Source organism: Lycium ferocissimum, unplaced genomic scaffold (assembly GCF_029784015.1).
Source record: "Lycium ferocissimum isolate CSIRO_LF1 unplaced genomic scaffold, AGI_CSIRO_Lferr_CH_V1 ctg2681, whole genome shotgun sequence".
NCBI lineage: Eukaryota > Viridiplantae > Streptophyta > Magnoliopsida > Solanales > Solanaceae > Lycium > Lycium ferocissimum.
In genome coordinates, this window is record NW_026723178.1 from 20658 (window position 1) to 92746 (window position 72089).

The 72089-nt window shown below is 36.3% G+C and overlaps 4 protein-coding genes, 1 long non-coding RNA gene and 1 other non-coding gene across 6 annotated transcripts; all 6 read left to right on the forward strand.

Moving 5' to 3' along the window:
- The first annotated feature begins 6055 nt into the window (after positions 1–6055).
- LOC132043655 (uncharacterized) lies at positions 6056–12646 on the forward strand. Its single transcript, XM_059434128.1, has 10 exons — positions 6056–6543; positions 7193–7373; positions 7963–8096; positions 8801–8913; positions 9024–9147; positions 9849–10004; positions 11232–11384; positions 11639–11718; positions 12257–12306; positions 12401–12646. Exons 1-10 carry the CDS (start codon positions 6142–6144, stop codon positions 12529–12531), a joined length of 1524 nt encoding a protein of 507 aa, XP_059290111.1. The 5' UTR covers positions 6056–6141; the 3' UTR covers positions 12532–12646.
- Positions 12647–15949: 3303 nt separating this feature from the next.
- LOC132043658 (uncharacterized) lies at positions 15950–24444 on the forward strand. The gene is made up of 3 exons (XM_059434134.1): positions 15950–16442; positions 22696–22719; positions 23961–24444. The coding sequence occupies exons 1-3, from the start codon at positions 16256–16258 to the stop codon at positions 24260–24262; spliced, it is 513 nt and encodes a 170-aa protein (XP_059290117.1). The 5' UTR covers positions 15950–16255; the 3' UTR covers positions 24263–24444.
- LOC132043659 (uncharacterized) lies at positions 16959–22038 on the forward strand. Its single transcript, XR_009411887.1, has 2 exons — positions 16959–17761; positions 19642–22038. It is a non-coding gene; the product is annotated as an uncharacterized LOC132043659 (long non-coding RNA).
- A 20332-nt stretch (positions 24445–44776) lies between the features above and the next one.
- Positions 44777–45280, forward strand: LOC132043653 (uncharacterized). Its single transcript, XM_059434126.1, has one exon. It carries the CDS (start codon positions 44777–44779, stop codon positions 45278–45280), a length of 504 nt encoding a protein of 167 aa, XP_059290109.1.
- Positions 45281–46705: 1425 nt separating this feature from the next.
- LOC132043654 (uncharacterized) lies at positions 46706–47833 on the forward strand. The gene has a single exon (XM_059434127.1). The coding sequence runs from the start codon at positions 46706–46708 to the stop codon at positions 47831–47833; it is 1128 nt and encodes a 375-aa protein (XP_059290110.1).
- A 9692-nt stretch (positions 47834–57525) lies between these two features.
- On the forward strand, positions 57526–57686 carry LOC132043662 (U1 spliceosomal RNA). The gene has a single exon (XR_009411890.1). It is a non-coding gene; the product is annotated as a U1 spliceosomal RNA (small nuclear RNA).
- The last annotated feature ends 14403 nt before the right edge of the window (positions 57687–72089 follow it).

Below are 72089 nucleotides of genomic sequence, written 5' to 3' on the forward strand. Positions count from 1 at the left end.
AAACTATTGCTTATGAGAACAAAGCTTCATGTCTTTGGTCTGAGATATGAAATATTATATACGACATCACTTGTACGCTTCAGACCAATAAATTATGATAAATTCTCCTCTCACAATTGGTTCAGGGTTAGGAACCAGATATTTCCATCTAACGGTTTTTTATGTATGGTATACGATTAATTAATCTACCATGATGCATAAAGATGGATTCCCCCAAAGAAGATGGGATGTATATTAGTTTTTCTAACATAAGGGGGAGAGAATAAGCAACTGTGGAATATATTATGAATTATCATTAGTATGATCCTCCTTCAAAAGATAATTCAACTCAAATGCTAGAAGTATTTGCTGACCCAAAATTAATTTCTAACTTCAATTTTGCAAAATGCTCAATTAAATTCATGTCACACGAAGGTAGTCTATAGCATGCATGAAGCGTGGTAGACTAATCGGTTCCAAATACAATAATCATTGAAAAGAAAGAGGAGCAAATGATCAATGATCATTATAAGGAGGCAATGTGCTCTTGAAGAGCCTACGACATTACACTTCATGAAACCTCATGAGAGGTTTAGGTACCTAAAAATAATAGAAGTGATGAGATCTCAATAAGTTATGTCACATTGCGAACTGATACAAATGATATATCGTCGACGATATCTTTGGTACAATATAGCGCAATATTGTAAAAGATTGTGAGGATCTAAATTCTACGTCTATTAAAGCATGCTAACGTAGAAATTATTATCAAGTGAAATGACGCATCTTGGTAAGCGTAAAGCTTATTGAACCTGCTGTCCAGACACCAGAAGATGTCACATATTTAAATAGAAATAGATGTTGTCTGACCTATATGAATTACTTGACAAAATTATATGAAAATTCTGAAGAATTTTAAATGCCTAAAGTATATACAAGTTGTAGAAATTTGTTCATAATTCTTATATGAATTAAGTTAAGCAAGGTGAACGCGATTTTATCACCTTAATGAATATTTATCGACTAAGAGCACAAATGACTCTATTGATCCTTACGTCTTTGTGAAAATCAAAATCATTATATTGTTGGTGCAAGTTGATTACTTGAATATTATTGAAACTCTTGAAGAGTTCTCAAAAGCGATGTATGATACGGTTGAAAGAAGTTGAAATGAGAAACTTGCAGAATTTTTTGGTTCTGAAGTGCCATATCTTTATGCAATTGATGCATTTATGTATTTTGCTATGACTGTGAGGGATTATAGTCATATGATGTTGTTCTACATGACAGTCAAATCATATAAAGATAACATCTGTTTATAAAGTAAGTCAGGAATGCACTTGGAGTGATTTCAATAATATCATATATCAATGCAACTCTATTCAAAGACTGAAGGTGCAGCAGTATACATAGCCCAACTAAAGAGAGGATTCATAAAAGCACAAGGCATGTTTCATCAAAATTGTTCTTCACACACGAGCTCTAGAAGATTGATGATATCAATATGCGTAGATTTGTTCGAGCGATAATATGACTGATTTATTCACCAAGTCTCTACCAATCACAGCTTTCGAGAAGATGGTGTACAAGATTGAGATGTGAAGATTCAAGTTTTGGATTGAAGTTCTCATCAGGGGGAGTTAATACGCATTGTACTCTTTTTTCCTTTTAAGGTTTTTATCCCACTGGGTTTTTCCTTGTAAGGTTTTTAATGAGGCAACCAAATAGCGTATTATTAGAAATGTGTACTCTTTTTCCTTCACTAGATTTTTTCCCACTGGGTTTTTCTAGTAAGGTTTTAACGAGGCACATTATCTACCAAATAGACATCCAAGGGGGAGTGTTATAAATATTATTTAATTATGGATGTCTATCTTTAGGAGAAACTTTAGGGTTTGTGACTTTGGCACCAAGTTAACTTTCTCCTATAAATAGAGATGTTCTCTTCATTGTATACAATCCCTAATAAGAGAAATAAGAACTCTCCCCTCTTCTCTCTTTCTCCACAATATTCTTCTTGCTTGCTTTATTATTTTATAACACCAACTTTATTTTTTGCAACACTTAGTGTTTTTTTCATACTTTGACCAATGATTAGTCGTGTGTCAAGACTCCGAAACGTCATATTTTATATAGAACCTGATATTTTTTTCTGCGTACACCCAATACATCAAGGATACGTAAACGTTCGGATCGTCATTTTAGGGGTTGAAAAGGTGTCCGAAGTAAGTTTTGTTTGAAAACTTTAGGTTTAAGTGTTCTATATACATAGACGTCCATTTTTGTTTGAAGACTTGTTGTCATTAGCTTAAAATTTTATTATTTTTAGGATTTAGATTTAAGTGTGTTATTTTTTAAAGCGTAACTTTATTTCGAATATACGCGGTTTTTTGCGCTGGGACGTCCGATTTACGCGATTTTTTTTTTTTTTGCAACATATTCGAAATAAAGTTACGCATTGAAAAATAACACGCTTAAGGAACACTTAGTGTTTTTTTCCATAAAAAGATCGCAACATCTTATTTTAATAAATCTTTTCTTTGCAACACTTAGTGTTTTTTTCATACTTTGACCAACGATTAGTCATGTGTTAAGACTCCGAAACGTCAATATTTTATATAGAACCTGATTTTTTTTTTCTGCGTACTATAATGTAGGCTCAATACATCAAGGATACTTAAACGTTCGGATCGTCGTTTTAGGGGTTGAAAAGGTACCCGAAATAAGTTTTGTTTGGAAACTTTAGGTTTAAGTGTTTTATTTTTTAAGGTTTTGATTTAAGCGTGTTATTTTTTAATCAAGACATAACTTTATTTTGAATATAAATCTAATTCTAAAAAATATAGGGAGAAAAACTAGTTGTAAAGTGGTCAAACTTTAGATGGTCATAACTTTGCGCTCGAACGTCCGTTTTACGTGTTTTTTTTTTTTTTTTTTAACTTGTGTATTTTTTCGAGATCTATGTGGACAAACCTAAAGTTTTTAATAGTTCTATCATAATAATCATAAAAATTATCTGATAGACAATTATATCTACCAACACTTGCATGAATCTTCATCGTACTTTTCATCTTTTTCTTGAAGAGAAATAAGTTCTTCATCATTTATGGAAGAGTTGTCTACTTTATTTGGATTCTTCTCAGTTAACACATAAGAAACATTGAGAAGACTTAAGTAGAAAAGTACTTTACCCTTCCATCTCTTGAAATGAGTACCGTTGAACCGAAATGACTTGTTAAGATCTCCCACTTTGACATCTGCAGATTTTTCAATTGTAGCCATGAATCTCCTCAAAATTGTCGGTGATAATATAATAGAAAATACAATTACAATTGAAAAATAAAATGAAGAAATAAATGTATCTTCAGGTTGAGGCGCGGATATCTCTCTTTCTTTAAGTAGATTCAAGTCCACTGCAGTATTTCTTTACCGTTCCAACAGTAATCTTCCTAACTTGTCCCCTCCAGGATACAACAGCCCAGCCACGTCGTACAACTCAACAAACTCTGGACAAGATGTTGAGTCCAAAGCTCCACAAAAAAGAACACCTTCCTTCCACTAATAAACTCTCTTTTATTTTCCTCACTTTTTCAAGAACTCTCCAATGTATATTTTTCTCTACACATATAAAGTAAGGATGATAAACTATTTATAGTTGAAGAATTCATTCTTGTAAATTGAATTGGATGAAAATAGTGGATTAGTGGGATAATAAAGTAGTGTGAATATGGAGAATAATGACTAGAAGGTTACAAAGAAAATAAAGTGACCATTATGAGCCATTAAAGTGCAGGTTTAATGAATAGTGGTTATGAAAATTTCAAAGGAACTTATGTCCACATTCATCCATTTACTCAAATCAGTAATTAGGGAAATAATGGTCCTAACGTGAATGGTAAATGCAGCATAATGGATAAGGAAGCAAATGACACATTTTAATATAATTATAATAATATTAAAATGATCAAAATATCCTTCACTCAACAATCACCATCGTTAACAATTACCATTTTTATGCCACCACCACCAAACACTATATCATCAATCATCTCCACCGTCTTAACTATCACCGCTGCCAACCATCACTATTGCCCCTCAACTACTACCACTATTTTCAGGCACTACTATGTTGAAAAGGTCCTAATATGTAGTGGGATCATTTGGATTATCACAACTCTAGCAGGTGGTTTGAAATTGATTCTAAAAGAACCTAAAAATGGAACGAACCTAGTTAACTTTTATGAGTGTAAGGAATAAAACCTAACAATCAACTTACCGCTTTTGTTGGCATATTAGATGTCACTGAACATAGTTCATGAAAAGCATCTATCTAAAGTAATCGTTATCTATAGCCTTGACTACAGTCTCCACCACATCTATTTTCTACCCGCTTGTAGTAGCGTACCACACCAACTATCTTCTCCATTCACAAGTTTAGACAAAATATTATACCATCTTATGCATGCAACCAAACTAACCTAAAGAATTATGAATGACTCACCGTCATAGTAATATATTTTAAATAGCTTGTGATATCGTTATGTGTGTTTGTGAATAAAATGTCCCATTTGGCAAGTGGATAAATAGAGATAATGGATGGTAAGGCCAAGGAATTATTTTATTTAAAAATGTCATTATCCCTCCCTTTTCTTGTCATTATGTTAATTTATACCCAACTGTATATTAGAGTCTGAAAATGCATAGAGGAGAATTATAGGAAGACATATGGAATCTTTGAATATTTGATTGTAAGTCCTTTTCATCGTTTAAATCAATTCAAGAGGCTAAAATTATACTTATAATAATACAAAAGGCCTAGGACCCATAATACTAACTCATAATTACCTACTTCCTGTCTTTTCGACTGTCAATATAACATATTGATTAATGTCATTGACCCTTTGGCAGAGGGTTTGATATCCGATATTGCTTCGTAAAACAATTATGTATGTATGTGAGCATAGATGATATATTTCCTTGTTGATAAGGAGCTTTATGATCTCTTAAAGGACTTGTCTAACAGAAGTCCAGATTAGTTCGAAAGGCAGATTTTAGATATCAGATACAATCATAACTACTACTATGTTTTAATCTTAAATACGTCGGGGTAAACTATATAAATTCTTACTGACCATATGATTTTATATAAACTCATCTCAGATCAATATACATGAAAATATAAATAAAAAGTAGTACTAGAAGTTCATTTATATATATATTTTTTATTGACGTACAGATATGTGAAAAACTAAACAACTTGTCAAAAAGCATATAATGTAAAGTAAAAATGTTAACAAGACTAAAACGTATTATGAATTAATTGATATTGTTTATATAGATTTTTCTCTCATCATACCCTATCTTTCACTAAGTGTGCATGAACCTCAAGAGATTGTAGGTTTTTCAAGACAAATTTCTTCAAAGTGAATTTTAGATATTGATGGAATGCTTCAAGAAAAGAGGCTCCAAAACGAGAACTATTTGGGGCATTGAATGCTCTTAACAATCCAAGTAGTTATCATCAAGGGTTGCGGTGAGATGGATAGAATTCCTTCAGATGTCTCTGATATCAAAACCTAAGAACGAAAAAAAAATCTTAATAGAGAACGCCTCTCCCCTTTATTGAGCCTTATACGAAAAGAATTTGGTTTAGTTAGGACCCAAAGCTAGAGGTGGATCCAAAATTTGAAGCTTGTGCGTTCCCAGCTAGCTGTGTCTATTGTTACTGGGTTCTCAGCTCAAATTTCTTATATATTTGAAGGATTTCATATTATAAATATAAGGTTAAGATAAAAGTTGTGGGTTCCCGTGAACCCACACCCAATGATGTGGATCCGCCCCTGCCCAAAGCAGACACCAAACGTCTGGTGAAAAACAAACTAACTACTAATTGGTAAGAATCACTTAAATACTTGCCTATTTCTATTAACCTCCAAGGATATTTTCCTAAATTTGAAAATTGTAAATGTTCAAAGCAAGTATATGAGCTAAGAATTGTGAGATGTTACCATATATACCCCTTATCCTTCTTCATGTTATGACAAAGTAGAATGATATAAAAAGCCTTAAGGATTCAGAATCATCCAAAAAAAACCAAGAACTTTATGTAACAACTTTTTCAGTAAAGCCAGTATATAAGTTACCAAGAAAAAGACACTAGTGATGCAAATATCCTCATCCTCATCAAGAACTAAGAAAATATCCATGGCTTCTTCTTCTCTATTTTTCTTGCTTCTACTGTTCATAATCTCTATTGCATCTGCAGAAATCAAGTCAAATTATCTTCCAGGAACTTACCAATCTTCACTAGTAAAGAAACATGAAAAGACAAAAATACCCTTCAAAACTCATTACTTCCCTCAAATTCTTGATCACTTCACTTTTCTACCAAAGAGTTCTAAAGTGTTTTATCAAAAGTACCTCATAAATGATAAATATTGGCATAAAGGAGGACCAATATTTGTCTACACTGGCAATGAAGGAAATATTGATTGGTTTGCTGCAAATACCGGGTTTATGCTTGATATTGCTCCCAAGTTCCATGCTCTTCTAGTCTTCATTGAAGTATGTGCAAAATCTTGAAATGCTTTCATATGTACTTTGTAGGGAAAATGTTTTTTGTACTGTACGAAATATCTTAATTTTATATTCTATTATATTTTGGTGTCCTTCATATTCTTGTTACTATTAGAAATGGTCTCATCTTTACCATTTTTTGTTTAATGTAGCTCTAACGTGGTTGGGTAGATTCCATGTGTCAAAATACTTTAAAAAACTTTAAATTCTATTCATTTCCTTTTGACTACGGTTTAAAATTATCTTCTCTTATCAAAGCTCTCCTAACCAGGATTGGTGCTAAAGTGGTGGAAGGGGTCATCTAAATCTCCATTTCCCCAAATCAAATAGTAAATACAAGTTTATTTTAATGTATATATAGCATAAGATGAACCTCTAGTGAAAATTCTGCCTAGACCACTGTCTCTAACCATATTAGAACTCCGTCAAGGGAAATATGAAAAACTATTTGTTAGCGACAAGACTATACATGACTCCAAAATATAGCGGAGGGTAATATTAAGATATTTCGTATTGTAAATGAGTATTTTTGACTCTTTTCTGTTTTTTCCTAAATCTCTTTTCTTATTTATCTTTTTAGTGGGAATGAAATTAATGACAATGTTTTTTTTTTTCTTTTTTAATTGGAATTTTTTAGCATAGGTTTTATGGGGATTCAATGCCATTTGGAAATAAATCTTACAAGTCAGCAAAGACACTGGGATACTTGAATTCACAACAAGCACTTGCTGATTATGCTGTTCTGATAAGGAGCTTGAAGCAGAATCTTTCTTCTGAATCATCACCAGTTGTGGTTTTTGGTGGCTCTTATGGAGGAAGTAAGTAAGATTGAAGAACCCCACAAAACAAACAAACAAAAAAAGAAAAGAAAAGTGAAAACATAAGTGAAAACGTTTCAACTTTTAGCTGATAATGTGCCTATTAATATTATAGATGGAAATGACATGACATTCATGAGTGGACCTATTGAGTGTCCAATCCATGTGGATCACTAGATAGTACAAAAACATGCCAATTTCTGACGGAAATGTTCGAGGGAATTTTGTCATAAGCTGAAATTTCGTATCGGACATCGTTGGAAATTCACATTTTTTAAATAGTGAGAATTTGCATTCTATGGTTGCTAAATACCTATTCTTTCACTTACTGCGTTTGTCAATAGGGCGGAGGTACAAACAACGAAGGTTACTAGTTGAACATTCTTCGTCAAAAAATTATACTGTGTATATAGATTAATACTATACTTCTTAAATATATAAATATTGAACGTCCTTAGTAAATTTCCCGAATTCGCCACTATTTGTCAAATACATAGCTGAACAATTCATATATAGATTTCACTCTTAAACACTAGTTTGTCTTTAATTCCTCTTTAAATTTTTTTCCCTTTTTTTTTGTTTCCAACAGTGCTGGCTGCTTGGTTTAGACTAAAGTACCCTCATATAGCCAATGGTGCAGTGGCATCTTCAGCTCCAATTCTGCAGTTTGACAAAATCACTCCTTGGTCAAGCTTCTATGATGCTGTTTCCCAGGATTTCAAGGTTTGTGATACTAAGTCTAAACAACAGATTAAGCCCTTCTTAAAATCTTTTGATCCAACATGTCAACACTCAGAGGTGAAGCTAGGGGGACGGAAGGGGGTTGCAAAACCACACTTTTGACGTATTTCTTTTTTATGTATATATAGTAGATGATAAAACCTCTAATTCAGAATCTTTCCTCCGCCACTGGCCACACTCATGCACCCTATGCTCCTTTAAGAATAGGATTCAACTTGATTATATACACAAACAGTAAGAGGCGGCAACTATTGCCTTATTCACTGGATTAAGCTGAACTTGAAACATTTGACATGAAGTATAAGTATATTTTTTTTGAAACTGAACATGAAGTATAAGTATATGTGAAAAATTAGTAAAGTTTCAGCAAATATTAAATTATGAACGCATAGCTTTAGAAGTGCAATAACAGTTTGAACTTAAAGGTTTGAACCCATCAAATCTAAATTCTGGATCCGCCTTCGCTGAATTGTCAATAAATTTTTTACTATCAGTGTTTTCAACCTATTATAACAGGTAACTTGCCTTATTTTCCAGGTCGTCATTGATTAAATTTATTATGGATAGTTACATTAATTATATTTTAGGTGATATCATAATGTAAAAATTCATTCACTATGGACATAACTTAAAATCGAATAGGTTTTATTCATAAAATCTTTGTTTCTTTTTTCCCCTCACAATAGGAGGCAAGCTTGAATTGTTATAAAGTGATAAAGGGGAGTTGGGCAGAGTTGGATGCTTTATCTGCACATGAAGAAGGATTGACTGAAGTTAGTAAACTTTTCAGAACTTGCAAGTAAGTCTCCTAATACAAAAATGAACAAGAGATAATTTTTTTCATTATAGCATATTACAAGATCAATTTAAGAGTCATTAAAATAATACTATGATTTATACATATTTCAGAGGTTTGCATTCAGTTTATTCAGCTAGGGACTGGCTATGGGAAGCTTTTGTATACACAGCAATGGTGAATTATCCTACTGAGGCTAACTTTATGATGCCATTGCCAGCATATCCGGTAGAAGAGGTACCTAATTCTGCTTTAACTTATCAGTTAGATTTGTATGTAATTATCTTATGAATACTTTGATTGTACTTTTAGGGCATAAATTTAGGGAAAAGGTCTAAAGTAGCAATTATTGTTGCAAAATGATCTTTTGCACTCCTTTAAAATGTTGGGGGTCAACTATGACCTCACTATTACCAAATTGCACACATTTGCTTGTATTTCCAACTCAACTAACGGAATCGTCACAAAATAATAAAAGGTCCAAAGTTGTGTTTTGTAACGATTTCCTTAGCTTAGTTGAAAAATAAGGGCAAATATGTGACAATTTTATAAAGGCAAGGTGGGCATAATTGGCCCCAACTTTAAACGGATGACAAAAGTAGACAATTTCGCTAACAATGTGTATTTTCCTGCACAATCAGTGTAGTTTAAACCTAGTATAGCAGGTTAATTACCCTTTTTTTTTCTTATTAATTTACCAGTTAATGCTTGCCATATATTTATTTGTAATGAAAAAGAAATCGCCTCGTCTTTGGGAATACTTAATAACTTAAGTGGGGACATTGCATATTTCTCTTCTGAGATAAGAATGATTATATCACATACGCTTAAAGGGGGCAACGAAAATAGATCACCAAGTTCATAAGTAACCTGATTGTGTAAATATTTTTATATCGTCAGTTGTAAAGCTCAAACATCTTTTTTTCTTTTGAATTAAGATGTGCAAGATAATTGATGGATTGCCAAAAGGAGCTTCAAAACTCAGTCGGGCATTTGCTGCAGCAAGTTTATATTACAATTATACACAAACAGAAAAATGTTTCAATTTAGAAGGTGGTACTGATGCTCATGGCCTTCATGGTTGGGACTGGCAGGTACGTAAAACTTTACATAATACACGTCTTAATCTTTTCCAATTAGATTATCCTTCGAATTTATTAGTGGCAGATCCAAAATTTAAACGACTGATGACTGCAGAACCGGTGAACTTAGGAGGCGTTTGGACATGCCGTTCGAAACCATGAGATGAAACCAGCGTTTGGACATGCATTCCATCTCATGGTTTCAAACTGTGGTTTGAAACCCCAAATCATCCAAAAAGGCATGATTTGGGACTTCAAACGATGGTTTCAAAAATTTTAAATATAAAACTTGACCCATAAGTTTATATTTTATAAAAAAAAACCCATAAGTTGGTAAATATTTTTAATAATTACTCGCACCAACCATTTACCAACCTCATTAACTTCCACCAACCTTTATTTATGTCTACCATGTGGGAGGGTTCTATTAAAAAGTAGTTACATCACTATTCACGTCAAATTTTTCATTTTTATTGAACTAAAGTTTGATCAATTGGTGTTATATTTTTTAGAAAGACCTTCTAGTAGCGTATTAATTTGTTATGAACTATGACTTGCTCATTTAGTAAGATTATATAAGAATTGGGAATGTTTTGATAGTTTTCATAACTTGTAGGTTTTTATGTTTATAAGAGAAAATACAACTTAAGATATCCAAATTACATGTCCAAACATGATTTCAAATCGTGGTTTGAAACCATGGTTTCAAACCATGATTTCAAACCATGTCCAAACGGCTCCTTAAAGTTGGATTTCCCACTAGTACTTCTATTAAATTTAGTTGAGAAAATGATCAAATTTACCAAATATTATTAGAAATTGAACAACTTTTCCCTCTGCTAAACTTTTGATCTAGTATTATCCTGTTATTAGGAAGTTTAATAGCACCCCCTTTATTGTCTTTCATTTAAGGGTAATTTTAAACCATAATCAAAGGTTAAGGGTAAATTTGGGCATTTTTCCTTGAAAAATTTGGACACGTGTAGTCCATCCATTCATCGTGAGGTTCCCATTAAAGGAAAGGACAAATACGAAATAATTTGCTAAAGGCAAGAATATGAATAAACCAAAAGTTTAACGGTGAGCAAAATTGAACTATTTCAAATAGCATAGCATCAAATTTGAATCTTTTCCCGTCTTAGTTTGGTTATGATTTGATTAAAAAATGGTTTTGAATTCTTGGTCCAATTAATACAGACGTAATTGATTGACTGTTTAGTCCTGATTTCTGAGTTTCAGGCATGTACAGAAATGGTTATGCCAATGACTTGTTCAAATGAAAGCATGTTTCCTCCATCTTCCTATAGCTACAAGGAGTTCAGACAAGATTGCAAGATAAAATATGGAGTTGAGCCTAGACCACATTGGATCACTACTGAATTTGGTGGTTATGTGAGTTCTCTCACTTGTTTTTTTGGTTTTTTTTTTTTTTTTTACAGTCCTGTGTTGCTCGAACTTTTCAAAAGTGTTCTTTGCACTCGTGTTTGATCCACAAGAAGTGCACTATTTTTGGAGAATTCGACACGCATCTTGCGACATTTTTGAAGAGTCTGACCAATACAGTCTCAACTTAATATTTTATGCAAATGTTCTTTGCATACTTTGGTTTTCATTCTAATAAGAATAAAGTATGTCTATAATTTCAGAGAATTGAACAAGTCCTTAAGAGATTTGGCAGCAACATGATATTCTCTAATGGAATGCAAGATCCATGGAGCAGAGGAGGGTAAGTTTGAATATAACTTCTATACAATGACAGTGTAAAGAGTATCAATTTACTTAACTGATAACTACAGTCTATATACCTGAAAAATAAGACAAGTTACTCGTTTATAGCTTAAAAATATGTTGATAGTATAAAAGTTCTTTTCAACTGTTGGTATATATAAGTTAAATTCTACTCAGACTAAATCTATATAAAAATCTCACATGGTCCATGTGCTGAATTTTATGCTACAACAGAGAGTTTTGTATGATTATAAATCTTTTTCTTTTCTTCATTCATTTATTCCTTTATTTCACCCCAAACAGGTTCAAAATAATTTCTTGTGGATGTTAATGTTAGAGGCGGATCTGAGACGGACTCTGTTGGTTTTAGTTGAATGCATAGGCTCGAACTTTGTATACATACGCGAAAATTTTAAAATGTATATATATATCTAATAAGAACATACTCATTGTAAAACCCACAAACTCTATAAATCTTGAATTTGTCTGTGATTACCGTTACTCAAATTGATTTTTTTCTGTTCTCCTTATGACAGTGTGCTGAAAAATATATCAGCTAGCATTGTGGCTCTGGTAACTCAGAAAGGTATCACATGCTTCTGTATATCATCATCTTAATTAGAGACATTGATTTATTTTACAAGTAATAGTTTCATATTTTAATTTTTCTAATTATTTAGGTGCACACCATGTTGACTTTCGATCTGAGACAAAGAATGATCCAGACTGGTTAATCATGCAAAGGAAGCAAGAAATGGCTATTATTCACAAGTGGTTAGAAGAGTACTACACAGATCTCAAACAAAATTAGATATGATATGCATATTAGTGTCACTTGTTTCAAGGCACATGCATTATACCACTTTGGACATAGTGGAAGAGAATAAAAAGGTGTTATGAGAAAAAAGAGAAACTATATTGAGTTTAATTTCTACAAACTGAAGTCACATATAACTGCATATAATAAGTTTGAACTAATTACCTGAAATATAAGACGGACAATCTGCTACTGCAAGCACGTAAAGTTGAATTAAAATGTAAAAATAATATGTACAATTGGTATTATGTATATCAAATCCAGCATAAAAACACAAGGAATATTATAAATGAGGATTATGGTCACATATACTTGCGAAAAGTTATCGCGAGCATTTGCATTTTCCTAAAAAGATTGTAAGGAGTCCTAGTCTCGAGTTCATGTGGGGCATCATTTCATTCTCGTAATGAGAATGAGTGCACTGCACGCATGACCAAACAAGTTGCTCTCTCACCTCGCAACAACGACGTCTCTCTTTTAAGTTAAGTCATTTCCTAAGACGGTTCCTCTTATTCAAAGATAATTCAAGGCGAACTGTTTGTCTCACGAACTTCTTCTTGGGCCGATCTTGTAATAGGAATATGAGAGTGTTTGTATGCACGTGTTTATTCATATACAATTACCTCTTAGATCGTCTAATGTCTCGTCTGGGTATCGTCTTTTCTCTTGATCGACTCTAATTACAACTTAATAGTGAATTTTGAGAGTCAACCACTTCCTCGCTCTAGCTAAAAATATGCCTCTTTGAATTATTGTAATTGTCGAAATGAGTGTTAAATCTATTTTATTTTCACTAAGAATTCAGTTTGATATAATCTGAATTTTTCCTACCACGAAAATTATATTCGAAATGCAATGTGACATATTTGGAAGTACAAATAAATGCATCCAAAAGATCAGATGAAATGCTTCATCTTAATTGCATATTTTCCAAGTATGTCTAAATCCTCCACAAATGCCAGCCAAGACAAATTGTCCATGCTTCTTTGTTCTTATCCAATCACAATCAACCACTGTCCTATAATTCTACCATTAAGGAAATTACTTCAACTAGAATTCTTAATTCATTTTATTTGTACTTGAAATTCTACTAGTAAATGAGAATTAACTTCTTAGAAATGTAACGCAATATAAGAAGAGCTAAACATCCTCATAATCAGTCTGATTTGCACTATGCCAATTTTTTTTTTTATTTGCTTAATGCAGTAACACCGAATATTCTGTCGTGTTATCTTTTTGATTGACGACTGAATTTGAATCACTTAATTAAAACTGCAAATCTTTTTTGCTTTTACAATCATTATTTGCTCTGGACAAGTCTCTATTTACTCAAATCTAGTGCACATTCTTAGTGTATCACTAAAGCGACATTCTCTTCATGTGAATATGACATTTTACCACTATTCTATGCATTACATGTTGCACAACCACCAACAATCTCCAAATCGATAACTACTACGGCTACCTTCAGCCTTTCCCTTGCGCTAGCTAACACAACACAACCATGATCACCAACTAACCAATCATGAGCCACATCCATCATCAACTACCGCTACTGATATATCTCCTTTAACAAACGCATAATCACCATGTTGTCGATTACGCGCAATACCTACTATCATCAACTCTCACCACTAGCCATAACCATAACCATCACACATTTTTAGCCACCCCCTGCACAACTAGCTCTAGCCACATCACTAGACTCCTCAATGACTACCACTAACAAACACCCATTATCGTCGACCACCGTTGTTATCAGAGGCGGAGCCACATTGGCTCCAGGCGGTTCATCCGAACCCCCTCGGTAAAAAATTACAGTGTATTTTCAAAGTTAAAATTGTTTTATTATGTATATATAGTAGATGGTGAACCCCCTGACTTCGTCGTGTATTTACCTTTTAGAATTTTTGAACCCCCTAGATGAAAATCCTGGCTCCGCCACTGGTTGTTATTACTATTTTCTCTAGATTTTAGAGTATATTTCATCAAACAAACAATTTCTTTACGACACCATGTAAATTACGAATTTTTTTAGTACTTTGTAAATATAACATCTATTATAAATTTTGTTTTGGATTTTATTTATATTAGTTTTTGAATAAAGATGAATATAATTATATATTTAGATGTTGAGAAAATAAACAATCATTAAGTATTTAAATTTAGAAAACGCTTAATAGTCAAGCATGTAGTCATATTCAGATATCTTAATCTTCAAAAATACGATCCTTTTCTCATTTAAAAAAATGAAAAAAAGGAAAGAGAAACATTGCTCCCAATCAAAATTTTATTAGAGAAAGAAGAGAATAATCGACCAATTTGAACATGCCTATAATCTGCTTCGATCTGTCTTGAATGAAGGAATTAAGACGGGATGTAATTAAATTAATTTGCTTGATTATAATAAATCTTTTATATTATCAAATATAATATTAATATGTTACTTATCATTTATTTAAATTATTAATTAACATTAATTATAATAATTTTGTAAATGATTTAACTATAAAATATTTTGTATATAACGCATATACTTCCTTTATCTCAAATTATTTGTCTTGTTTTGGTTTACACGCTCCTTACGGAATTTAGAAGGATTATTTGACTGACTTCCCCTTATTAATGTCTAAGTTATAGTTATCTCCATTAAATATTTTACTCTATTCATGTATAATGTATCATCTCCATTAATAACAAAATTCTACGAAGGATAAAATGAGAACAAATAATTAATTGTGTCTTGAACTCCTAAAACAACTAATAATTTGAAATAATTTTTTTCAGTAACCACGACACATAATTTGAGATGGTAAGTTAAAACGCATTAAAAAAAGGCTTAATGCTTATGCGACCCCTTAAACCTGATCCTTTTTTCTATTTTGGCACCTTAACTAAGAGTTGTTCCTATTGAACCCATGAATTCGTCCTCGAGTGTGTCTATCAAACCGCCTAAATTTGATTTTTATTAGAAGCATAAATTAAATTGAGGAAAGAAGGTGGAATAATATTTTAGACATGTGGTAAGCTATGCTTTAGGTCATGGATATGTCGATTTTTGCTGGTTCTGCTCTTCCACTATCAGCTTAATTAAGAGCTACTTCACTTTTTTTCCTCACAATTGCTGCTAACCTTAGCTAAAAGATGGTATAATTAATAGAATATATATTAGCATGTTGCTATATTAAAGATGAAATACTATATAAATCGAATTGTGTTTCCTAGACATACCTAAAGACGAATTCAAGAATTCGATAAAAATAATAAGTAATTAAAATATCAAAAAAAAAAAAAAAAAGTTTAGGGGGCAGGCATTAAGCCTTAAAAAGAAAAAATACCCCGCAAAATAAGGAAACGAGTGAAGAGCAAAAAACCAAAAAAGGAAACTAGAGTGAAGCATAGATGTTAACCCACAAAAAAAAAAAAAGAAAAGAGAGAAACTTGACGGTGGACTTTCAACAATCTTGTTAATCCAAATGTCAACTTTCACCACACAACCGACAGCACACTCCCACTAAACCAAAAATAAAAAACAGTGGATATTTACCGTAACACCTTCAAGAGAGTAGATCCAAAGTATGCAGTACTAAAGTAGTAAATTAATCACTACCCATTTTAGCTCACATCAGTATGAAAATCCCCAGTTAACCCATTATAGTAGATCCATTTTGCCTTATAGATCTCACTTCCAAAGGTAGAAAAAACCCAAAAAGAAAAAATGGCAAGGCAATCTGGGAATTGTTTAAGATGTTATTTAGTGATATTTGCTGTAGTTTCTGCACTTTGTGTATCTGGTCCTGCTATTTATTGGAAATTCAAGAAACTAAGAGTAAAAGCTGCACAATCTTGTATGCCTTGTAAATGTGATTGTTCTCCTCCTCTTTCCCTTCTTGAAGTTGCTCCTGGTATGTAAAAAGATCCTATTTTTGTGCTTTTATTTATCTAAAGATCCTATTTTTATGCTTTGTTACTTGGTTTGCTTTTGTGGGGTTTCTTTATTTGGTTCATTCTTTAGCCTGGTGTTAGCTTTATTGTAAGTTTTGAGGTTCTAGTGCTCTTTGATTGCTAAGTTTCAACCTATTTTTGTGCTTTACTTATCAAAAAATCCTGTTTTTATAGGTTTGTTACTTGGTTTCCTTTTGTGGGGTTTCTTTATTTGATTCATTCTTTAGCCTGGTGTTAGCTTATTGTAAGTTTTGAGGTTCTAGTGCTCTTTGATTGCCAAGTTTCAACCTATTTTTATGCTTTACTTGTCAAAAGATCCTGTTTTTATAGGTTATTATTGGTTTCCTTTTGTGGGGTTTCTTTATTTGATTCATTCTTTTGCCTGGCGTTAGTTTTATGGTAAGTTTTGAGGATCTTGTATTTGGTGATTTGGGTTCTTGAGCTGTCATATGGGCGTCAGTACTATTTGTGTTTCTGCTGTTTGTGTATCTGGTCCTGCTATTTATTGGAAGTTCAAGAAATTAAGAGTAATAAAAGAATGCTCAATCTTGTATGCCTTGTAAATGTGATTGCACTCCTCCTCTCTCCCTTCTTGAAGTGGCTCCTGGTATGTAATTTAGCTTATTTTAGATCCAAGATCCTATTTTTATGCTTTTATTTACATAAAGATCCTATTTTTATGCTTTGTTACTTGGTTTCCTTTTGTGGGGTTTCTTTATTTGATTCATTCTTTATGTTTATACATATGTTACTTGGTTTCCTTTTCTGTGTTTTCCTTGTTTGATTCATTCTTTTGAATGGTGTTAGTTTTATTGTAAGTTTCGAGGATCTTGTCTTTGCTGATTTGGGTTATGTCATATGGGCATTAGTACTTATTTTTCTTGGGTGTTTTCCTAGGTTGAATTGGACTTAGGTTATAATCTTTAGATTGATGGTAGATTTTTGGTTACATGTTAAGAGTTGATTAAGTAACCTCTTAATTATCATGTTCACTGTTATGTTTTGCTTCAACAAACTGCTCTATTGCTCCCAAGTTTCAACCAATTTTTGTGATTTACTTATCAAAAGATCCTATTTTTATGCTATACTTATCAAAAGATCCTAATTTTATACGTTTGTTGTTTGATTTCCTTTTTTGCGTTTTCTTTGTTTGATTCTTTCTTTTGCGTGGTGTTAGTTTTGTTGTGAGTTTTGAGGGTCAAATTTGAGGATCTTGTTTTTGGTGATTTGGGGTTCTTGTACTGTTATATGGCATCGTCTTTTTTTGGTATTTTCTTAGGTTGAGGTTAGAATGTGGGTTATAATGTTTAGATTGACAGTAGATTTTTGGTTACATGTGAAGAGTTAATTTAAGTAACCTCTTAATTACCCTGTTCACTGCTATCTTTTACTTTGTGTATCTGGCCCTGCTATTTATTGGAAATTCAAGAAACTAAGGGTAAAAGCTGCTCAATCTTGTATGCCTTGTAAATCTGATTGTTCTCCTCCACTTTCCCTTCTTGAAGTTGCTCCTAGTATGTAAATTTCAGCTTTTTTTAGATTCAATATCCTATTTTTCTGGTTTTATTTATGTAAAGATCTTATTTTTATGCTTTGTTACTTGGTTTCCTTTTGTGGGATTTCTTTATTTGATTCATTCTATTGCATGGTGTTAGCTTTATTGTAAGTTTTGAGGTTCTAGTGCTCTTTGATTGCCAAGTTTCAATCTGTTGTTATGCTTTACTTATCAAAAGATCCTGTTTTTATGCTTTGTTGCTGGGTTTTCTTTTTTGGTCTTTCTTTCTTTGATTGATTATTTTGCCTGGTGTTAGCTTTATTGTAAGTTTTGAGGTTCTAGTGCTCATTGATTGCTAAGTTTCAACCTATTTTTATGCTTTAATTATCAAAAGATCCTGTTTTTATAGGTTTGTTACTTGGTTTCCTTTTGTGGGGTTTCTTTATTTGATTCATTGTGGGTTTCTTTATTTGATTCATTCTTTAGCCTGGTGTTAGCTTTATTATGCTTTACTTATCAAAAGATCCTGTTTTTATAGGTTTGTTACTTGGTTTCCTTTTGTGGGGTTTCTTTATTTGATTCATTCTTTAGCCTGGTGTTAGCTTTATTGTAAGTTTTGAGGTTCTAGTGCTCTTTGATTGCTAAGTTTCAACCTATTTTTATGCTTTACTTATCAAAAGATCCTGTTTTTATAGGTTTGTTACTTGGTCTCTTTTTGTGGGGTTTCTTTATTTGATTCATTCTTTTGCCTGGTGTTAGTTTTATGGTAAGTTTTGAGGATCTTGTATTTGGTGATTTGGGTTCTTGAGCTGTCATATGGGCATCAGTACTATTTGTATTTGTGTTTCTGCTCTTTGTGTATCTTGTCCTGCTATTTATTGGAAGTTCAAGAAATTAAGAGTAATAAAAGAATGCTCAATCTTGTATGCCTTGTAAATGTGATTTACACTCCTTTTTCTCTTCTTGAAGTTGCTCCTGGTATGTAAAAAAAATCCTATTTTTATGCTTTAATTTATCTAAAGATCCTATTTTTATATGTTTGTTGTTGGTTTCCTTTTGTGGGGTTTCTTTATTTGATTCATTCTTTTGCGTGGTGTTAGTTTTATTGTTAGTTGTTTTGAGGTTCCTTTTTTTTCTTTGGTTGATAAAAATGTCAACTATGAGGATCTTGTCTTTGGTGATTTGGGTTCTTGAGCTGTCATATGGGCATTTTTACTTAGTTTTGTAAATGTGATTGCTCTCCTCATCTTTCTCTTCTTGAAGTTGCTCCTGGTATGTAAAATTCAGCTTTTTTTAGATCCAAGATTCTATTTTTACGCTCTTATTTATGTAAAGATCCTATTTTTATATGTTTGTTGTTGGTTTCCTTTTGTGAGGTTTCTTTATTTGATTCATTCTTTTGCTTGGTGTTAGCTTTATGTAAGTTTTGAGGGTTCTAGTGCTCTTTGATTGCCAAGTTTCAACCTATTTTTATGCTTTACTTATCTAAAGATCCTATTTTCATAGGTTTGTGACTGGTTTCCTTTTCTGGGGTTTCTTTATTTGATTCATTCTTCTGCCTGGTGTTGGTTTTAATGTAAGTTTTGAGGATCTTGTCTTTGGTGATTTGTGTTACTCAGCAGTTATATGGGCATCAGTACCTATTTTTTCTTGGGTGTTGTTAGGTTGAGGCTGGATTGTGGGTTATGATGTTTAGATTGATGGTAGATTTTTGGTTACATGTAAAGAGTTTATTAAGTTACCTCTAAATTTTCATGTTCATTGTTATGTTTTCCTTCAACAAACTGCTCTAGTGGTCTAAGTGTCGACCTATTTTTATGCTTTACTTATCAAAAGATCCTATTTTTATGCTGTACTTATCAAAAGATCCTATTTTTATACGTTTGTTGTGTGATTTCCTTTTTTGGGTTTTCTTTGTTTGATTCATTCTTTTGCGTGGTGTTAGTTTTGTTGTGAGTTTTGAGGGTCAAGTTTGAGGATCTTGTCTTTGGTGATTTGGGGTTCTTGTACTGTTATATGGCATCATCTTTTTTTGGTATTTTCTTAGGTTGAGGTTGGATTGTAGATTATAATGTTTAGATTGACGGTAGATTTTCGGTTACATGTAAAGAGTTTATTAAGTAACCTCTTAATTACCCTGTTCACTGCTATCTTTTACTTTAAACAAACTGCTCTTTGACTGTCAAGTTTCTACCAATTGGTTCTTGGAAATATCAGATGCCGGTGAGAAGCAGATTGTAGCATTGGTATTGGATTTGGTTGGCCTAAAGACCCTTCTGGTCCATCTCTTTTGCACTGATTGTGTTCAAAGATGTGATAAGGTAGAAGTGGAATGAAGGTCTTGCCTCTAAAAAAACTAGACACTTTTAGATAAAATAAATGGCTAATCTTATTATTATTGCTAGACTTGGTAAAGCTTGAGGTCAGATCGGATGTAGTAGAAGCTTAAGAGAAGCTTTGATTGACGATGTGCTCTGATACCATGAAGGAAAATAAGGGAGCGGTGCGTAGTTATTGTTGCAAAGAGCTCTCCGCTACAATTTTTCCTTCCTGGTTTCAGAGTTCGTTGATCAAGCCTCGCCTTAAGTTTCTACCTTTTTGGCCCATAATTAAGCAAACTATGAAGAAAATAAGCTTCGTAAATATGTGATTTTATGCTTATGTGGTAACAAGTACAGAAAAAGTCTAAGGAAGTAAATGGTTCTCTAATGTTGTCTTTAGTATCGGATTTGGTCGATGCTATCCTTTAAACTAGCCTCGGAGGCTGGTAAAAATATTAAAGGTGCATGACGGGGTGTGTTCTGCTTTTGCATTTTGGTTAAATCCAGAAAGGAGAACAGATGAATCAATGCTTTCATTAACTAACTTGTTCCGCTTGCACTTTGTCAGAAACTTGTCCTTCTCGCTAAAAGTGGGGATGAAGGTCTTGCCTCTAAAAGGATCAGGCATTGTTTAGATAATTAAATGGAAAATCTTATGATTATTGCTCGAGCTTAGTAAAGATTGAGGTCAGATCGGATGTAGTAGAAACTTGAGTGAAACTTTGATTGACAAGCTCTGATACCATGTAGGAAAATAAGTGAGCCGTGTTGTTAGCTACTGTCACAAGGAGCTCTCTGCTACCATTTTGCTTTCATGGTTTCAAAGTTTGTTGATTAGGCCTCGCCTTAAGTTTCTACTTTTCTGTTCCCATAATTAAGCAAACTATGAAGAAAACGAGAGAAATCCTTTTATCCCACTCGTGAAACTTGAGTTTCTTAAAAGACAAACTATTGAGTATTTGGTCGAAGCGAAATGGGTATAGTGGTTTTTGTTTATAAGTACAAGGTAATTTATTGATATTTCTCCCGATATTGATCTGGTACAAAGAGCGGAATGGGACATAGGATGTTGTGAATGGGCCTGGACCAGTATTGGCAAAGCAGCCCAACATTGGGTTAGTGACTATGTTTGGGATCTGGGTTGATAAATAGCGACTTATGGAAGCAAAATAGGCTTATGCGTATTGTTGAGAAAATGTCTAATGTAACAAAGCAAATCACACACACTTCTAATACTTCAACAGTGACAAGGATGTTACGACTAAACTCAAACTACTACAGGATTTAGAAATACTAAACTGAAATACAACACTAAGGAGGAACAGATAGGGATGGGAAGACGGAAGATACACAAATAGAAATATGGAGATGAGAAGCTTAGACTCAGAGGAAGGGGATGAGAGGAACAAACATTTTCTCCACAGTACGCATAAGCCTTTGCTCCCATAAGTCGCTATTTATCAACCCGGATCCCAAACACAGTCACTTAATCCAGTGTTGGGCCGCTTTGCCAATACTGGTCCAGGCCCATTCACAACATAGGATCTATGTAGACGACACCTGCTAGTTTTGGTTGAGGCATAGTTATTGTTGTTGTAGAGGTTCAAAAATCTGTCTTTGCTGAAAAGTAAGGGCTGAAGAATGTGGACTTCAATTACATGCAACATATATCCGATGTTCATTAATTACTCCTTATATTCTTTTCCAAATGCCTCTAAAAGTACGATGCAAAGTTTCCATCCTGCATTGTACTTTTTAAAAAAGTACTATGCAGAGTCTCCGTCGTGTATCGACTTTTCAGTTCTTCTTGAGAAACCGAGGTAATTCTGCAAAGTACCAAGCACTGTATTGGTTCCTTTTGACTAATAGACGATGTCAAATTCCGTACAAAAACATAGGCTTCAAAGTTTATTATCCTAATGACTGTTAGCTGTTTAGACTTCGCTGAAAGGTAGGTTATTGTTTCTAGAGTTTAAGTTATATACACCGTCAGTGTAAATAATTTTTACACTATCAGGTCATTTTACCTTTGTAGCAGGTAAATATCTTATTTTTAAGATTTCAAATCTCACATTTTAAGGAAGCTTATCTATTGATAACTTTTGAATGACCTGATGGTGTAAAGAATTATTTACATTGACGGTGTATAGAACTTAAACTCTTGTTTCCATAGCTGGTAGAGCTGTTAAACTGAACTCTGTGACGCTGCTTGATTGCATTTTTTCTTTTTTTCTTTTCCGGTATGTCTTCACTATGGAATATACTAGTGTTCAATGTTTTTTGGTATTTCAACTCTTTGTGATAGTTTCTATATATATAATTTATAAGGTGCAGTAGATGGAATTTGATTTACCAATTAAACTAACATTGTCCTGCTCTTGTTTTCCACTTGTGCAGGCTTGGCCAACCTTACAATTACAGGTGAGCTTTCTATTCGGACTCCTCTTCACTATCTAGTATTTACCCTTTATTCTTCTCTTCAAGAAAGAATGTTATGTACTTATGTCACATTTTCACAAGAAAACTTGGAAATTTTTCGACCTTTAATACAATTAATTCTATGGTTATGCATACCCCACTGCATTCTGATGAATACGAAAAACTATAGTCCTTGAGAATAAGGCTAATTAGAGCACCCAAGGGCCTAGTGGTCAATGAAGTGAGTTGTGAACCATGAGGTCTCAGGTTCAATTCCCAACCGAGGAAATAACTAGTTGAGTTTCTTCCCATCTGTCCAAGACTTGACCGATAGAGTTACCCGGTACCTCTCCTGGTAGGAGGTAGCAGGTATCTCGTGTAATTAGCTGAGGTGCGCAAGCTGGCCCAGACACTAGAGTCATTAAAAAAGAAAGAACAAAGCTAAGATGATACTGACAAACAACACTAAACTGATTATCACCTTGACGATGGATGCTTTATCTTCTGAAAGATTTGAGTCGGATTTGAGTTTTTCCTTAAACTAAGTTCGACCTTAAACCAAGTTATTTGCTAAGTGAGCACTTCATGACTATAACCCTTTTATAGAGACGCTGCCTAAATCCTTTTTCTGCAACTTTGTCAGTTCCTATAGCATATTTTGGATCCTCAGATACGGTTATGAACAACTATGGAGTGTATAGTGCGTAAACCAGAAAGTCTCAGAAGTGGGGAAAAAAGCTGCTTTGGTTCAAGGAACATGCTCATAGATGCTATATGTAATTTACAATGCAATAAATATGTTACCGTGCCACCAATACAGTTTAGAGATATTAGTTGTGATTTCTTTGTGCAGAGTGCCTTCCACTTTTCCATGTTACAAACCCAAAGCCTATTCATACTGCTCACACCCAAGAGTGTGGCCTAGTGGTCAACGAAGTGGGATGATAACCATGAGGTCTCAGGTTCAAATCCTAGTGGAGACAAAAATACTAGCTGATATCTTTCATCTGTCTAAGCGGAGTTATCTGGTACCTGTGTTGGTGGGAGGTAGTAGGTACACCGTACCAATTAATTGAGGAGCGCGCAAGCTGGCCTGGACACAATGGTTATAAAAAAGAACTATGCATACTGCTTTTGGATGTATTGCTTCTATTAGATCTTGCTTACCTAGAACTTCTGCAAAAAATTATTTTAAGCTGAAATCATGACATGCTACATTGTAATGTTTCACATGGCATAATCAGACTGCGGGAAAGATGATCCGGATCTTAAGGAAGAGATGGAGAAACAGTTTGTGGATTTATTATCCGAAGAGCTGAAGCTGCAGGAGGCTGTCGACAAGGAGCACGTCCATCATATGAACATCACCTTTGTGGAGGCGAGAAGATTAGCTAACGAGTACCAAAAGGAGGCTGAGAAGTGCATTGCTACCACCGAAACCTGTGAAGTCGGGAGAGAAAGAGCTGTCGTGTTGTATGCCAAGGAAAAAAAGTTGACTTCCCTCTGGGAGAAAAGAGCGCGCCAAGCTGGTTGGAAAGGAGAATAAAAAACACCACAGGTGAAGAACTCAAGTTTCAAATTTTGTTGCCCACTTTGTAGCTTTATGTTAGTTGTATTCTCTCTATGAGCACAAAATTGCTCATATTTCTTCATCTATATTTGTATTTACTCACTCTCCTGTACCTTGTCATGATCATATTGAATATAAACTTTCCCATTATAGTTCCATGATCCGCATTTTCGATTAGTAACTTCAGCATTGATTCGAAATAGAACCCTTTATTGATTCCATTATGCCCTTTTTTATCCATTTACCAGAATCCCTGCCAAAGTGAAGTTTTATGATCATAAGTTCTCGGGTTTGAGCCATGAAAATTGAGAATCTTTCGACGAGGGAAAGGTTTACCCCTTAATAGGCCTCCTCGGCCTGAGTTCAGATTAATTGAATTAGTGTATTTGGAATATTTGATGATTAGAAAAAATTCTAAGTACCACGCTAATTTGATTATTTTAAAAGCACGAATATAAAAGTTGGTTGACTAAAATAACCTTTAAATATTGAACGAATTTTTATACCCTTTTAGTCTAATTTTATCATATTTTTATTGATTATTTTGGTAAATAGGAAAAACAACGTAATTAAAAATAGAGTTCAAAACAAATACGACTTCTGAAATTTAGTTCCAAATCTAATTAATTAGTTTTTGCTGTCACATTCAAATAAGGAAATATCAAGCTAACCTTATTTGTATTGGACTGTTCTTGTGATTGCAGTTTGTGCGTTTAAAATTGGGCAATTTGCAGGATTACCCTTCGCTGGGGTGGTCTTTAATTTTTGTCCCTCAAAATGGTGGTCTTTAACTTTTCTTTCTTTACGAAATTAGACCAAATACCCATTTGGCGTAATTTGGGTTTTAAAGTGAATTGCAAATTCACGCCCAAGTGCCCGATTCCGCCTTAATTTGCATGATCGATTTAAAATTCTCATTTTTGTGATTTTTTTTTTTTTTGGAAATTCGGGCGTTCGAACCATAACCCTCGAGCAGATTAGGTGAAGGGCAAAACTTAAAGACCACCAATTTGAAGGCCGAAAATTAAAGATCACCCCAAATGAAGAACAATCCGCGCAAAAAAAAGTTTAGTAAAATTTTCACAAACAGTTATCTTTTAATTTCTTCTAACAACCTATAACTACATGTTCTACATTTACAATTCGTAGCTGGAGGACCTATATTTAGCTAGTAGATGCGTCGACTTAAATATAGGATAAATAAAACGAAAATACACACGCTGAGAAAATTGAAAGTGCTATGTTTATGGAAACAAAATCTATTCCAATTTAAATTAAAATCAATTTTTAATGTTCCCTGATTCACGCAAATATCCTCTCATTCTATATCTGATCTCATATCTCATTCAAACAGCTAACAAATTCAAAAAAATTTGAATTCAAAAAGTACATTCATATTTTTAACAAAAAAAAAAAAAAAAAGGTTCAAAAACTAGTTCATCAAAAAACTTTGAAAAATAACAAAATCAAACCAGTGAACAGAGCTCGTTTTAAACGACGAATATATATTTGAATTTATCTGTTGAAATATTGAATTCAAGTTGAGTTCATAATTGAGGTAACAACGTTTTCACTGCAACTTTTTTATTTTTTGATTTTTCTGAAATTTTAAAAAATATAGTCAAAATATATGAAAAATATATCTGAAATATAGTCAACAGAAACCAGAATAAGTAATATTGAACATAATAATCAAAATACAATTAAAAAATATAGCCAAAATATAGTTATAATTGAGGTAGCAACGTTTTCACTGCAACTTTTTTTTATTTTTTTTATTTTTCTGAAATTTTTCTAAATATAGTCAAAATATATGAAAAATATATCTGAAATATAGTCAACAGAAACCAGAATAAGTAATATTGAACATAATAATCAAAATACAGTTAAAAATATAACCAAAATATATATGAAAAACAACTATTAAAATATCAATCCAAAACATTAGGAATTGAAAATTCGGGTTCTATATCTCTAGTCCTCATCGGAGTAGAAGCTTTCTTAGCCATTTCACTTGAATCTAACAAAAAACAACCAAGAACAAACAGTGATAATTAATTATTTAGAGTTGCCTTGCTGATTCGAGCGAAAAAAAAAATAAAAAAATATAAGTTAAATACATGGTGAAACGTAAAAATCAGTATATAATCTTACCTTTTTTGGGAATTAGATTTGAATTATGAGTGAAATTAATGAGTAGTTAATTAGAGATAAACAAGTGAAGTTGAACTATTGTAAAAGGCGATTTGAAATCGGAGGAAATTAAGGGATATTGGGCATAATGGCGTGTATTTAAGGGGATAGGAGAGAGGGACATTTTTTTGACTTAAATTTATGGGTGTAAGTCATCGATGAGTGGTAAAAAAGTGATAATATAGGAAGTAAATATGTTATATTTTAGCTACTAAATATAATTATTATAAAGTTTAGTTATGTTACATAAACAGGTAATAATGTAAGCTATGCTAAGTAAGTTATACTTTTTTCTTTGGACTAGATGTTGAAGCACGGGCCCAATAGGCCTAATATGAGCTAACGAAAAAATAATATTAGTATGATAACATTTTCGTTCGAAGAAGTACGTATAGAAAATTATTTGATTTCATTTCATCTCAAAGTTTTTGTTCCGTTGAAATTTTTACATTCTAAACCGGTCCTAACCAAAATTTTAGTAATATAATTTAATAAAGTAACATAACTTATTATTTTTTAATTATGAGAGCATTCATTTCTTAAGTTGTAAAGAATTATATATATATATATATATATACTAATGCTATAAATTTATTAGGTTTGCAAAGATATATATTTGCTTAGAGATTGAATTGTATTTTATACAACAACCGCGAGTCATTATACATTATTCTTCTAAGATCAATCATTTCTTATTTATCATTCACAAATAAAAATTAGAAAGTTCACGCGATAATTCAAATGTGTAATTTATCTCGATAGATAGCAGAAAAGTTGTTAGCATGATACAATATTTGCTTATGTTCTTCTTTCATAATTACAATGATATATTGTTAATATGTACTTTTATCATTTATATCAATTTAGTGAAAATATTATCGTGTAGTCTCACATCATAAATGTATTTTCTTTAAAATTTAATTTAAATTCTACTAAAGTTTATGTTATATAGTTACACATCAAATTAATTTTTTGAACCATATATTTTTCTTTTATTTCAAAATTTGTTTTTATTAATTGTTGACACCCAATTGTGTCCCTCCTTTATTCTAATTTATTTCTTCGGGCTTTTAAATTTATTGACGAGTTAAGTATTTTATTTTCACTACCATTTCTACTACTATTAATATCATTATTTTCATTTTTTTTTTACTATTACTAGCATCACTTTATCACAAATTTCAAAAGGGTTCGTCGTCACTTTATTTTCGTTAAATTAATTATATTTTATCAAGTCTTTTATTTTCTACATATTAATCATAATTTATCATAGTATATATTGTACTAGCTATTAAATTAGAAGCCCAAAAAATAATTAAAATAAAAGAGGAAAGACCAGTGTTTTTCAGCCAAATTAATGGCCCAAACAACAAACATAATATGCTCCAACATTTTTAGCCCAAACGGCCATCAACCCACTAACATTATTTCAGACTAGCCCATTTGTCAACAGCCCACTACCCATTTAAGTTTGACCCGACCCGGCCCTTTCATAAAATATGAAATGGGTAGGGTTCCCCTTTCCTTTCAGCCGCATACTCGCCTCTCTCTTTCTTTCTCTCATCTCTCTCGTTTCTCCTCTCTCTCTGCTTTCTCCTCTTCCTCATCCCTTCCCTTTTCAACCAAAATCCAAACCTTGTTCAGCCATGGCAGACCCGTGACACCCCATTCTCGTGCAATACGCTACGTCATTTTCTTGTCTCTTCCCCTCCATTTCCAGTGCAAACCCAGTCTTACTTTCACCCTTACACAGCTTTGCCTTGCTATTTCCACACAAAAAATCGTCTCTTTCTAGCATCTCTTGATGCTTCTCTGTCAAAAATATTCGGTCAAACACGAAGAAGTTAGGAGACTTTTGGCTTTTGATTCTCCAGATCTGAGAAATCGATTTTTAGAGTAAAATAGCTTTGGTTCAAAATTCAAACGGCTACATTACAAAATAAGGATTCCCGCTCCGGAATCTGAGTCAAAAGAGATGAAACCCTAGAACTTCAACTTCATCTATAAATATTACCTTAGACGCTCAGCCAAAGAGAGTTCCTTCAGCCACCTTAAATCCTTCTAAATATTTTTTACAACTAGATAAACAAATATCGACTGTCTCTACCAAAAAATTGCGTTTGGCTTCTGGTTCGTCTCGACCTGAGGTTCGAATCGTTCGTCGTATTCGAGCGTAGATTCGCGACCCTCGACGCCCTGTTCACTGCACATGAAGAAGGTCAGAAATCCTCCTTCTCCCTCTGTATTAGTTCTGTTCTATGTAAACTCATATAGTTAAGATTAGTTTAATTTAGTTTGATTCTGATTTGGCATGATAATTAGCTACTTTGCTAAGTATGTTTTACTAGTCCAGTTTGTTCGAGATATAGGAGCTATATCATGTACTTAATATGCCTTAATAGGATTATGTGTGTTAGCTTAGTTGGCTGTTAAGCATGTTGATTATAACCAGATGGATGATGCCCTCCATCTTGTTTAATAGTTAAACCTGCTCGATATGTCTAGATTAGCTCAGTCCAGCAAGTCTTATATGATCATTTCACTCAGTTAAGTATGATTATGCATTAGTTAGCCTAGTTCTCCTTTGTTCAGAATGTTTATGTGTTTGGTTTAAATCTCATTTGTTTTTAAAATCTAACAAGGATCAATACTATGTTTTGTCTGTAATATGTGATGATAGGTGATTGTGTTAACGCTAATAGATTCAAGTCGAATATCCTTTAAGTATACTGTCAAAAAGGGTAATTGTAGGCCTAAAAATCTGAATTTTCGATCTTTGAAGCCACAATGACTTTGTGTTATAAGAATAATCAGTGAGCTAAGCAGTGAGGCTTGATTAATTTCTTTTGAAGTCCTCTTCTCTTTTCTTCCAACCGATTCGGCTCAAACTAATGCATGTTTCAGTTATATAATTTCCTGATATTTAATCAGTAGTTAGACAACTTTGCTCGACTGTTTTGCCTTGGCAGTAGGCCTGCCTATAAGCACCTTTGATGTCTGCTTGCATTAGCTAGTCCCTTTTATTTTAAAGTGAACAATTTGAATTAACCTCAAATTCTTGAATACATCATGCCATCCCTTAGGATCTGTTTTACCCAGAAATAATAGTATGGTTAAGCTTCATTTTTGAAACGATTACAATTTAGTTCAACTAATCATTATGTTTGTTGGCTGCCGATCTTTTATGATGTTGTCTCAAACCCATTTTAAGCCTCAGATCTCTCTTTTGAACAAAAAGAAAAGTGGTGAGTTTGGCAGAATAAAAGATCTAACCTGAGTTAATAAGTTATTTCTGTATCACTAATGCTTAGCATAGTTATTATATGGCTCAGTTTCATTTATTTATCTTGTTCTGAGAATGATGCTAGTTTCTTGTTTTAAGTCTAATGAACATATGAGTGAGAGGTTAGAATCCTATTAGTGTGTCCGAGTCCCAGTTTCCATTATTTTTGAAAAATGGTATGGATTTCTATCTATCTAGGCTGTTTGCTATACAATGAAAGGTCAGCCCTCTCCCAGACTGAGCCTGGTTGTCGTCACAATAGTAGCCTTGCCCTGTTTTGGTATGCTTAGTTTGGTACCTTCATGTGAAATGTGGAGTGTATATCATGGCTTCCTGTTGAACCCTCAATCACTCCTATGTGGAGTGTGATACTGCCTTACTACTTGTTTGTTTGACTTGGCTATGGTGCACCTGATGCTTGTCTTCTTAGTTAATTACTCGTCCCTACCCTAACGAGTCTATAACTCAATATGTTAAATTAATTCTTTGGGTTCTTGTCTAGTTGACTTACCATTTGGTTGTAGGGGAGCCTATAGACTTGTTAGTTATTTCATCATACCTGACCATAAGATTGCTTTATTTTGGTCTGCCCATGCTATCCCGTTAGTCCCAATTTGTATTCTATGATTTAGATGTTTGGTGAGTTCTGTATATCGCCATGGAGTTTATAATACATTTTGTTTAGATTGAGTTTATATTTTTACATGTTTAACATTATCCATTGATCGTATACTAATTCTTTTCCTTTTATTTTATGCATGATCACCGCATACGAGTCCGAGGAACTCGCTCTTCTCTCGAATTCGGTGTTGGGCTAAAAGCCCAACGCAATCTGTCCTCTCTGTCCAGCCCCTATCCACAGCACAGAAAATGGAAACCAAATTCTGGGCCAAGCCCAATAACAGCTACAGACCGCAGCAGCCCAAAATAGGCTGATCCATTTGATTCGATTTACGCTGTTTTATTTTCTTTGTGTATTCGATTGCTTGGCTAACATTTCGTCTTATTTTGTTTCCTTAGTCTAGGTGAACCATAGCGGAATTAGTGGGATTAATTCTAGTATAATAGGTAGTGGATCAGAAATTCCATAAGACTCATTTTCTTCCTTTGATACCAAAATTATTGATAGTATTTATAATATTTATTTTGATTAAACAATTGATTTTCAAAAATGGCATGACTACATATTCTGAGCTAAAGAGATTCGTGACTTACTCTCGACATATTCGAAATTTAGGATGTCGTTAATGTGCAAATAGGAATCCAAATCTATCTTATATACAATTTTTCAAGATTTATCATATTATACATATTTTGGGCCGAATATTGTTGAACAAAGTTAGTAAAAAGAGAAAGAAAACTCTATCACCTTTTGCGTTTTAAAACAAGCCTAGATTTTCTACATATAATGTGATTTCAAGTTCAAATTGGCTAAGTCTTCTCTAAAAAAGGGTTTCTATTTATATGCAAATCGTTATGTTTTGCAAGTCTCGTTTTAAAATAACGCTATTATTTAAGGCATAGCCGTATTTATAATTTATTTTAAGCAACATTTGAAACCTCTTTTGTGCAAATCTTTCTACAAGTTTTATTTAAAATAGCATGTTTATATTTCTATTATAATCTTAGCAATATTTATAAGAATATTTTCTTAAATATTATGATATATTACATCTACATTCTTAGCCTAATTAACTATAAGTCTGGTCGGTCAACCGTTATTAATGGAACTTAGAGGGATGCTAATTACCTTCCCAAGTTAGTTACTAACCTCTTACTCTAATTTTGGTTTTAGAAGAACTTTAAAATCAACTTTAGATAATTTTAATTAATGGGTGCCCTAATTACCATAAATATTGGGTGGGACTCTTTAACTTTAAATAACCAAAAGATTCGATGTTGTAAACTATTTTGACCCCGGTTAAAATAGGGTATAACATTAATGTTGATTGGTTATATAATTTCTCAAATTGCAATTATTTTATTCATTATTTTGTCAGCTTTTTAAAGAAAAATTCACTTGAATCTTTTTACTTATATTACTAATAAGTTGTATGTTCAAAACACGATTAATATAACTGTAGTATAGTCTTTCAGTATCCAAAACTTTATTATATTAATATTTGCTACAAATACAAAGTTTGCAAAAATTTATTAATACTTTTTAAAAGAGAAGACTTGTTTAAAAGGAAACTATTTTCCCCTCTTTGAGACAAAACAACAGCAATATTTAAGCATCAGTTGATAACGTGAATTTTATTTCGATTAATTTAAAGGAGTAAAATATTCTATTATTAATGTATGTAGATTGGACCTAAACAACACTTATTATTTTTTTTTTTATCAAATTTTGATTTGGATAATTCTAAAATTAAATCAAATTTACATTAGTTCAAATTATTAAATTAATTTTACATGTTTAAAACGAAACAAAGTAGAAATTTGATTTCCTATTTAAAGGAAGAACTACTATTTTTTAATTTTTGGTGAATATTCTTGGTTTAACTCATTTTACTTGTCGTATTGTCTTTTGCACATTTTTTTAAGGAAATGTCAATTAGAATTATAATTTGACTAATTTACTTTATTTATTATTTGATCTCCATTTAATATTTTTTTTACGACATTAATCTCTTTTCACATTTATTATAGTAAGAATAAAAATGAAAAAGTAATTAAATTCTATCTCATTTTAAAATATAAATATTTTAAGTATATTTATTTTAGTAAACATAACAAATAAATGACATGATGGAATGACAAATACAACAGTTAAATAACTAGATTAGATCTCAAGCTAATATAAGAAAAAAAAGGAAATTATATGGTTTGGCTACTTAACCTTTTGAAGAAAAGCAATAATATGGGGTCTCCGGTTTTTTGCTATACGATGATTTCATTCTTTCCCACTAATGGGTTGATACGCGTGCGATAAGAATGAATCCACCATTATTGACTTAATGGGGATACTTTGAGAATTACATGAATATTATTTAATTTTTTAATATGGGGTCCATGTTTTTTTTTTTGATATTGCTTGTTTTTTAAATATGGGATCCACTTTTTTTTTGATGTTGTTTGATTTTTTAATATGGGTTCCAATTTTTTTTTTTTCTTTTACATGAGTTTGAAGGTGGTGGGGTCTACTTTTTTTTTTTTTTACATGAGTTGGAGGTGGACGACGAAACCACCTCCAAACTCATGTTTCTATAATAACTAGCGGCCTATGCCGATGAATGTAACATTCGGATTATAGTGTATCTATGTAGTTGTAGTTGTATATATATATATATATACACATACATACTATGTTCAAAATACGATTAATATAATATTGTAGTTTTTGTGCCCGTATCTAAGACTTTATTTTATTCGTGTTTGCTACGAAAATTTATTAATACTTTTTAAAAGAGAAGATTTGTTTAAAAGAAAACTATTTTCTTCTCTTTGAGATAAAATAATAATATTTAAGCATCGATTAATACTTTCAATTTTAATTCGATTAATTTAAAAGTGTAAAATACTTATTATTTTTTATCAAATTTTGATTTGGATAATTCTAATTCAAATTATTAAATTAATTTTACATGTTTGAAACGAAACAAAGTAGAAATTAATTTTTTATTTAAACGAAGAAATGCTATTTTTTAATTTTTTGTAAATATTCTCGGTTTAACTCATTTTACTTGTCATGTTGTCTTTTGCATGGTTTTTTAAGTTTAAAACGCGAATTAGAATTATAATTTGACTAATTTATCTTATTCATTATTTGATCTTCATTTGATATTAATCTCTTTTCACATTTATTAGAGTAAGAATAAAAATAAAAAAAAAGTAATTAAATTGTATGTTATTTTTTAAATATATATATTTTAAGTATATTTATTTTAGTAAACATAATAAATATAATAAAGCATTTCTATCTACTTTTTAGAAGAGTTGGTAATATAAAGAATTTTTTTTACTCTTAAGTAAAAAAATAGGACCGAATACGGATGGCGATGTTGCCTCTATAAACTGGCTCTTCTATACAGTAGTAATAGTAAAGTAATACATATAATTTTTTTTATCAAAATTTGATTTGGATAATTCTAATTCAAATTATTATATTAATTTTATATGTTTAAGATGAAACGAAGTAGAAATTTGATTTTCTATTTAAATGAAGAATTTCTATTTTTTATTTTTTAGTAAATATTTTTTGTTTAACTCATTTTACTTGTCATGTTGTTTTTACATGTTTTTAAAAACGTCAATTAGAATTAGAATTTCACTAATTTACCTTATTAATTATTTGATCTCTATTTAATATTATTTTTTCTTTTATGACATTAATCTCTTTTCACATTTATTAGAGTAAGGAAAAATGAAAAAGTAATTAAATTCTATCTTATTTTAATATAAAAGTATTTTAAGTATGTTCATTGTACAATAATTTCATGTGCTCCCTCTAATGGGTTGATACGCATGTGTGATAATCCATCATTATTGATTTAATTGTTTTGATTTTCTAAGCACTTTTTTTTTAACATTGTTTGTTTTTTCAATATGGGATTCATTTTTTTTTTTTAATATTAGTTGTTGTTTAATATATATGGGGCCCACATTTTTTTCCGAAGAGTTTGGATGTGGTGGGTTCCATTTTTTTTTTTTTTTTTTTTTTTTTTTTTAAATGCGGTTGGTGTTTAATATGGGGCCATGAAGAACTTCTATTTTTAAATTTTTAGTAAATATTTTTCGTTTAACTCATTTTATTGTGCTCCGTATCTAAAAACTTTATTATATTAGTGTTTGCTAAGAATACAAAGTCGAACTTTTTTTTTGACATTGTTTATTTTTTTAATATGAGATTAACTCTTTTTTTATATATATATATATATATTGCTTGATTTGATTTGGTCAATATGGGATACTATGTTCAAAGCACGAGTTAATATAATATTGTAGTTTGTGCTTTCCGTATTTAAAACTTTATTATATTAGTGTTTCTCTTACGATACGCATGGTGTTTAATATGAGGCCCACAATTTTTTTTTTAACATTGTTTATTTTTTTTTTAATACGGGATTCATTTTTTTTTTTTAGTAAATATTTTTCGTTTAACTCATTTTATTGTGCTCCGTATCTAAAACTTTATTATATTAGTGTTTGCTAAGAATACAAAGTCTGAACTTTTTTTTTCACATTGTTTATTTTTTTAATATGAGATTAACTCTTTTTATATATATATATATATATATATTGCTTGATTTTGTCAATATGGGATACTATGTTCAAAAGACGATTAATATAACATTGTAGTTTGTCTTTCCGTATTTAAAACTTTATTATATTAGTGTTTGCTACGATACGCATGGTGTTTAATATGAGGCCACAATTTTTTTTAATACGGGATTCATTTTTTTTTTTTTAATATTCTTGATTTTGTTAATATGGGGTCTAATTTTTTTTAAAGTGAGTTTGGATGTGATAGGTTTCACTTTTTAGGGGGGACCCAAATTTTTTTTTTTTTTTTTTACAATTTTTTATTTTTTATTTTTGTGGGCCTATTTAATATTTGGGGGGGGGGGGGGATTTTTTTTTTTTTAATTTATGGGGGTGTTTATGGGGGTGGGGGGCCAAAATTTTTATTTATGGGGAGGGGCCCACGACGGACGACGAAGAGTGAGTAAAACTCACTCTTCTATATAGTAGAAAAGTTAAAGTGTTTCTGTTTCGTCGTTTATCATCATAGTAGTCAAAAGTGTCCCTACAAATATATATTCTTGACCTACATGGCTAACTCATGTAGTCAGTTCTTTATCCAATTCTATTTGTTCAAATATTTAGTGTGTGTTTTCTACAAAGAAAAATATACTCTTTTAAAATATAAGTGATATTCTTACTTATTTTTCAATGTTCGATTAAATAGTAGAAAATATTATTTTTAAAGTATTTGTATAAAATTAAAGAAATACTATAGAAAGGGGGTGGGGTTTTTTGGGGGGGGGGGGGGGGCGGTTGGCCTTGGAGGGTATAGATGTGGGATTGGTGGAGATATGGGCTATAAGGGGAGGGCGGGGGGGGGGGGGGGGGGGGTCTCAATCTATGTTAAATTAAGTTTAACTACTTTAACACCATCTTTAAGAATAGGTGGGTAGTAATGGAGCTATGTACCTTGATATAGAGACCTATTTCCTTTGAGGATATCTGTCACAGATAGTTCAACAAGCCTCTCCTTCTCAATTTCAACATTCTTTAACCCCACTGGAGTTGGCTGAGTAGGTGAGCTTTCAATTGGTGGTTGTTACCTGCTTCGTTGTTGGCTGTATAACTGGCTTTGTCGGAGGATGTTTGAAAGACCGTCTGAGCACTTCCCCGACCCACTAACCACTGGCCAAATTGGATAGGGCCTAGGGTTTGGGGCACTCCTGATTCAGTGTAACAGTTCGAGTGAGTGAGTCTGTCTTATATGTCGTAACTTGTGGTATTTCTGTCTTATATGTCGTAACTTGTGGTATTTCATAAGGTGATTCCACAAATTTCTCTAATGGAGGCGGTGGTGATTTCTTCTAGCGAGTCATGGTAAAGCATTTGGGCGTAAGTTAGCTACCCTTGTGTAACGTGCACCAAGAGTTCAGACATGATTCACCAACATACACTCTTAAGTTTCACTTTATCTATATCGTCTATTCTATATATAATTTTTTTAGTTTGATGTCATTTGTGAAATACTCTCTAGATTGTAGTTTTTTTTTTTCTTTTTCCAATTAAAGCTCCGAGGGATTAATTTTTATTAATCAAAAGTAAAGGGTTCCAAAACAGCAAAACAAATATGCAGAAAGGGAAAAAAAACAAAGAAAAAAATAATTATTGTAGCAACAAGTAATGTTTGTAAGGTTTCTAAAATGAATCACCACTTTCTCTCCTCATTGTCAGTCATCAATGGCGATTTGCTTCTCTGTTCTTCGATCTCCTCTCTTTGTTGCTTGTTCATGGTATATTTGTCTCCATTACGTATCTGAAGCTCATCACTGTTGCTCTCCAATGGAAAAAGGTAAGATCACCGCCTCCTTTCTCGTTGTTCATCTGAGTTTCGTACCTACGCATTTGACCTTGAGAAAATGACCCTCTGTGTCGATTACTATTAGTAGTTCCTTGTTTGAATTGTTGAATGTTGATTTGAGGTTGTTCATCTGTCAGGATTTTTTTCTTTGTTGTTCAACCTATCCTGTTTCTCGCATCTCCCAACAGTTTGTGTATTGATTTGTTGCTAGCTATTTGATTTGTTGTATATATTGTTCATCAGCTAGTTTTCCTGTTTCTGCTTTTGCTATGTTCCTTATTGATGTTAAATGTTGATGTTCTTGCTGTCACTGTGTTGCCATACTCCTCTCTTCTAGCTGCATTTTTAGATCTAATCAGAAGATAAGGAATTTGAGATTTGTCACTATTAAGTATCCTCCTCTTATCACTGTCCAACTCCATGAAATTTTGACATTTGACTGCTCATTGGTCTATTGCTTGATTAGCCAATGTATCTGCTAATATGTTGCCCTCTCTCAATATATGTGAATACTGAATGTGCATATTCCTATCAATCTCCATGATTTCTTCAATCCATCCTGTAATACTAAATGGTGGTTTCCATCCCTCAACTAATATTTTTTGTAATAACTTAGAATCTGTCTGAAGTATGATGTGCTTCAACTGATTTCTTTTGCGATACCTCAAAGCTTCCACTATTGTGTCACGCCCCGAACCATGGCCTGGACGTAACACGGCACTCGGTGTCTGACTGCATGTGACCGAGCGAACCACATGGCTTGCTGAACTATCATGAGGCATACATGAGCGGAAATATAACGTGAATGCATGATGAGCCTTTATAAAACGTAGTAAGTCATAATGCTTAATAAAAATACTTGTTTAAACATGAGTGCGAAAATAACATGAATGAGCCGAAAATGGCTATACGACTCTGAATGTCTGACATAACATAACTGACTTGTCTAGTCTATGAAACCTCTATCATGATCTGACTGGAAAACATACTTACTGGGACAAGGCCCCCAGCATACCTTAGATGCATAACTAAGCATAAAACAAAAGTTGACTAAACCCCGAATGAGATGAGATGGGGCTCACCAATAAGCTGATACGAAGGCGTCTTGCGAGCGTATGTGTCGTCCTCGTATATCGGTCGCATCGTGAAATGCGAGTGCCCCCGGCAATAAAGGGGACGTCGGCACATTGAATGTCTCTTGGTATGTAAAGAATCGAAGTAAATAACATGGGACATGGAATAATCGTGATAAGAATTGAAACTGAAAACCTGGGCATGAACATGAGCATGAGCATGAGCATGAGTACATATATATATAACATAGTAAAACATGATAGTAGGGGAGAGCATTTCATAAACCGACAACATGATATCACCACGTGGATACGTGGGTACGTACCTCGCCGGACCGGCGAGCCCCTATACCTTGCCGGGGTATAAGGTAGTAACGTGCCGATGGATCCATTGATTGTAAAATTAAGGTATCGTCCTAAGCGGGCGGGAGCGATCCTTGTCCTATGGTGGCTACATAGTTTCAGGCTATCTGAGCCTTCTCGGTAATTCGTGCAACTCCTAAAAACATGAACATAATATAGTTGGCTAAGAAGCCCATGATTTTCGTGAATTAACTTGTACTTGTCTTGTAATCATGATTTCACGAAATAACTTGTAGACATGGTTTCATGAAATAACTTGTAAACATAGTTTCATAAGATAACTTGTCATAGTCTTGCAAACATGTTCTTGATTCATGAGTAATAAGAATAGTTCGTAATTATATATATAATTGACTTGAAAACATGCTTGTAACTTGCTAAATAAAATCATAAAGTTTCATGTAAACATAATGAGAACACATGAGGAAGAATTCATGATTCATTGATTAAAGCCGGAGTTCCTAATAACCGTAATGGAAGATTAGGAATACAACAATGAATATAGATACAAAATTCATGTACATAAATACGTAAATATGGGTTACCAATATGTTGGGTTTAATGCCCAAGATTTGAACTTCATGATTATCAAGGAAACGAAGCGGGGAAGAACATGTAGATTCCCACATGTGGATGGAAGTTCTACATACCTTAATTGTTCCAAAACTTGAATTAGAGACTTGAGTTTTGAAGATTTCCTAAATCTTGATTCTTGAATCTTGAGATGGGTTTTCTTGAAAACCCTAGATTAGGAATGATGATTTCTTGTTTAGATTACAAGGATATATGTTAGAATGGAGTTGGAATAATTATAATGGACTTACCTTGGTGTTCTTGATGTTGGAGGAGAGTAGGAAGTCGTTCTAGGGTTTGAGGGAGTGAAAAATAATGAGTTGAACCGATATGGACGAATATATAATGTTACGGAAAATGCGAGTTTACGTCCAAGATCGTGCTGGCCGTATTTTCAGTTTACGGTCGTAAACCGACTTTACGGTCGTATTTTGCGATACGGACTGCACTGCGTCTCTTCAGTAAAATGGCCATAACTCTTTGCACAGGTGTCCGTTTGACCCCCATAAGATACCGTTGGAAAGATATTTCAATGATCTACAACTTTTATCAAGGAAGTTTTCTCAAATTCCAAACACGTTTTGAAATACGGGCCATAAAGTGAAATACGGTCCGTATTTAACCATATGACCTCAAAATGTCAAATTCCAGAATGTTCGGAAAATTCTTGGTTTCGGCCACGGGCTCGTTCATGGGCGTAAATTGAAATACGACCCTTGTTCATGGGCGTAAACCACCATATCACAACTGAACAGGAAAATTTCAATTCCCACATTCTTTATCTGATTTTCTAAGTCTAGGATCGTGGTCAAAACTTTCGTTAAAGGTACGGGGTGTTACATATTGCCATCACCTTTGCTTCAATAATTGTACCATACCCAATCTTTTCAGCCTATGCATAAATTAGACCCCCTTCTTCATCTTTCAAGCAAAATTCATATGAACTCCTTCCTCGATTGCCTCTAGAGGCATCACCAGTGTTACAAATGATCCAACCTGCTGCTGAAAATTGGCACTTGACTTTAGTAACCTAGAGTCTTGGTTTGCAATTCTCCAGTAGTTGGATCATATCCCCCCCATTTGTGTGGTACTTGTTTGATGGAGGGATTTCTATATTGTACCAGTCTTTGTAATGTTCCATAGATCATATAAATGCATCTTTCAAGTGATCTCTTTTCCCTATGCTTTATTACATTCCTTCTCTTCCACAACTCCCATATGATTACGGCAGGAACAGCATGAAATATTGGCTTTTGTCTCTCATTAACAGGGGCTTGCCACCATTTTTAATATGAGCTGTTGCAATTGTAATCCCTCCACATATCAACCCGCAAAAGAACAAAAATAGGACAAGGTCATGTTAGCAATAAAAGATATATGGATTGTCTCCTCCTTAGGATTTGAACAACACGAACAACACAAACATCTAGGTACTATATTGTACTTCATTCTCCTCAAAACATGATCCAATGGAAGTTTAAACTTCCAACACCTCCACATGAAAAAAGATATTTTAAATGGAAGTCCTTTTATCCAAGTGTATCTATAGGTCTCATTCTTTGAAATTCTCAACCTCATATACCCCCAAGTTGATTTAACAATGAACTCTCCCTTTGTATCCAATAACCATCATGACCTATCCATCTCCTTCTCCTCATTTGGTGGTGGTATTGTGGTTATGATATGCTCTACTATCTCTAGGTTGTAGTTTAAAGACAAAACACGTGGTTTCCAGCCTAAACTTGTCCCGAGAAGTCGAGTTCACACTTCAACTAATCAAGTGACTTATTACGCCCCTACACATTTAAAAAGTGAATTTATTAAGCACCATATGTGATGATGTGGAACTTTCTCAGTAGCGCGTGAAAGACATGAAAAATGCTAAAAAAACAGACTAAATTATCCATGTGTTTTTCTATGGGTTGTTATACAATGAATTACATTTAATTTAAAAATTCTTTGTTTTTTTTTTTTTTTCATAGTTATGTTTTCCTTTTGTTCTTTTCTCTTTCTTTATCACTAAACCCACCGGAAACCACTATTGTTGCTACAACCATACCTCTGTTCATGCTTCTTTCCTTCTCCTCCATGGCACTTTCTTTTCGACCACTTTTTCTAATGCTGCATTTCTTTGAAGATCTACGTCGGTGGGCCCAGCAAAAGACAAAGGCTTCTTGACATACTTCTTCAGCGGCTCTGGAAACCGACCATAATTTAGCAAGAGAGAGAGAGAGATCTGGGAAGAAAATAGTGACCCTTTTTTGTTTTGTTGTTGCTTCACCGGAAGTTTTGTTCCAGCATCGTGAACAGAAGGAAATTTAGTTTTTTTTTTTTTTTTTTTTTTTTTTGGAAATGGTGATTATTAGTTTTTCTAGGAAAAAAAGAGAAAAAAGCATAAAATTATGCCAACAACACGTGTCTGCACGTGTATACACAGCCAAGATAAAATCTGGTTGTGACGTTTGAGGGTGCTAATAATCTACTATATTTAAATGTATATATACGGGGTAATAGGTCGCCCTATTAGTTGGGGTGTGAATTCAATTTTGCGGGACAAGTTCAGACCGCAAACTATGTCATTTAGAATTATTTTGTAAGTTCTACCTCTATTTTTAGTAGCCTTTTTTTTTTTTCCTGCAATGATATGTTTATAAAGTTCTCATACCCTTTTATTCTGAACTGTATGATAATTTTTTTTTTCAAATTTTATTGCTATTAATACAATTAAAGTATGTATTTCAAAAGTTCAATTGAAATAGAAAGATAAAACTTTTATTATTCAAAATTGAAGGGAAAATTAGATTTTTTGTAAGCAAAGTTGGAAACTATAACGGTTTTCATCCATATATATATATACAGCAAAAAAAAAAAAAAAAAAAAAAAAAAAAACCCAACCAGTGCTAATGAGGAAACCAAGTATTTTGACCTTAATGGATAATATTCAATCATACATACCCACAGACATCTATCAAAGTGCGGCCCTTCAAGCAATCATGAAGACATTATTATGCATGAAAAGCGTAAATCAAATTAGTGCAAACCTGATCACCTCATGCACAAAACTATGGATGATGAAATAATGAGAGGTCCGTATATTACGTTAGATACTTTCATGTTATTCAATTTACATAATTGTATACTCCAAACTCCAAAGGTATACACCAATAAAAGTAATTGAATCACACTATTACAAACTATTAAAATATGCAACATCTAAATTGTATAGATTAAAAAAAATATAACATATTTACATGCTGTGCATTCTGTAAAAAAAATTCCCTACATAGAAATGTGGTTGCACTATTTTTTATTTTTTAATCAAGGACAGAGCCTGCTTCTTACCATTTTATTTCTCTGAATTATTAGACAGACCCCATGTATATCTTGCCCTTAACTGAATAGATAAAATTACTTAATAAAACTCTGTATAACTAAAAATTATCAATTTTGATCGATGCAAAACAATCACATTTCACTTTAAAACTTCATGCTTTTATAATAAATATAGATAGATAATTGTATACGGGTAAAACCGAGGGCACTGATATCCTCCATGTAGAAGCTAGGTTCGGTTGGAGTGAGAACCGTCACGCCAGGTCCCGGGTTCTCAAGCTCGGGTTGGAATGAGATGCTATAACACGATAAGAAGACAGTTACTCACCATAAGGGGAAGACCGAAATATCTGCCACTAGCCGGATATTTCGGCACCGATTTCACCATCAGTTATTGAGGGATTTTGTGCCTTATTTAAATCTGTACTAGGGTTAGGACTCCTCTACTATATAAAGAGGAGGCCCCCTTTATTTTTTGGCCAGTTTTCTCTCATATACACGCACACTTATGTATTGAGCAGGCAACATAATTATCAACATTCATCTTTCTAACTCTTTCACCATTGTTCACTGTTCAATATCCGACCATGGCGGATTGACCTCGGTTCTTAATACCCGAGGTCGACCTACGCTCGTCGCGGTTAGATCAAAATATTTCATTTCACTTTATCGTTTATCATATAATCCAATGTCGTGTTAAATCAAACCACATATCCTTAGCACTGCGTACAAATTTAATTGTTATCCATTTTAAGGGTAAACAGTTTGGCGCCCACCGTGGGGCCTTGGATAATGGTGGTGGTTTAATACGAATTCTGATAACGCTCGATATTTTTACACTTGTTCTTTGAAGTTTGATTTCAGGTTTACCCGACATGTCAGACTCTCATTCTGTCAACTTTCACGTTGAATCAAGCCACCACGAGGAAAACGACAATGGGGTACCTAATAAAAACGTGCCCCCAGTTGATCCTAAACAAATTAGGTCATCAGTAGGCGACGTACCAGTTGGTGGGGATAATGGAGCCATGCTGCAACAACTCCGGAATCAGTTGGACATGGCTATGGCCCAATCACAAGCCCAGCGGGAGGTTATAGCACAATAGCAAAATCAAAATCAAGCACCCGATGTCTCTCCATCTGAGCAGACTGAGGAAACTGAAGAAAGGCACGTTGTTGGAAACAAAAGGAACAATCTCGGGCAAAATGTCGAGCTGATAAGGATGCTCGAAGAATTGACGAAACGAGTAGAATCCGGGGAAAAGAGGATAGAGGCAAACGACAAGAAGGTGGAGAACTATAACGCGAGGGTCGACCAAATTCCTGGGGCACCTCCGGTATTGAAGGGACCGGATTAAAAAAAGTTCGTTCAAATGCCTTTCCCGCCAAGTGCAGCGCCAAAGCCGATCCCGAAGAGGTTTCGTATGCTCGATATCCCAAAGTATAACGGGACCATCGACCCAAACGAACATGTGACTGCATACACATGTGCAATTAAAGGCAATGATCTCGCCGAAGATGAGAGGGAGTCGGTGATGCTTAAGAAGTTCGGGGAAACCCTATCCAAGGAAGCAATGATATGGTATAACAACTTACCCGAGCATTTGATTGAATCATCCGCTATGCTTGTGGATGCTTTTGTCAAAGCTCATGCCGGAGCCATTAAGGTCGAAACTCGAAAATCAGACTTGTTCAACGTTAAACAGCGAGATGATGAAACCCTCCGTGAGTTTGTGGCCCGATTTCAAATGGAGCGTATGGACTTGCCTCCGATCACTGATGATTGGGCCGTTCAGGCTTTTACTCAGGAGCTAAACTCAAGAAGCTCGATCACATATATGGAGCTGAAGCAAAATTTAGTGGAATACCCGGCAATCGCATAAGCTGATGTGCACAACAGGTATCAATCGAAGATCACGGTCGAGGATGATAAGGTTTTGAGAGCCGCATCGGCATCATGGTGTCCCAGTGTGGAATGATCGATCGAGAGGAACGACAGATCGAGAATCGAGACCATCGTATGATAGGTATCAACCTTATCCACCTGATCGAAGGGGTAACAACGCAACAATGAACCGGGCAAGAATGATAGGAGGAATGATCGAGGCCCAAGTAATCGGGGACTGATGAACAGAAATGTTGTCAATAGATCCTCGGGAAATATAGAAATCCCAAGATTGTCCGAGTATAATTTCTGCGTCGATATAGCGACCATAGCAGCGGCCGTTATCCGCAACAGAGAAACAAGACACCCAAGGCCAATATAATCTGATCTAGAAAAACAGGATAAAAGCTTGATTTGCAAATACCATCATACCCACGGTCATCGATCCGAAAATTGTCGACGGCTAAGAGAGGAAGTTGCTCGTCTATTTAATTTAGGTCACCTTCGAGAGTTCCTAATGAACGAGCCAAAACTCACTTCAAGACTGTGGATGCCAACCAGCAAGATAGACCGAAAGAGCCTCAACAAGTGATCCACATGATCATGGGGTGGGGGGGGGGAGGGGAAGGGGGCGAACATTCCCCAAGGGCCGGTAATGAAGCGCACCAAAGTTTCCATAACAAGAGAGAAGCGTATTCAGAGTTACGACCTCGACGGTCCTATCTCGTTCAATAATGAGGACATGGAAGGCATCGTTCAGCCTCACAACGATGCACTGGTAATATCTGTTCTTGTTAATAAGTTTAGAATTAAACGTGTGCTAATTGATCCAGGTTGCTCGGCTAATATCATCCGATGGAGAGTCATCGAGCAGCTGGGACTACTGAGTCAGATCATACCAACAGTTCGAGTCCTCAACGGATTCAACATGGCCTGCGAAATGATGAAGGGTGAAATCACTTTACCGATCAACACTGCCGGTACTACGCAGCAGACCAAATTTTATGTGATAGAGGGAGACATGGGATACAACGCATTGTTGGGAAAACCATGGATTCACAGCATGAGAGCAGTTCCCTCAACCCTGCACCAAGCTTTAAAGTTCCCGACCCTAGATGGGATCAAAACCATTCACGGTGAGCAACAAACCGCCAAAGAAATGTTCGCGGTCGAAGAAGCAGTTGCAATGGCCAAGGTTCCAGGGTTGAAGGACAGAAAGCCGAACAAAGGGGAAGACGCTAAATAGCAATCACAGATGCCGATCCCGGGGTCCTCGGAACACCGGGATCAGAACACGCCAGATGAGAAGATTGATTTTAGAGTCTCGAGGTCCTTCGTGGTACCCGATGACTCAGATGCTACTAAATCCACAGTCGAAGAGCTCGAACAAGTCATACTATTCGTTCATCTACTGGACAGGAAGGTATACCTGGGCACGGGGTTAACCCCCGAGCTCAGGAAAAAATTTATTGAATTTCTTAAAAATAACTCCGATTGCTTTGCCTAGTCCCATTTAGACATGACAGGTATCCCACCAGAGGTGACCACGCACAAGTTGAGTCTAGACCCAAGTTTCCCTCCAGTCAAACAAAAGCGCAGGACACAGCCCGAGGTCAAGCATGCATTTATCAAAGATGAGGTATCTAAACTCCTTAAAATAGGATCCATTCGGGAGGTTAAATACCCGGACTGGTTAGCTAATGTTGTAGTAGTGCCTAAAAAAGGAAATAAATTTAGAATGTGCATAGACTATAAAGATTTAAATAAGGCTTGCCCGAAGGATTCGTTTCCTTTGCCCAGCATTGATCGCATGATCGACGCCACAACGGGCCACGAGACACTGAGTTTTCTCGATGCCTGCTCCGGGTACAATCAAATACAGATGAACCCAGAGGACCGAGAAAAAACCTCTTTTGTAACTAAGTTTGGCACATATTGCTATAACGTAATGCCTTTTGGTCTGAAAAATGTTGGTGCCACCTACCAGCGGCTGGTCAACCGCATGTTCGAATGCCAAATAGGAAAATCAATGGAAGTTTATATAGATGACATGGTTTTTACGTCCCTGCGAGCAGAGGACCATTTAAAGTATTTGCAGGAAACTTTCGACATATTAAGGAAGATAAATACGAAGCCGAACCGAAAAAGCGTATTGCCTTCGTGTCGGTTCGGAAAGTTTCTTGAATTCATAGTATCGAATCGAGGGATTGATATCAACCCGGATAAGATAAAGGCAATTGAAGATATCACCATGATAAACAACATCAAAGGGGTGCAAAGGTTGTCCAGATCCTCGGACAAAAGTCATCGATTTTTCTCGTTACTAAAGAAAAAGAACGATTTCGCCTGGACCCCAGAGTGTCAGAAGGCCTTAGCAGAACTCACGAAGTATTTATTGAGCCCTCCTTTGCTACACACACCAAAGGCGAATGAGCAGTTGTATCTATACTTGGCGGTGTCCGAGATAGCGATAAGTGGTGTCCTGGTCCGAGAGGAAGAAGGTACGTAATACCCTGTTTATTATGTGAGCAGGACCCTAGGTGATGCTGAAACCCGGTACCCACACTTAGAAAAACTTGCATTGGCTTTATTGAGTGCATCTAGGAAGTTAAAGCCTTACTTTCAATGTCATCCCATATGTGTCATAACATCATACCCATTAAGGAACGTCATGCATAAACCCGAACTTTCAGGACGGTTAGCAGAATGGGCTGTCGAGATTAGCGGGTACGATATTGAATATAGACCCCGAACCGCTATTAAATCCCAGATACTAGCAGACTTCGTGGCCGACTTCGCACCTGCCATGATCCCCGAAGTCGATAAAGAACTACTTCTCACCTCGAGGACTAGTTTGGGTGTTTGTACCTTATGTACGGATGGTGCTTCCAATGGGAAAGGGTCCGGGTTGGGAATCGTTCTCAAACCGCCAACTGGTGATATCATAAGGCAATATATTAGATCTATTGATTTGACTAACAATGAAGCCGAGTATGAGGCTACGATTACAGGTTTAGAACTAGCAAAGAGCTTGGGAGCCGAAATCATTGAGGCCAAGTGCGACTCTCTCCTGGTGATTAATCAAGTGAACGGCATATTCGAGGTCAAGGACGACCGAATGCGGATATATTTAGAAAAACTGCAGGTGGTCCTTCATAGATTCAAGAAATGGACACTGAAGCATGTGCCTCGGGACCAGAATAACGAGGCCGATGCTCTTGCGAACCTGGGATCATCGGTAGAATCAGAGGGATTCAATTCCGGTGTTGTGGTGCAACTGATGAGTTCAATCATCGAGACTGGCCACGTAGAGATAAACTCAACCAGCTTCACTTGGGATTGGAGGAACAAATACATAGACTATCTCCGAACAGGAAAGATTCCGTCCGATGCCAAGGAGTCGAGGGCCCTTCGAACCAAAGCAGCCAGATTTTGTTTGGTCGACGACCAATTGTACCGAAGGTCATTCTACGGTCCATTGGCGAGATGTTTGGGGCCGGGGGAAATTGACTATACTATGAGAGAAATTCACGAGGGGACTTGTGGAAATCACTCGGGCACCGACTCATTGGTCCGCAAACTGATCAGAGCCGGTTACTACTGGAACAAGATGGAGAACGACGCCAGATCCTTCGTTCAAAAATGCAACGAATGCCAAAAGCACGCTCCATCGATACACCAGCCGGGGGAGGAGCTTTATCCGGTCCTTTCTCCATGGCCATTCATGAAATGGGGAATGGACATAGTAGGGCCTTTGCCCTGGGCTCCAGGTAACATGACTGATTATTTCTCTAAATAGGTTGAAGCACAGGCACTCGAGAAGGTCAGGGAAAAGGAAGTCATTGACTTCGTTTACGACCATATAATCTGTCAGTTTGGGATACCCGTGAAATTTGCATGTGATAACAGGAAGCAATTCATAGGCAGCAAAGTCAACAAGTTCTTCGAAGAATACAAGATCAAAAAGATCTTGTCCATCCCGTATCACCCGAGCGCAAATGGCCAAGCTAAATCGACGAACAAGATTATACTGCAGAACTTAAAAAAAAGACTGACCAGCTCTAAACACCGATGGAGGGAAATTCTACCCGAGGTTTTATGGGCCTACCACACAACGGTAAAATCGAGCACCGAGGAGACTCTGCTCTCCTTGGTATATGGAACCGAGGCTCTAATACCCATTGAGGTCGGCTAGCCTAGTTTAAGATTTCAACATGCTATTGAAGACCCGAACCATGAAGCAATGACCGCTAGTCTGAATCTAGTGGACGAAAAAAGAGAAGCTGCTTACATCCGGTTAGCAGGTTAAAGGAAAGGATGCAAAGATATTATAACCGAAGGGCTAACCATAGGCACTTTCAGATTGGGGACTTAGTCTTGAGGAAGATCACACTTCACACCAAGAACCCCAACGAAGGAAAACTGGGCCCGAACTGGGAAGGGCCATATAGAGTCACCGGCATAACAGGGAAAGGTTCCTATCAGCTTGAGAATGAAAATAGAAAACAGCTCCCAAATAACTGGAACGTGGCACACCTAAAGCGGTACTACTGTTAAAGGTACAAGTAACCTTTTATTTTTTCTATCCCCTTTAATCTAACCATGCAGGCATACGACCTAAGTGGACATCAGAAGCAGCACAGTGGAAGTCGAAAGGTCATAGACTTAGGACTAAAAGCACGTGCTGTACTTTTTTTTCCTTTGATCGGTTTTGTCCCGAAGTGGGTTTTCCGGTAAGGTTTTTAATGAGGCAGCGCCGTACAGCGTGTTACTAAAATATAGAAGACCGGTCAAGGATCGGGGACTAGAGATTGCCCATCTCGAATAAATAATACCCGAGCCCTCACGTTTCAGACTCAAGTACTAGGGGACTATCATACTCTGGGCTAAGGGATACCCATGTAAGGCCAAGGCTTGAATGACAGGATTAGATGTAAGGACCAAATGATCGGTTGAATCGTGTCCAATTAGTTTGTTCTTGCCACGGCAAAGATTGTAATTATATCTCCGGTTCCATCAATAAAAATCATCTTGCATTTCCAATATTGCATTTCGCCGGACCGGACCCCCAAATATACGAAATGCGTGAAATTAAAAGTACCTTGCGTTAATCTAAAAGACTACGGTCTAAAGTATTAGAGACTGCGGTCTAAAAAACCTCGCGTTAATCTAAAAGACTATGGTCTAAAACAGTTAAAAACTATGGTCTAAGAAACCTAAAGAACGACAACTCGACTTATCTTGCCACTCATGAATGAAACAATGACCGAAGTCATTATGGGTTAGGACCCGATCACGTTGTGCGACTCAGAGACGTCTAAGTTCGCAAACAGGGCCTTTTGCAAGCCGCACTAAAGAATGAGTCGCTACCACTTTAAATTTTACTTTTGTTAATGCAGTGATACGTGCTAAGGCAACGGCATAAATCGGACTAACATTAAACCGAGCCAATGAATATTCTAATTCTTTAGCACAAGAAACAAGGCAATGAAAAATGGTAGATAATCCGGGCAAAATCTTCTTTTCTATATACGTAAGGCAAAAATTTACAAAGGCCCAGACAAACGGCCTTGAATCCAAAAAAAAAAAAAGCAAAAGGAAATATAAAGCTCCTAAGCCTAATCTTCACCCGAGCTCTCGGCATCATCTTCGGCTGACTCGAGGTCGCTATCCGACTCCTTAGGATTATACACGGCCTTTATCTCTGCCTCGAGCCTCTTAGCCTCCTCGATTAGATCTAATAAATCCACTCTGGTAGCCTGAATCTCTTCGAGGGTCTCTCTTTGGGATAAACTCCGCATATACTCGGCCCCGAAGATCGCTAACCCTCTCGGCAGCTGTTACATCAGCTTTATACTAATCCAACATACCGTCATAGCTCGAGATTTAGCCCAGGGCTCTATTATATTTAGTCTGTAGATTGGCAATATCCGGGCCAAGGCCATCGCGCTCCGTTTCGGCCGAAGCAAGTTTTGACCTAAGTTCGTTAGCTTACTCCACCGCTACCCGAAGCTGCTCCTTGAGAGCATCCCGCTTGGCAACAGAACCAATCATTTTTTCTTTGTAGACTTCGAGCTCGGGTTTGATCTCGTCAAGCTCTGCCCGAAGTTGGTCAATCTGGGTCACATAAGCCCGGGCCTGAGAAAGTGTAGCGTGCATCGGCTATTAACGGCTTATTATGAACTCTAAAAGCCCTTACCTTCTCCGCTAACCGAGTCATGCCCCCTCTGGCCCTGCCAGCCCCTCGCCCGGCCGCCGCGATCCGACCGAAGGACAGGGATCGGGAAGACTCGAGATATACTCCAACTTCTGCCCATAAAGATCCCTGAGCTCATCCGCCTCCTGAGTCTTCTTCTCGAGCTCGTTCTTGAGACGATCCACCTCCAACCTGAGTCGGTGGAAGCCTGCATGATGGAGCACAGAGGCTTAAAAGAGGAAGAGAAGTAATTATTGGGACAAGAAAGGAAAATAAAGTTAAGTGTAGAAACAAAAGAAGCAAGGCATACCCGGTTCAAAGCCTGTTGAGCCTCGTTGAAGAGGCAGGATTCACTGACCTCCTTCATCTTCTTCCGGTCCTCTTCGGTTACCAGCGGGTACAGGTAGCTGGCCACCCCGACCGGTCCTGACAACATGTTCAGGTCGGCTAGCACCATAAACGAGACCAACCTTTTTCGATTCGGGTCAGCCCTCGGGGCCGGGAAAGTTTTCTCCAATCTGGGGCCAAAATTAACCCCGAAGTGATGGGCCACGGGGATGGATAAGTGTTCGAATCCCGAGCAGCCCACGATCGGAATATCATATTTCTCGGCCGAATGACCGGAAACCCCCTCTGGTCCCACAGATCCCTAAGACATTTTGCCTTTGGCCTTGGCGGTGTTGGATGGAATATTCACTATTTGAGGCGGCGAATCTTGTACGCAAATAATGATCTCAGCCGAAGCCACAACCTATATTGGAAGGATAGAACCTATACCATATAAGTATGAACGTAAGGTACCTTCGAGCCATACAGTGGCGCCGCCCTCAATGGTGAGGGGCCGCGACGGGAAGTCGATCCGAACTCGTGTATGTGGGTAAAGGTGTCTGCCGCTGGGAACTTCTTGGGTTTTCGCGGTTGGACTCCAACGGTTCCCACGACCGGCGATCTCGGGATATCTTTCGAGCCCACTCGTTTCTCGGCTCGAACCCCCACCGGGGCGGAGTGATTTACGAGAGCTTTTCGCCTCTTCAACTGATGTTGAAGGCCGATACCTGGCCAACGCCTGATCTTCGTCATCGGAATGATTCTTGAGTAGATCAATGACATCGGTATCCAGAGCCCGTGCCCGAGCATCTTCCGTAGAAGGCTCCTTGATGGTGAGACTCGATCTTTTCCTGGCTTCGGAAGAAGCATGAGAAGGTTTGGAGGGCCGCTTCTTCCTCCTCTCGACCTTATCTCCCTCGACGGCCCCTTCCCCGGTCTCAAGCTGAGTAGAGGGCTTGGAAGGACGTCCTTGATCGGAAGCCTCGATGTCCTCCTCATCGGCTGAGGCCTCTTCTTCCTCCTGCCCCCGAATTTTGGTAGCCTTTGAAAGGCCTGCAAAAGGAAGGAAAACAGAATAAGCATACTGATCGTGGCGAAATGCGTGAAAGGACAGGATAACACCCCGATGAAGGACTCACCACGATTTTCGGCCTCCCATCTGGATCGGGATAGCGCACGCCAGTTGCGCTGAGCGTAGGTGAGCTGAGAATGGATGCTCTCAACCCATCCCTCCATATTGGCCACCACGCCGAGGGTTCGAGCAATTGCTATGAACACATTAACAGAATTGAGAATTAGTAAAAATTAAACATCAGGGATAAAATCGGGATATTTGAAAACGAAGGGCACTTACGAGTCGGATTCCATTTCTCGGGGAAAGGCATCTTGTCCACAGGAATCAGATCCTCGGTCCTGACCCGAACGAACCGTCCTTGCCAACCTTAGTCCTTATCTTCATCAAGGCTAGAGAAGGGAGCTTTTCTCGCTCATTTCGTGAGCTTAATCATGCCTCCCCGAAATACTCGAGGACTATATAACCGGAGAAGGTGACTAACCGTGAAAGGTTCATTCACATTCGTTGTAAAATAACGGAGAAGTACCACGATCCTCTAAAACGAGAGATGGATCTGACCAAGGCATACCTCGTACTTCTTGCAAAAATCCACAATCACCGGGTCGAGTGAACTAAATGTGAAAAGGTAGGTGTAAACACTCAGATACCCCTCCACATAGGTCGTTATGGATTCAGATTGGTCGGGAATAATGACCTCCATATCTTTCTAGCCACAGTCTTTTTTAACCCGCTGTAGCTTATTCAAGGAAATCATACATAAATAATCCAATATGTCAGCGCCTCGATCCCCTTGCTGGGAAGGTTTCTTGACCTTGAAATCCCTGATCGTTACATAATCAGACGGTACATTAATTTATAGGACGCCAATCTGCTCAGTGCATTAATTTTTAGCGAACCAAAAATGTTAATATAGAAATTCTAATTTTTGAGTTCAAATGTTAGAAAGGCAAAAGAAGTAAAAAATTCGGTAACATAACTATTAGAAGAAAAAAAATAAATACTCCACTTTTCTGATTTTCAAAATTGTTCCAACCATATGTTATGTATTTGTTTATCTTTTGTAATTGAAATAAATGACTACTTTGCGTTTTCTGTGCTAATTCCCTTTCACACCAAGAAATGTTCATCTCGGAAAGGACCTGAGAGAGAGCCCGAAAAATTACACAGTGCATGTAAAAAATGCGGTAAAGAATAGCGCATATAGTAACTGTGTTATTGGAATTTGGACACAATTTCTTCTCTTTTTGACCATTATTTAGGTCCATTTGGACTTTTTTTGCCTTATGGTTCCGGTCTTACGAACTCCCTTTTTTGACCTCTCCAAGTTGCATGGTAACAAATGGCTAAAATTACCCCAAGAAGGAATATATATAATAATTAATTAAGACCTGGTATGTCAACCGGAAAATTCAACACATATAATAATATACAGTAGTAAGAAAAGTTGTGAGAGGGTAGTGGGGAAGGAGAAGGCAATTTTCCCTTTAACAATGGCGTTTACCCTAAGCACAGCTCAAGAAAGTAGTTTGGTTCCGGCACGGGATGCAGGAGGTGGCTCCCAACCCACCGTGTCCAGTAACACCGATCCATACGTTGATTCAGTTCAAAACCGGTTAACGAATGTTATTAGCGATGATCCTAATTATGAAGAATTTGTTCCCAACGGAATGGACGATTTTTTCCCAGATAATCAAATGCCACTTAGTTTTGGCCCTTTCACTTCATCTGATCACTTGCAAGATAATGAATCACTGGGAAATGAAAGGGATAACCTTGAACACAATAATCTTCATTCAGAAAGCAGAAAAGAAGGAACTTCGTCGCTCCTATATTTAGTAGAGGAAGATGATGCACTAGTGGAAAGTTACTTCATTGATTTCAATAGTGTGGATATGAATATTAATCCTCATTCAGAAATTGAACCGATGGAAGATGGATGGCTCGCCGATCAATTGAATACTCCTCATGTAGAGGAGAGCAGAAGAGAAAATGATGAAAGAGTGGGAGAATACGCAGGAGTAATTGATTTGAATACTTTGGTTTTATCCAACAATTCAGAAGAAATTGAACACATGGATCATGGCACCTCGTGCAGATGAAGAAAGAGTGAATATTGAAGTAATTGATTTGAACAAACAAATGCATGTCAAGGAAACTACGACAGTAGATCACAGCTGTTCACGGGTAGCCAAGACCAAGAGGACAGAAAGAAAAGCCGGAATTACTCTTACGGATTTACAACAACAATCTGGAAAGAAGGTTGAGGATGCTGCACAAAGTTTAGGGGGTAAGCATATGATCACTTTAATTAATATTCACCTCAGTTATTTTAGTTATCAAATTTAAAATTGAACTTTAGACGTCATTGTTTAGAATGAAAAATTTAGCAACAAATTAACCTACTCATTTTGTTCTTGAGTAAATTTCTCAAATGGTACTACTCAACTTAATGAAATCGCCGTATGAAATCACTTTGTATCAATAAAGTCACTCAATTTATATCTTGTTTTTTACAAAGTAGCTCTAACCAGAAAAGGCACTCGAAAGTTTACTTGGATGGCCCCCATGAAGTTAAAAATTTCTACTCAAATAGACCTTTTTTATTTTAAAGATACAAATTCTTCTCTATGTTGCTGAAGAACTTGTGTTACTGGCTTGGAGTGTCTCCATTCACATTGGTATTTCTGTTGCCAAGCCAAATTGCCAAAACGCCTATCATGTAGACAAATTAGAGGCATCATATTTTCGTACAGTGTCAACATACTATAGTTAAAAATGTCTTTACATTGTAGGTATCAATCTTTTTTTCTCTATTTTGCCAGTAATGAATTCACTGGTCAAATTAGTTAAAGCTTTTGTATTCTTTCGGGTTACCATATAACATCTGCAATGAGCAGTTACAAAGGGTTGTACACGTACTGTAAGAATGCCTATCTTGTAGACAAGTTAAAGGCATCATAATTTCGTACAATGTCAATATATTGTAGTTAAAAATGTCTCTTTACTTTGTAGGTAAAATCTTTTTTCTCTATTTTGCCAGTAATGAATACATTGGTCAAATTAGTTAAAGCTTTGGTATTCTTTAAAGTTAACCATATAACATTCGGGATGAGCAGTTATAAAGTGTGGTACACGTAGTGTAAGAAATGTGAAGAACTGATTAATGCATCTTTACAATATTAGCATTGCCACCTATGTTCTATTTTATTATATTTGTGACAAGTTTATTGAAGAATCTGTATTTTAAAATAAGTTTTTTTTTTCCTGGTTGTACTTGACCTATTTTATTTGGTATAGGAACGGATGGGTCTAGATTTGGATCACAATTTTTTTTTTAATTTTTTTTTTTTTTTTTTTTTTAACTCTTTGAAATCAATCCAAGTCAAGTTTCTGTTGAGTGACCATTTGAGAAATTTACTCATTTTGTTGTTTGCAGTGAGTCGAAGTACATTTAAGCGAATCTGTAGAGCCAATGGCATAGGCAGGTGGTCACATAAACGACAAGTGCAGCAACCTGCAAGCGTAAGTCAACGTATGAGCATAAAAGCATCTTACAATGGTGAGAATGTTAAATTCCCGCTCAGTCTTTCGTCGGGGAAAAGTGATTTGGAATTCGAAGTTGAGAAGAGATTTGGGATACAAACTGGAAGTTTTCGGATCACCTATGAAGATGAAGAAAAAGAATTGATTCTAATAACTTGTGATGAGGATTTACATCATGGAATGCGCACTTGTATGGAAAGGGGCATAACTACCATGAAGATGCCGGTTAATTGTCACCTTGGCTGATTATGCACCTTCTGTTTCACCCAGTAGATGTTTTTCCAAGGCTTTTGTAATTTGTCAATTTTGTTTTAGGTACTAATTCCCGTGGTTCATTCATGTACAAGTGTAGTATAGTATGGTGTCAGTATTGTATTGTATTGTATTGTATCGTATTAATGAACATAATATTTGGACAGACTGATCGCTTGTTGTGGTTTAATAACATTTGTATTGTTTGGTTTGATCACATTAAACATCGTATAATAACTTGTAAGTTTACTAAAATACCCTTAACTCTTAATTAGAAATTAATTTATATATATTAATAAAACTGTGTAAAGAATAAAATAAGAACTTTAACAACTAAGTAGGCAGTGGGTGGGGTTGGTGGAGGGGGGGGGTGGTGTGAGGTGGGTGGTTGTGGGACGAAAGGGTGGGGTGAATTGTTGTGGGGTGGGGTTGGGCGGAAGTAGGGATAGTGGGTGGTGGTTTGGGGGGTGGGGATGGGTGGCAGAGGAGTGGGGTAGTTGGGGGTGGGGGGGTGAGTGATGGGGGTGGGGTGGGGCGAGTGGTCGGGTGGGGCGGTGGGTGAGTGGTAGGGTGGGGTGGATGGTGGAGGGTGGGGATAATGGAGAAATAAATACGTAACCATTTAAAAATCACCAAATCCGTGGTTACAAAAATTGGGACTTTTCATGGTTATATAACCATGAAATGAACCACGAGTTTACAATATCATACCACATAATTTTAAAAACAATGGAAACAAACATGGTTTTACTGTAAAACCATACATTAATGAACCACGGGAAACCACCATCCAAACGGGGGTAAGGGCTGATTATTGTTCCAATTAAACTTCTCTTTTTTTTTTTTTTTTTTTTTTTTCTTTTTGGTTGAAATTAAAGTTCTGTCTTTATTTTGAGATACCTAAAACAAAAAAAAAAAAAAAAACAAAAACAAAAAAAATTACATATAATGATCAATCTATTTTTGCATATTACATATATAGTCCTTCCATTGTACCATGGAATGTAACCTTGGTGGGCTTTTGATTCAGCAGAATAGAAGTCTCTTGCGTAATCGACTGACAGACCGCTGTATGTTTATATTCTCGTCGAGTATTGGATTTGGGAAATAACATCATCCATCGGACAAATTCAATTCCTTCGGAACTAGAAATAGTTGAACTACTATTAGGAGGTGGATGCAATATGGGTTTCAACCACTTCTGCGCCGTCCAGGCTTACTGACTAAGGCCAAAAGAATGAAGAAAAATCAGACAGACGATATGCTTTATAATACTGAGGATGAATTTACCTTCTTTTATAGGGGCACGCTGAAGGAATAATCTTGAAAGGTTCAAGAAAGGTTCAAGAAATGCATAACTATGGAATTGGTGCGATCTAAACTTTAGTGCCACAAAAGTATGGTTACTTTCGAATATTATACTTATTCTAAGCCCCCGTTTGGCCATAAAAATTATTCACTTTATTCTGGAAATTTTTTTCACTTTTTTTCCGGGATTAGCGTTTGGCCATGAGAATTTCGAATACAATTTGAAGTTGTATTCCGGAATACCAAAAACTCAAAAAACTTGTTTTTCAAAAAAATTTCACTTTTTTACAACTATATTTCACCAAAAACTACAATTTCAAAAATTATGGCCAAACACAACTCCAACTCCAAAATTCCAAAAAAAAGTGATTTTTTTTTTTTTTGATATCTATGGACAAACGGGGCCTATTATTCCGAGTAGACCTCCTAGGCGTTAATCCAGATTAGTTAAATTAGTGCATCTCCAATCTGGATGATAATTTTTTTTGTCTTAAGTTTTCTTCGAGTTGTACAAAAATTCGGCCTGCAAAGTTTGAGATTGTACCATCTAATAGTGGAATTTCGAACAGACGCTTGCTTTTTAAGCAGAAAAATACATCTTATACTTAGGATTTTGTTTGATCGAACCCATAACTTGGACGTTAATCCCATAACGTAAAATCTCATTGTTTTCTAAATTTTGAAAATATTTTGTTTAAGAAAACTCGTTTTCTCTTTAGTTAATCCCACACCGGACAATACAAACAGACAATGCCGTAGAATAAAAAGTGGGGTGGGCCGACTAAATAACATACTTACTCCGGACAGGGTCAATGGACGATCAACAAGGTCCATGGCCTCGGGCTGGTGACTTTCATTGCACTTTGGAGGGGTGTCAGTCTAAGGTCGGCTCAAGTGGTCGAGCCTACGTCATAATTTGTGGTAGTGGGGGCCACGTTCGTGCAGCCCCTTCCAATTCTGAGACCAAATTTTTTGGATGGCCATATAAGTTTTAAGCTCGGTCCGAAAATGGTTTCCTCCATTCGTTTCTGCATACAAACGGAGGATGAATTGCATAAATGTTTCTACTTCTGTAATTTCGAAATTTTAATCTTTGCAATTTCATTTAGTACAATATGTGATCTTGTATGTAAGAAGTTTTTTATTAAGCAATTATTCTCTTTCCCAATAATTGAATTTGTTATATTTTGAGAAAAATTTGTCCATGCATCTTCGAAACAAAACTGCTATTTTCATATTATGCGACACCATTTTTTTGTATTAAGTGACACTATTAACTTAGGATTGAGCTCCTCTCCATTTCCATTCTCTCCATTTTCCCCAAGTTCAACCTTAGATTAGGGACACATGGCATAGGTTAAAATTAATGACTAAGATTTAATTGACTAAAACAAGTCTCTAACCATGATTTACATAATTAATAACTTATCCATAAATATATTAAAATATTCTCTCTTCCCATTTTAGTTTCCTAGCAAAAAATCCAAAATCCCCTTTCTCCTTATCGCTTTTCGATCTTCTCTCCCTTTTCTTAGTGTGTTAATTGATGCGTGAGTTTCACAAAGCATATCCATCCCAAGCCCTAGATAAAGGAGAAGAAATGTGGACGTTGACGACCAGTATAAAAATGTCTAATGATGATAAATTCTATAATCCTCTTATCTTAGTATAATGAATCTGAATAAAGTGGAATTGATAAAGAAAATTTCACAAAGCAGATACTTATTAATTTTGGATTGAGAGGCAATTCAGTGATTGGGTTTTCTAACGGTACACCCGTAGCCTCGTTATGGTAGAATAATGGTGATATCCCGTGAATTAGTAATGGAATATATTCTCGTGAATGTGTAATATCCATTAATTAGTATATCATCAATTGAATAATGAGTCTAATTTCGCACCGGAAAAAAGAATAAGTGGGAAACTAAAATAGGAAGAGAGAGAATATTTTAATATATTTATGGATAAGTTATTAATTATATAAACCATGGTTAGGGACTTGTTTTGGTCAATTAAATCTTAGCCATTAATTATAACCCATGTCATGTGTCCCTAATCTAAAGTAGAACTTGGGGAAAATGGACAGAAGGAAAATAGAGAGGAGCCCAATCCATTAACTTATTAGTCAATTTTAAAAGAATGATATTATTCTATTTGAAAGCAATTTAATTTTAGATTTTCCTCTTTTCCTTTTATGAAAAACCTATATAAATACATATTCCTTTCATCCCATTTTATGTGAAATTGTTACTTTTTCGGGCGTCGAATGTTTTAAATGTAACTAGTATCGCGCGGTCAATGTCAAATGGAATTAATCGTAAATTATTACTCAAATCTATTTACAATATGTCTGTATTTCCTTCAATATTTAGACTGATATTTTTGTGGAGACCACTATTTTATCTAGTCAAGTTTTAATACTCATCCTTTATTTTTCTGGCAAGTAATATTCCTCTTGCATGTAAAGGATAAATAAAGGTTGTTAAAGTGATTCTTTAAAAAAAAAAAAAATTAGGATGGAAAGAGAAGTTTGAAATCTAACTTTTATAGCTACTTTACTTCACAACCATCGAATTTAATTTTTACCTGTTCCAATCCATATTCATATTCTCTTAAAAGAATCTATACTAATAGTTAAGGCTTTCCAATTACTCCTAACTTAATTCCTCTTTATAGTAAAAATAATCGTTTTTATCTTTGATTTAAAGAAAAATACAAACTACATACAATTTAGAAAGTTTATATTTCAAATTAAATACCGGATATTAAAAAAAAATCAATTCAAAAATTAACTACACTCATGTTATTTTAGTGTTCATTAACATCGTCCAAAACTTGTCATGTAATTTTTAATAATTCACCGCTTAGCTAAATATCGCTTACGTTATATGTATACCTTATTAGATTTCCTTATAGTTAGTCAATATGTTTACCATATATTTCTTGACATAGAAAAGTAAAAAAAAAAAACTATATTCCATATATAGAAGAGAAGTATCTTTAAGCCAATTGATTAGAGCTTGTAATTAGAGAGAAATGAACCTACATTCTTTCTAACCCTTAAACAAAAAAATAAAAACAAATTACTTAGATAAGATAAACTAATTGAGTTTTGTAAATTTATTTATGTGATTTTAAGACATAAATTATGTTGAACTCCATTATCATATATGTTCACCAAAATAATAAACTTGCTCTATCACTACCTTTTTTCTGGAGTTCAAATAATGCTGGTTCATTTCCTTAGATAAAAATCAAAGATGAACCATGAACCCGCAGTGAGAAAAAAGATAATGCATACAATATTATACGTATTCATCATTAAATTGTTGTTATTTTTTGTCCCAATACTTGAGAAAAGGCCAAATGCATAAGCAACCTCTTTAAAGTTGTCACAAAATTTCATTTTGGTACCTCAACTAAGGCTTGTTCTATTAGACACTTCAATTATATTCAAAGTGTACCAATTAAACACCTAGTGATTAACAAGTTAAACAAACAAAGGCGTGCAATTCATATGTCATGACATGGAAAAAGTAATGAATAAAAAACAAACACATGGCTTGTTAATCAAAATTAACCAAAAAGTGGGTTTTTGTCACGCCCCGAATCATGGCTTGAGCGAAACACGCACTCGGTGCCATACCGCATGTGACCGAGCGAACCACATGGCTTGCCGACTCATCATGAAGCATACATGAGCGGAAATATAGCATAAATGTGATGAGCTTTCATAAAACATGAGAACCATAACATTTATAAAATACTCGGTTTAAAACATGAATGCGAAAATAACATGAGTTGAGCCAAAGATGGCTAAACACCTCGCATGTCTAACATAACTAAACCGACTAGTTTATGAAACCTTTAATCATGAGTCTAGACCGGAAAACGTATTTGCTGGGACAAGACCCCCAACATACCTTTAAATGCATAACTAATAAAATAAAGATAACTGACTAAAATTCCGAATGAGATAGGGCTCACCAATAAACTGATATGAGCGAATCCTACTGAGCAGATTGGCGTCCTGTAAATTCGTACCTGCATCGTGAAATGCAGGCCTCCGGGTAATAAAAGGGGACGTCGGCACGTTGAATGTACTCATATCTAAAGCAACTGAATGAAATAACATGAATGGTCATGGAAATAACATAATAGAGACCGAATCGAAACATGATCATGAACATGAGTGCATATACATATATAACATGTGTAAAATATCGTGAGTAGGGAGACCAAGAATATAACCGACAACATGATGCCGGGTACTTACGTTCTAATGGAGAACACTCATACCTTGCCAGGGACACGAGATTTAATAATATTATGAAAGGATCCAGAATTATGAGAGATCGTCCTAAGCAAGGGTGGAGCGATCCTCATCCTACGGCTACGTAGTTTCGTGTCGTTTAAAGCCTTCGGTAATTAATGTAACTCCCAAAAACATGAATATGGAAAATAAGTGGCACTTGCTGCCTATGGCTTTTCATGAATCATAATTTGCATATACATGGAAATCATTCGTATTATTCTTGCATGAACTTATAAAACATATATATAGCTTTTCTTGAAAATATCATCATAGTTCATAAACATGCATGTAAGAACCCATGGAATGCAATGTATGGGTTTTCATGGATTACGGCTTCTCAATAATCATGATGATGTATCAAGAACACATTGAAGAATTTGTAATAATTTAATACATAATATAACATGGGACATGGACCTAGAGTTATCAGCGAACATGGTTAAAATCCCTAGTTTTCGTGAAGCTTCATACTTTATGGAAGAAGAAGCTGGGGAAGAACAATGATGTTCCCACACGTAGATAGCAACCCTACATACCTTAATCGCTCCAAAACTTGAATTAAAGACTTGAACTTTGAAGAAGATTTCCAAAATCTTGAATCTTGAACCTTGAGATGGGTTTCCTTGAAAACCCTAGGTTAGGAATGATGATTTCTTGTTTAGATTACAAGGATATATGTTAGAATTGACTTGGAATGATTGAATAGGCTTACCTTGGTGTTCTTGATGATGGGAGAGGGTAGGAGGTCGTTCCAGGGCTTGAAGGAATGAAAAATAATGATTTGGACTGATATGGACGAACATATACCATTCTGAAACTGTCACGCCCCGAACTCCGGGCTCGGACGTAACACGGCACCCGTGCCCGATCGTACGTGACCGAGCGAACTAACCGGCCGGTTGAATCAACATGTGATACCAAAACATAACTGACTTATAAAATAAAACTAACACATGCTGATTAACTAAAAGTCTGACTGAAATATCATAATGCGGAAATACTTAGACAATCTGAAAATATCTTAAAGTAGCCAACATGGCTAAACCAAAACAACTGAACAACTGAGTATAACTGTCAACAAGACTAACATAACAAATGTCTAACTGTCTGAACTGTGTCTATGAAGCCTCTAATGAATACAAAAAGGTAACTGTCTAGAAAGTCAGAAGAATCGCATGACCGATATCGCCCCGAAGGAAACCGGGGCTCACCACAAGATGGTCGATACGAACACTTCTAAGTAGCCGGATCGTCAACCTTTATGTCGTTACCGCATCGCGAGACGCGTGCCCCCAAGCAATAAAGGGACATCAAGACATTTGAATTGTCGGTATGTAAAGCAATTGAAGCAATAAAATACCGAAATCGATAACCGTAATCGTAAGTATTAGCAAGAAGTAGAGATATGAATACCCCTCGCTCCGTATCCGAATCATCCGTATTATCCGTGTTTGTATATGTGGGGCCTCGACCCAATAATAAATGCACGCTATGGCCTCGACCTAGTAGTGCGTCGAACAATGGCCTCGGCCATGTATACGTATACATAAGATCGTGTTGTGCCCTTGGGCAAAATCACATATGTTTAATTATGGTTAATTAATAAGGACTGAGACCATAACAACAATGAACAATGCTGAACTGAAATAGACATCTCGGGATCGAATTGAAAACACTGACTGTTTCTGAGCATACTGAATTTCTAGACTGAGACTCATGTGGTAACAATACATAAGTCTCTAAGGATTACATGCTGAGTTCATGATATCCAAATTGACAACCATGAACGAATTCTGTAACTGCAACCCTAGAAGATAACAGTTCTATATCATATCATGAAACTAGGGCTAAACTATATTCCGAGTCAAATATCGACAAGTATGAAGAATGAGGCGTAGGGAGAATCATGAACATTGCCTAACGTAGATAGTTAACCTCACATACCTTAATTCCAGCCTTTGAGTGTAATACAATGTTCGTCAACCCTTTCAACTTTGATCTATATCAATACAAGTCAAAGGGATTCTATGTTAGCAATAATATTCATGCTTTGGTCATCTAAGCATTTTATCAAACACTTGGTGCATGAAGCTCCACAACCTTCATTAATGGTGTTTTCTTCACCCAATCCCCATTCTATTACTTCTAGCTGATTCTACAATCTCAATTAAGTGTAATTAACATCATTCTCCATCACCCATATGATTTATAACAATCTCAAGTCAACAATCCAAAACCCTACTATAGTTCGTGTAATTCTCTTTACTAAACCCATTTACTATTCTCCCAAGAACTCATCAATTTACTATTATGAATGATTAGAGTGTAGAAGTATTACCTTTTTGACGTTCAATCCTCTTGAATTTGGGTTCTAGGTTTTCCACATCCAATAATAATGTTCCAATCACAACTGTATGGATTAGAAGGGTTCACTCAAGTTAGAAAGGATTAGGGACTTGAATTCAACCTAGAATCATGATAAGACTTACCTTGGAAGGTTCTTGAGGTTTGGGACTTGTTCTCTATGGATTTAGGGTGATTTTTCGTGAATGGGGTGTTGGGGAAATAAACCCCAAATCTTAAATATAACATAAAACGCGTAAACCCAACTCTTGACCCGAAACCCGACCTTTTTCGCGTTGGCTCCGCGATGCACGGGCATCGCGCGACATCCTGTAGGTCAATATTCAGATTGTGCGATCGTCCCGCGACGCGGAGCCATCGCACGAGCGACACATATCGATTCTGCATAGTGTTCGTTAAAATAGGTGTAACTTCTTGTACATAGCTCTGTTCAAGGCCCATAATATACCGTTGGAAAAATATTTTAAAGGGCTACAACTTTCATGTTTTAAGTTTCCTCAAATTCCCAACGGATTTCACGAAATTCGACTGGAAGGCAGGCGTATCAAAAATTAGCCGATTCTATAGACTTTTAAACGCCTTACTATTAGCCATATTGAGACGATCATATCTCCTTGCTCCGATCTCTGATTGGCCTGGTCATTATATCGTTAGAAAGACATTTTTACGTACGACAACTTTCATTGAGGGTACTTTCCCAAATTCCCAACTAATCGAGGAGTTATCACTGCCCGAAGTAGGCCTATCAACCATTTTCGCAAAACGTTCAAACCTTCAATTTTTTTCAAGAAACTCTAATGATATGAGTCTAACCTTAGTTCTAAGATACGGGGTGTAACAGAAACATTAAATTTTATGCTCGACAAAATACTGGCTGTATTTTGAAAGACGGGCCGTATTTCAGTCCGTATTTTGTTTGGACTGGTCTGCGACTCTTCAAGAAATGGTCATAACTCTTTGTACAGATGTCCGTTTGACCCCCATAATATACCGTTGGAAAGGTATTTCAAAGCTCTAAAACTTTCATCGAGGAAATATTTCCAAATTCCAATCAAATTGTTAAATATAGGCCGTATTTTAAAATACAGTTCGTATTTAACAATGTATATCCCTCAAGCCAAATTCCAGAATGCTCAGTGATCTTAATGCCAACTTACGATTTGAAATACGGGCCATATACGGGCCATCATCTCCCCTTTGTTCAAAACCCGTCGTCTTATGCTTGTGAATTCCCTCTCTCAGCTGCAAAAAGTAAGGATCACTAAACTGTTTCTCTTTGACTTCAACCACTAAGGAGGAAAGAGCTCTATTCTGAACAACCACGCCGCCATCTTCGGAGTCCAAAAGTTAAACTCCAAGACTAGCCAAACGGTGAACTTCCTTGGTTATAACTTTATTATCTGCATCAACATGGGCTAAACTCCCTATGGAATGCCGACTAAGAGCATCGGCTACAACATTTGCTTTTCCCGGATGATAGAAAATACCCACATCATAATCCTTAAGCAATTCGAGCCATCTCCTCTGCCTAAGATTCAGCTCGCTTTGCTTGAAGATATACTGCAGGCTTTTATGATCTGTGAAAATATCAACATGCACTCCATACAAATAATGACGCCATATATTAAGTGCAAAAACTACAGCTGCCAACTCCAGGTCATGAGTCGAATAATTCTTTTTGTGAACCTTGAGCTGACGAGATGCATAAGCTACAACCTTATCATGCTGAATTAAGACACATCCGAGACCCACTCCTGAAGCATCACAATAAACTACGAACCCTTCGGTTCCCTCTGGCAGCGTCAAAACTGGGGCAGAAGTCAAGCTCTTCTTCAAGTCTTCAAAGCTTCGCTCATAAGCATTTTACCATTAGAACTTAACCTTCCTATGAGTCAACTTAGTCAATGGAGCATAAATAGAGGAAAATCCTTCTACGAAACGTCTATAATAGCCTGCCAGACCCAAGAAACTTCTTATGTTAGAAACTGAGGTGGGTCTGGGCCAACTCCTTATGACATCAATCTTCTGAGAATCAACTTTAACACTTTCACCTGAGATCACATGGCCTAAGAACGCCACTGACTTAAGCCAAAACTCACACTTTGAGGATTTTGTAAAAAGTTCGCGATCTTTAAGAGTTTTAAATACTATTCTAAGATGTTCTGCATGATCAGCCTCATCGCAGTAGTCAATACACATGCGTAAGGAACCATCCATCTTTCGGGCAAATAATACTGCCCCCTCCCCGCAGGTGAAACATTGGGCCTAATGAACCCCTTGTCAAGAAGGTCTTTCAACTGGGCTTTTAACTCTGCTAGAGCCATTCTGTATGGCGGAATAGATATCGGCTGAGTATCGGGAAATAGATCAATTCCAAATTCAATCTCCCTGTCAGGAGGGACTCCTGGAAGATCTTCGGGAAAGACCTCTAGAAATTCATTTACAACTGGGATGGACTGGAGAGTTAGAGTTTGGGCATCTGAATCCTTGACTCGAACTAGGTGGTAGATATAATATTTGGAAATCATTTTTCTGGCTTTTAGGTAAGAAATAAATCTACCCCTAGGTATTACTGAATTACCTCCCACTCTATGACTGGCTCATTAGGAAATTCGAATCTTACAAACCGTGGCATGACATGAAGCTAACCAATCCATACCCATGATCACATCAAAGTTTACCATTTCTAATTCCGCTAAGTCAGTTATGGTTCTGCGGTGATAGACTAAAACTGGGCAACCCCTATGAATACGTCTAGCTATGACTGATTTCTCAATTGGGGTGGACACCTCAAAGGGTTCATGCAATTTCTCTAGTTCAACACCAAACTTCTTAGCAATAAAAGGGGTTACATAAGATAAAGTGGATCCTGGGTCAATAAGGGCATACGATTCAAAAGTGAAAACTGTTAGTGTACCTGTGACAACATTTGCACAAGTTTCTATATCCTGACGACTTGTCAACACATACAAACAGTTTCGTCCTCCGCCTGCGTTTATAGACTTAGTTGCATTGTGCCCTTGTTGGGCCTGATTATTACGAGGGACTGCTGAATTCGTGGACTGTGCCATGTAACCTCTGGTACCCTGTCTAGCTGATGGACAATCTCTTTGAATGTGGCCCTTCTGGCCGCAAACATGGCATGTATCTGTACCCACACGATACTCACCTAAGTGTTTCTTGCTACACTTGCTGCAAGCTGAAATAGTATAGGCTGACTGACCCACACTAGCCTGAGAATAAGAACTCGATGGTCTGAAGTTCTGCTTCTTGTCATTTCGAAACTTAGGGACTGGGGCACAAGCTGTAGATGGAGCGGGTCCTGCTGACCTATTCTTAAAGAACTACCGACCTCCTCCCTGACTAAAGTTACCTGAAGATTTAGCCATCTTGTTGAATTCTTTATCCTTTTGTTTCTGCAGAGCTTCCTCTTTCTTCAGTTCAGTTTCATTACCTTGCACAAATGCCAAGATTTTAGAGATAGTCATCTTATCATTCTAGGCAGCAGTCTTGGCATCTCTGTACAATTCGGGTTTCAACCCCAGTATAAATCTTTTAACCGTTGCCCTCATGTCGAGAACCATGTGAGGAGCATATCTGGACAACGAAATAAATTTGAGATAGTACTCTTGAACGGTCAAGTTACCCTGCCTTAACCTCTCAAATTCCATAGCCTTTGCTTCCCGGACCTCGATAGGCCTGAATTGGTCAAGGAAAGCGTCAACGAACTCATCCCAAGTAGCAAAAGATGCATCCTCCCCTCGAGATTGTTCCCATGTCTCATACCAAATATGAGCAACATCCTGCAGCTGAAAAGCACCAAACTCTGCTGCCTCTGTCTCAGTGACATGCATAATACGAAACACTTTCTGTAGCCCATCACTATAGTTCTGCGGATCCTCCTCAGCCTTAGTCCCTGTGAAAGTTGGAGGTTTCAGCCGCAAGAATTCCTAAGTTCTTGAACTGTTTGACCCACCACTAGCACCTGTAATTATTAAAAATTACATGACAAGTTTTGGACGATGTTAATGAACACTAAAATAACATGAGTGTAGTTAATTTTTGAATTGATTTTTTTTTTAATATCTGGTATTTAATTTGAAATATAAGCTTTCTAAATTGTATGTAGTTTGTATTTTTCTTTAAATCAAAGATAAAAACGATTATTTTTACTATAAAGAGGAATTAAGTTAGGAGTAATTGGAAAGCCTTAACTATTAGTATAGATTCTTTTAAGAGAATATGAATATGGATTGGAACAGGTAAAAATTAAATTCGATGGTTGTGAAGTAAAGTAGCTATAAAAGTTAGATTTCAAACTTCTCTTTCCATCCTAATTTTTTTTTTTTTTAAAGAATCACTTTAACAACCTTTATTTATCCTTTACATGCAAGAGGAATATTACTTGCCAGAAAAATAAAGGATGAGTATTAAAACTTGACTAGATAAAATAGTGGTCTCCACAAAAATATCAGATCTAAATATTGAAGGAAATACGGACATATTGTAAATAGATTTGAGTAATAATTTACGATTAATTCCATTTGACATTGACGCGATACTAGTTACATTTAAAACATTCGACGCCCGAAAAAGTAATAATTTCACATAAAATGGGATGAAAGGAATATGTATTTATATAGGTTTTTCATAAAAGGAAAAGAGGAAAATCTAAAATTAAATTGCTTTCAAATAGAATAATATCATTCTTTTAAAATTGACTAATAAGTTAATGGATTGGGCTCCTCTCTATTTCCCTTCTGTCCATTTTCCCCAAGTTCTACTTTAGATTAGGGACAAATGACATGGGTTATAATTAATGGCTAAGATTTAATTGACCAAAACAAGTCTCTAACCATGGTTTATATAATTAATAACTTATCCATAAATATATTAAAATATTCTCTCTCTTCCTATTTTCGTTTCCCACTTATTCTTTTTTCCGGTGCGAAATTAGACTCATTATTCAATTGATGATATACTAATTCGTGATATTACACATTCACGAATATATTCCATTACTAATTCACGGGATATCACCATTATTCTACCATAACGAGTTACGGGTGTACCGTTAGAAAACCAATCACCGAATTGCCTCTCAATCCAAAATTAATAAGTATACGCTTTGTGAAATTTTCTTTATCAATTCAACTTTATTCAGATTCATTATACTAAGATAAGAGGATTATAGAATTTATCATCATTAGACATTTTTATACTGGTCGTCAACGTCTGTTTACCCCGAAATTGGGTAATCAATTGAATTTGTAAGTGGGTATAGGATATGTGCTTTGTTCTTGACGTATGTAAGTTAAAGGAAATAGAGATTAGGAGGCTCTCCAATGAAGCGGCCAAAGATGTAGATCTTTATGAGCAATGTATTATACGATTAACAATAATCCTTGAAAGGAAAACGGCCTTGGCCGAGTAAATGAAAGGGAGAGCAAGTATATGAGATTCTTTTCTTACAAATGTTCTTGAAATGTAAAGGAGCCAACCCCTCAAAAGGAGGGGGTGTCCCCTATTTATAGTGCAGCCTCCATGGGCTTCATACAATGTGAAATGAATAAAATAATAATAACAAGGACAGCTCTGAACGGATTTGGTGGGATTTGACTGACGGCGCCGTCTGACACACGCATGGTTGGTGGCTGACCGTGACAGGACACTACTGACGCGCAGCTCACATGCAACGGCTATACCGGACCAACGACCACCCGGGCCAACGATTATACCGGCCCAACGGCCATACGGGACCGAAAGACGCCCTTGCTCAGCTCTGGCATAAGCGCTCCTCCGGCTCGCCCTCCGGTACAAGCGCTACTCCGGTTCAGCTCGAATGTCATCAGGCGCGTTCCTCACTTCTCCCATCCGGTCATCACTTCACCGGTTTACGCTATATCCGGTTTTCACCGTACACAGATAGCCCCTCACTCTTCGTTATGCCGATCCGTCGGGGTAACGGGGAGTGAATAACCTTAGAAACCGGTGACTCGGCCGGCTCGTTCTTATCTTTTAAATTTTGGCGGGAATGACCACGTAACGCCTCTGCCAACCGCCTTTTGCTCGTCTGCCACGTCGCCTCTCATTAATGATAGGGACACGCGGCGCTGTGCGATTGGTTACCCTCGGTAACCGTTCCTTTTTCTCGCCTATATAAGGCCCATCACCCATTCCTTTGCCATTTTTCACGCTCTTCTTCTCTTCTGCTCCCCCTTTTCTCTATATTCCTTTACACTCTCACAAATTGTTAACAGTTGCATTCGATTTGTTGTTTGAATCATCGACTCGAAATTAGTGCAAAGAGCTGCTCTTGCCACTTGCTTTGGTTCGAGTGCTGCTGTTTCGTTGTTTCTGAGTCACAAGTTTCTCCACTTCCTTTTTCACTTTCCAACTCTTCCCCTTTCGTATTTTCGATATGTCTGAATCTACTTCCCACGAAGTTCCACCGACGTCACCCCCGGGGTCCGGTCCTGCATCACCGGCTAAAATCGAGCTCGCAGTCTCGGATATCATTCCGGCCAAATTCAATTTTAACAAAGATCTCGAGGTCGACAAGCCGTCCTCGGTCTCGGACAGGGGATACGATGTGAGGCGATACCCCTCATCGATTACCGAGGAAAGGCTCGACGTAGTTCGGGCCGACTGTGGATGGGATACCCGCCCGGTAAGGGTTTTTGCACCGGGCCCGGATGAATCTGTCACCGATCACCGAGAAGGGTTTTTGTTCGTATACACTTACCCTTTTACCCTCAAAATCGATCCCCCGATTGATCCGGTCATCCTCGATATGTGCCGAACCTACGGTGTGACTTTAGCGCAGATCGGTCCGATCGTTTGGAGGGTCGTTGCGTGTCTCCGATTTTTAGCCAACAATGCTGAGAAGGGATTTACGCTGGGCCATTTGATACGCTTGTACTCCCCGAGGTTTTCCGGGGCGGCGTAATAAAACTTGTCAAGCGCGCGGCTCGAACCCGTTCTTCTCGAAGATGGACGAGGACCGGGATAGGGGTTGGCTAGAGAGGTATGTCCGAGTGAAAACCGAGGACATCATCCCCACCGACTATCTGCCCTTCCCAGAGAAATGGAACAATAAGCGTAAGCTCGATTCTTTGGGCAATCGCCCTTATGCACTTAGTCATTTTTTATCCATTTTTTGATCTTGTTGACTCATTGCTTTCTTCTTGCTCTCACACAGCCAACGGATACGTCCCCTCCGTTATCCGAGACTTGAGTGAATGGGTTACTGCTCTCCTCCGCCAGTATCCCTACGAGAATCGGACATGGGCCCACCTGTCTCGCGGTCGGTGGGTAGCGCAGAACCACGGTAACACGTTTATACTTGTTTAGTGTTTCATCGCGTTCTTCACTATCCGTGGCCTCTTCGAATTCACCATCTCTGCCATTATTTTCGCCTTTCAGGTTTGCCCAAGGGCTCGGTGGCCTCGAGGCCGGAACCGGGAACCGCCCACCCTACGTCGTCGTCCGGGTTTGACACGGCGGGTTCTTCCCGTATCCTCGATGATGCTGCAAAAAGAAAGAGGTCCTCCGACAAGGTGACGACTCCAAAAAGGAAGAAGGCACGCAGCGTTGCCCGGTCTTCGAGGGAGGAGAGCGAGCCCGACATCGTCATTCGGAGGGTCAGTTCGGTCCCCTCTGTGGCCCCGATACCGGAGGAGACGGCCTCCGTCCAGCCCCTTCCTTCTATCAGCGAAGGCCCGTTGGTCCCTGCTCCCCAATCAGGTGCGGAAGAAATACTTTCACCGGTCCCTCTTCGGTCGATTGACTTTGTCGACATTTCAGGTGAAACTTCTTCTGAGGATACTCCTTTGCAAAGGAAAAGATCCGGGGAAGCGGTTATTGCCGAGGCCAGTGAAAGCGTAGCTGGAGAACCGGATACCGAGGCCACCGTAGGTGCCCGTCCACCTTCCGAGCCTGCCGTGACTACGGAGCCTCTGGCCTTCGCCGAGAACATCGAGGCCGCTCCAAGTTCATCCACCCCAGCTCAACGTGTTGATGATTTCGAGGAGATGTTCTTGGGGACTCCTCCGGCTTCTTGTGAAGCAGCGGGCTTCGGTCACCTTCCTATTCCCCGGGTCACTAGGCCGGCCAACCGAGCATCGGAATCTGGTGCCAGGGACAGTTTGGTGAATGTTTTCCCAGCCCCGAGCGTGGAACCTCGGAGGACCCGATCAGCAGTGGTCACCGTCCCCGAAGACTTTAGCTTCTTATCACGCCCCGTGGGCGTTGCGAGCTATTTGCGTCCCCTTGTCTCGGATTCGGACAAACGCAAGATGACCGGGGTCACTTGGCAGTGCCTTATGAACGAGGGTATGCACGCGGGCAACCGGGTAAGATTCTTAACCATCCCTGTACATTCTATTCTCGGAATGCCATCCCGTCTTTTGCCTAAGTCCTTTGGTTTGTCTTATCTGCAGAGTGTGGTGCTGGTCAACGAGGCCTTCATCCGTGCTCAACACGAGATAGACGACCTCCGGGGCCAACTCGATGCCCAGGGCCGGGAGACGGAGAAATATCAACACCTTCTCCAGCAGAAGGAGGGAGAGTTGAGCCGGGTGGCCGTGCTAGCCAATCTTCGCCCCGAGCTTGATGCGGCCAAGGAGGAGAACCGTCGTTTGGCAAGCGACCTGGCCGCCATGACCGATTATAAC

Coding starts and splice junctions, on each gene's coding strand:
- LOC132043658 (XM_059434134.1), top strand. CDS start 16,256: ATGGCAAGGCAATCTGGGAATTGTTTAAGATGTTATTTAGTGATATTT. Junction 16,443..22,695: donor CCTTCTTGAAGTTGCTCCTG/GTATGTAAAAAG, acceptor CCACTTGTGCAG/GCTTGGCCAACCTTACAATT. Junction 22,720..23,960: donor GGCCAACCTTACAATTACAG/GTGAGCTTTCTA, acceptor TGGCATAATCAG/ACTGCGGGAAAGATGATCCG.
- LOC132043653 (XM_059434126.1), top strand. CDS start 44,777: ATGGAAGGCATCGTTCAGCCTCACAACGATGCACTGGTAATATCTGTT.
- LOC132043655 (XM_059434128.1), top strand. CDS start 6,142: ATGCAAATATCCTCATCCTCATCAAGAACTAAGAAAATATCCATGGCT. Junction 6,544..7,192: donor CTCTTCTAGTCTTCATTGAA/GTATGTGCAAAA, acceptor GGAATTTTTTAG/CATAGGTTTTATGGGGATTC. Junction 11,385..11,638: donor CTACTGAATTTGGTGGTTAT/GTGAGTTCTCTC, acceptor CTATAATTTCAG/AGAATTGAACAAGTCCTTAA.
- LOC132043654 (XM_059434127.1), top strand. CDS start 46,706: ATGCATAAACCCGAACTTTCAGGACGGTTAGCAGAATGGGCTGTCGAG.